Here is a 67,290-nt window from a genome sequence, read left to right as displayed (position 1 = left end):
CAGGCCGAGGGTTTCCTCAGCCGAAAAAATATCCGCTCCCCGACAGCCGAGTGCCCCTGTGATGCTGACATTTTGGGCGGGGCGGCTGGCTGCGGCGTCAGCCTCCTTGTAGGCCCAAGCGTGCCGGCGACCGTTTCCGTGCGGTCAACTTTTGGCAGGCCGCGGCGCGGGGTGGCTGCCACTGGCTGGATGCCTGTAGGTGCGATACTCCGCGCTGCGTGCGCGGGACGGCGGACGGCCCCCCTGGGCCCGGCAGCCCCCACCCCACCCCCCCACCCCACCCACCACCACCCTACCCCACCCCACCCCACCCCACCCCACCCCCACCCCCCCCCGCCCCGCCCCGCCACACCTCGCGTCCCCCCTCTCCATCACCGCGTCTATTACAAGCAGCCGTAAACTTTTAGAAAACTTGCCACTTGGCGGCAGTCATTTCGCGAAATATGTTGTTGCTGGCGCCTGCCTTTAATTAACCGCCGCTCTGTTAAAAACAAGTTATTAAAAATTAAATTGCGAGTGTCTGAGGCGCGGTGGTTGAGAACTACTACGGTTGTCTGTCTGCAGGGCACAGTCGGTCAAGAGATCGGAGGAGGCGGTGAAAATCTCAGCCGCGTTGAGCTCCAGCTCGGACTCAACCGAACGTGTGACCCCACCAATGGATTGCTCTCCGAACGAGGAATCAATTGGTGGGGTCACACGCTCGGTTCGAGTCCCATTTAGCTACTCTGGAGCTCAAAAAGCGTCTCGAATTTTGGCCGCCTCCACCGGTCTTCTGGCCCACTGCGCGATGTCTGGTCCCAGTCCATTCTCCGCCCGCCAGGATTAGGTCTGGAGCGAGAAGGCCCCACACAGTCACGGCGGGCCTGCCTGCCTGCCTGCCTGCCTGCCTGCCGGGGCGTGCAAGGTGTCGCACTGTACGCCCGTCTGCCTGTCCAAACTTTGGGATGGCATCACTGATAGGCGTGCGCGGGGTGATGTGTAGGAGGGGGCGGGGCCGGAATCCCCTCGAGCCACGCCGACTAAGTGCGGTGTGTAATCTCGCCGGTATAATAATGTCGCTGCTAGGGCTCGCTTTCTGCGTCTGTCTCACACACACTCACGCGCACACGCGCGCACGCATACACATTACACACGCATACACGCTCACACACGCGCAACCGAACAGCGCAGCGGCGCTCACAAAGCCACGTGCAGAACTGGCACATGGTTATACGCTCCATTCAGGCGGGTGCACGCCGTGGAGCACCCCGCCATGGAGCACCCCGTCGTAGAGCAACCCGCCCCGCCCCGCCACGCCACGCCACGCCACGCCTCGGCACTCTGATGGCCTCGCCTCCACCTTTGCAATTCAGTGACGAGATGCTAATGGTGTCTGTGACGATGAATTGGAGGAAGTGGTTTTGCGAACATCGCGCAGCCAAATGATGACGGTGGCAGCGCCGGAGCGATTCCCACAGTGTCGGAGTCGGATGGCGGGGAGTTTGTGACAGCCCGCCCCGCCCCGCCCCGACTTTTGTCCATCGCGTTGAAATTCATAATCCTCGGAGAGCTGCCGCCCTGAGTAGTAGTGCCGCGAGGCGCGCAGCTCCCGCCAGTTAGAGAGAATAAATGAGGGAAAAAACGATGTCATTAAAAATGCAGCAGACTTTGGCGAGGCGGCGCCGTGGCGGCGCGCCGGCGGGGCGGATAGGAGGGGAGACACTTTGGGCAGGCGGCGGTGCGCTCGCGGTGCGCGGCAGGGAGGGCTCACACGTTGCCGGTGTAAAAGCAGACCGTCCGCAGGACCGCTATAAACTGTGCCACTTTTCGAAAAGGACAGTTTCTAAAACAAGAAACTGCCGCAGAATCTTTCCCCGCGGAAAAGAAAAACGAAACAAAAGGACGGCGTGCCAATTAGAAAGCAGCACGTCGCGGTCCCCGGGAGGAGAAGGCGGTTCCTGACAGCAGGATTTCAGAGCGGGCCGGGCCTTTTGCTTGGACGCCTTGGAACGCCTTGGAACGCCTTGGAACGCCTTGGAACGCCCCAGTTCTGTCATCTCTGGCGGACTCGGGGGAACGCCTCCAAAATTATCGTCGCGCATCACTCAAAAAGCCTTGTTGTGGCGGCGGCGTGGTTCTTGTCCGGCCGGGCCGGGTCGCGCCCTCCCAGGACCCCGGCGCCCTCCAGGACTGCACTGGTAAAACTAAAGCGTAACTCTATGCTTGAGTCAAGCATAAAGTTACTCTTGAAGACGTTACGCTTGAAATCAAGCATAGACTAGAATTTCCCCCATGCATTTATAGGGGAATCTTGGCGGATGAGCCTGTTACGCTTGATTTCAAGCGTAACCTGATTACGCTTGAAAACAGTGGGTAATACTGCGCTTTAGTTTTACCAGTGTGGCCCCTGGGGCCCTCAAAAGCCTCCAGGAGGTGGCGCCATTTGTCACACGCAGGACGCAGGCCACTCCGCCAATTCGCCCAGCGAGCCGCGCTTTGTCGGACAAAAAGTGCGGAAAGTGGAAATCACTGCCTTTCTCTTTTTTCTGCTCCCCGTCTCGCTGTGAGTGTACCGCTTTGCCGGGTGTTTTGTTTTGCGCGGGACGCTGTGTCGCTTGCCCGTGGCTAGGCTGCGTGGTGTGGGGGCCCCGCAGTGGGGCGGCGCGGCCTGGAGGTGGTCAAAATCCCGGACGTGGTTTGAGCTCCAGAATCGCTAAATGGGGTTCGAACTGAACGTGTGACCTCACCAATGGATTGCTTTCCGAGCGACGAATCCATTGGTGGGGTCACACGTTCTGTTCGAGTCCCATTTAGTGACCAGAGCTCAAAACGCGTCAAGTATTTTGGCCGGCTGTACCGGTTTTCTGGCCCACTGTGCGGTGACTAGCTGGCCCGCACGGCAAGGCACGGCCGCTGCTGGCCGTGCTTTCGTTTACGTAGTCATCCGTCGTCATTTTTGTGCGATGCAGGAGGAATACAAGGACCGAAACGTGGGAGTCCCGGCCGGCTGTCGCCCGGCTGTCGCGGAGCCGTCGGGGCGCTGTCGGCGTGCATACGTACAGAAGATCGATCCCCACGGCACACCGGAAGTGCCGCCATGCTGCGCGGTCCGTCTGTCCGTCTGTCTGTCTGTCTGTCCGTCCGTCCGTCCGTCCGTCCGTTCGCCCTTCCGCTCGGTCGTCGAGATGCTATGCTGGCAGCTTGTCCAGACTGCTAGCGACTGCCGTAGGGACAGCCAGGGACTTCCAGAGACTGCCGCACAGTCGGGCAGAAAAACCAGTGGCGGCCAAAATTCTAGACGCGTTTTGAGCTCTAGAGAGGGGGCATACACGCCTCACTTCATTATTGGATTTGCCGTCCGTGATGAAAAGACGCTGTGCCTAGCGGTGACCGTGCCAGACGAGACACGTCCTAGGGGTTGGTGCGTTCCGATTTCTAGCACAGCGTGGCGATGCGGAATTGAAGGCCCCCGTGGCGGTTTGGAAAAAAAATCAGCAAAACATGAGCACACACAGATCGGTGGTTTTGTTTTTTCGCAGTCATTACATGGGTCATGATGAGTCGGTAAAACAGAACCGGGAGATTAGCACTGCCTGGTGCCTGGCTGCCGGCCTGCGTGCCTGCCTGCACCAGTGACCAACAGAACTGCTGCCTCGCGGCATTACGTTGGCGGTATTTAATTTGTAATCCGCTTGCAGTCCTTTGCCACCTGCTGGCCCGCGTATCCTCTTTGCCTGGCCACGTCGCCTCGCTGCGCGTGCGTGCGAGCGAGAGAGAGAGAGAGAGAGAGAGAGAGAGAGAGAGAGAGAGAGAGAGAGAGAGAGAGAGAGAGGGAGGGAGGGAGGAAGGCGCGGTCCCGGAGTGGAACTGGTTCGGGCAAAAAGGTAGGCAGGCGCCATGGCCTCATTTGCACGTGCAAACAGAAATCCAGCTGGCCGCCGCCCCCACGCCGCCACGGCCAGGGCAGGCCCCCACCACACCCGCACAGATTGTACACGCTTATTTTGCCTCGTTTGGCCGGACGGCCGGACGGGCCAGTGCAACGCAGCAAAGCAGCCGGCGCGCGATTCCCGTAATAACATCACGGAGCGAAAAACGCGGAAAAAGCTCATTGTTTTCCCGCCGTGTCGGTTCTTTGTCCCGTTTTTCCCGCCGCCTTCGCCGTAGTATCGGTGCACAATTTATCTCCTCGCGCTTTCCAGTGCGAATCCCGTTCCATTTTTCAACGCCGTTCCGGTGTTGTTGTTTCCGTCGCGGGCCTGCCGACCGTCCAGAAACAAATCTGCAACTTTCCGCCGGTGTGGAACTAAACGTGCGGTGCTGAATATTGGATCCGGTGCGGCACGTGGACGCCGACCCTCCCCGTGCACTTCTTGCTGACAGCCGGCTGGGCTGGGCTCGCGCTTCGCGGCTGCGGCACGTGTGCTGCTCGGGGGATTATTCATGTTCCATCGCTCGGCACGTCGGCCACGTCGGCCGCCGGGAGGAAGGCCAAGAGGAGAACGGTGTCGCGGTGCGGGACAGCCGCCAGGCCGCCGGCGCCGAGGAAACTCTCTCTTGAAAGATTCTCTGTGGTACTTGACTGGATATAAACTGCTGTCACCGTTTGCAACAATATTGCTCCCGAACGAATGCCGCCCCCGCCATGGCGATGATGACCGCCATCGTCAAGGTGCAAGGCGGCGGCGCTCGGCGCTATGATACACGGCAGTCCGCGGGCAGAGGGTGTGCTGCACTTCCTCTTGTGGGCGCCCCGCCCCGCCCCGCCTTCCCGTCTTCTAAACCCATCGCTTTGCCCCGCCATCATCCCTCCCACAACTCATCCCTGGTAATCCTCTCGCCGTCCGCCCTGCCCCGCGCCCGCCTGCGCCGCTCGACAGGTGCTCGGGGTGCTCCCCGTATTCACAACGGATCCCGGCGCTCCGCCCGGCGCGGCTCACGCCAGCAAACCCCCTGCAACCCCCGGCAACCCCCGGCAAACCCAAGCCCCGCCGCCGCCACCAGGCCAGACCCCCAGCCCGGCCCGCAGACAAGGGAAAGTATCCGCCGCTGGATGTCAGATCCTTCTCTCTCTCTCTCTCTCTCTCTCTCTCTCTCTCTCTCTCTCTCTCTCTCCTCTCGCTCTCTCTCTCTCCCCTCTCTCTCTCTCTCTCTCTCTGTCTCTCTCTCTCTCTCTCTCTCTCTCTCTCTCTCTCTCTCTCTCTCTCTCTCTCTCTCTCGCTTGCTCTCCCACCCCTTTGCCTTCTTTTTTCTTCGCCTTCAATTATTCCCAGACGGCGTGCGAGCGCGGTAACGCCGCCAGTGTCGGGTCGGGAGGGGGGGGGGCTGCAGTAGCGACTGGGGAGAGGGGAGGGGGCGCCGCCACCCGCGGAATATTGATGGCAGACGGAGTAGCTCAATAGGCTGATCCTTTATTCCGAGAAAGACCTTCCCCCGCTCCGCCAGGCTCCGCGAGGCCCCGCCCGCCCCCGCCAGTCCGTCTCCCCGGTGGCCGCGGGGGTCGCATCGCGCGGCGCCGCGGTCGACGGGGTCAAGGCGTTCGTCCGACCTGAGCAAAGTCACGGCGAGGTCCACTCCGCGCCCCTCCGAGTCCATACGGCGCGGCGTCGCGGCGCGCTCCGCCAGGGATCCGTCATTTTGAGGACGTTAACGTGCAGAGCTTCACCCACGCGATGACCGTGTGCGACGCGAGGAGCTCTGTCGGCGGCGCCGGGGGCGGGGGCGGCGGCGCGGTCTCGGGGGCGGGGGCGGACGACGAACGACCCCGCGGCTCGGGGCGACGACCCGTCACGGCGCGGCCCAGCGAGACAAGGCATTATTTGAACGACCGGCGCGGCGGGGCACCGCGGGGCGCGGGGACGCGTTTACGGCGGGAGAGCGCCTTTTAACACAGTGACACCCGTCGGCTTCAGCGCGCGCGCGCAAACACACACACACATACAGACATACGCATGGACATGACGCGTGTATTACCCTGAATGACGCACCGCGGCCCACGGCCCCACGCGTGCGGAAAGATGGAGCCGTTCGGAGCAACAGGTCACGCCCTGCCACGCCCTGCCACGCCCTGCCACGCCCTGCCACGCCCTGCCACGCCCTGCCACGCCCTGCCACGCCCTGCCACGCCCTGCCACGCCTTGCCACGCCCTGCCACGCCCTGCCACGCCCTGCCACGCCCTGCTGAGCCTGCGAATGACAAATTGACGCCGTGCCGAGCCGAGCCTTGGCGTGCCACGCCATGCCGTGCCGTGCCGCACGCGGGCCTCACCGCCGACCAAGCCCGTCACCTGCTGGTCAGACTTCCCCTGCCTCCCTTTTCCAGATTAATGACTCGAGGCTGCCCCACACTGGCCTAGCAGCCTGATTCCGAGAGCAGTTTTCGTCACTCTGTCTCTCTCGCACTCACGGGGTCTCCCTGGTAGGTGCGAGAGAGACAGAGCGACGAAACCGACCCTCGGAATCAGTCTGCTGCCTCGCCCCACGACACCGCTAGCCAGCTACGGCCCGCCCGTTCTCTCGCGGAGTGGGTGCAGTCGGTGCAGTCGCAGTATAGTGGGCGTACTCGGCGTAGTCCTGCATGACGGCCTCCATCCCCTGCTGCTTCACGGTCCCTGCTTCGCGCCCACGCGTAAGGCGCCGGTCAATTATGGAGGGCGGGTCGCCGAGGCGTGGCGCGGCGCGGCGTGCCGTGGCGTGCACAGGGTCCAAAGAGTCCCCCACCCCCGCAGCCCGCGCGCTGAGTGTTGACAGAGTCGTGGCTTGTCCCCGGGGACATTTCCGTTGCCACCAAGCCGACACTCCCCACTAGGACCACCCCGCCCCGTCCGGCCCCTGCCGGCCCTGGCGCTGGGGCTCCACGACGGCCACCCCCGCCCCTCTTCCGCCTCTTCTGCGACAAGATGGGGGCGACGATGCACAGAGGACCAGAAGACCAGCACCGGCGGCCAAAATTCTAGACGCGTTTTGAGCTAGAGTCGCTAAATAGAACTCGAAGGGAACGTGTGACCCCACCAACGGATTGCTCTCCGAAAGACAAATCGATTGGTGGGGTCACGCGGTCGGTTCGAGTCCCATTTAGCGACTCTGGAGCTCAAAACGCGTCTAGAGTTTTAGCCGCCTCCACCGGTCTTCTGGCCCACTGCGGTGTGGAGTGGACGGCGAAGAATTCCGTGGCAGCTCATCGCGCGGCGGCCTTCGAAAATGCGCGCCAAATTATTGCGCGGTTCGTTCGAAACGAAAAGCAAAAAGCGCGCACGGCCGCAGCCATCCATAAACCAACACCAATTTCGGCCGGCGGCTCGCCACGGCTCGCCACGGCTCGCCACGGCGCGGTGGAGAATTATTGAGGTCAGTGACACGGCCGTGGCGTGCCGTGGCGCATCAGGCTGACGTATCGGCTCGGCCAGGCGCGGCCTAACCAAGCCATAAATCGGCCGGGCCGAGGAGACACGCGCGCAGTTTGTCCCGCGCCGCGTCGCGCAGCGTCCCCGTCGCGCTGTCTCTCTCGCGCCCCCACGGTGCGCCCGGTGAGAGCGAGGGAGACGAAGCCTGCGTGGGTGCGCGTCGCGGCGTGTCGCAGCGCCCACGCTCCTGTACGTCGCTGTCAGTCCGCCGCTGCCTCGGTTTCTCGGTTTTGTTGGCGACTCGCAACACGGCGGCCGGACTCGGACGCGGCGTCGCACAGTGCGCCAGAAGACCGGTGGAGGCGGTCAAAGTCTCGGACGCGTTTTGAGCTCCAGAGTCGCTAACTGGGACTCGAACCGAACGTGTGACCCTACCAATGGATTGCTCTCCGAACGAGGAATCCATGAGGTCACTTGCTTCGCTCGACTCTGGAGCTCAAACCGCGCCTAGAGCTTTGGCCGCCTGCGCCGGCCTTCGGGACCTGTGCGTCGCTCGTCGCCGCCGCGCCGCTCGTTCGCGGGGCAAAAACGCGGTGCTTCGCCGCGCAAAGCTCGACAAGGCGGAGGCCGCAAAAACGGCGACAAAACCGCGGCCGCGTCCTCAAACAAGGCGGCCCTGCGGTCGATGCACGGCGCGGCCGGGCGGGCGGCCCTGGGCCACTGGCCCACAGACCCACCGCGGAGAGGGTGCTGATGAGCGGGCCGACCGCAACAGGCGGCTGTGTTATGAGGACGCAGGCCGGGATTAGGCAAAAGAGGGAGAGGGAGAGAGGGTACCTGAGGAGGTATTAGGACCCACGCTCAAGTTCGGGCGGTCTGGCTCGTGCAGCTCGGGCAGGTACGTACCGCGAGGGGCTGCTAACGGCGACGCTGCTTTGCCTGCTTTGTGTGCGTTACAGCAACACTCTCTGCCCCGGCGGGAGGCGAGGGGGACCACCTACCACCAGGGGGAACACCTCGGCTGTAGCCTCGCGGCGGGCTGTGTTCTTGCCTGGACGCTACAATGCTCGGCGAGGGCGACGCAGCCACGCAGCTCGTGCTGGGGTTTGCAGAGCACGCACGCGCGCGCGCGCGCGCACACACACGCACACACACACACACACACACACACACACACACACACCTCAGGCTGCGCCATGCATCATCCCGCAACAAAGTGACGGAAAACGGGCCGCATTATGTTGGGCAAAGTGCGCGGCAAGACTCGTTTTTCACACGCCGTCTCTGGACGCGCCCACCCGCGTCGCGTCTTTGTGTGCGTGTGTGTGTGTGTGTGTGTGTTTGTGGCGTGTGGGCGCCCTTTGGCGAGAACGATTCCTTTTTTCAGGCCGTGCTCTATGGCGTGGCGCACAAGGCCGCTGTCCAGGGCGCGGGGCGCGGGGATTTCGTCAGTCTCCCCGACGACCTGCTCGCTGCTCCCCGGCGCCTGCTGCTGGCAGTGCCGGTTGCTTGCGGCCCGAAAGGGCCACCCTTGAAAGCACACACCTTTTTAGGGCCTTCATTGCGCGGCTCTGCGTGGCCTGGCAAGGGAGGCGGTCTGCTCTCTGTTTACACGATGTAATAGCGGCTGTCTGTTTCCCTTCCGAGTCCGCCACAGTCCGCCCCGCTCCCTTTGTCTCGCCGCGGCCCTTTCCTGCGGGTAAATAACACGCCGCCAACTTTCCCGCGCAAATTATTCTCGAATTATCGCCCCGACTTGACTGTCCGCCGTGCGGGCAGCGCGTCGCCACTTCGGGGGCCGGCAGCGCTCTGTCTCTCTCGCACCCCTACGGGACGCGCCGTGCGAGCGAGAGAGACAGAGCGACGAAACCGCGCCGTTCGGAATCACCCTGCGGACCGTGGCGGTCTGCCAGGCGCTCCGCCACTCTCCAGAGAGAGGGCCGTCGTCGGGGTGGCCGGAGTCCAGCAGGCCCGGCAGCCTGTGCTGGAGGGTTCAGATGGTCCAGAAGTTCCACATCATCCAGATGGTTTAGTTAGAACGTCTAGAACGTCCCAAAGGTCTAGAAGGCCCAGAGGGTCCAGGTGTGGTCCAGAGGGTCTAGAAGGTCCAGAACGTTCAGAGGGTCCAGCCAGAAGGTCCAGAAGGTTCAGAGGGTCCAGAAGGTTCAGAAAGGTCCAGAACAGAGGGTTCGGAACTGCCTGAACGTCGAGGACGCCGAGAACGTCCAGTGCGCCCAGACTCCAGCAGCACGTCGTACACGTCCGGCTCGGAAGGGCTGTCGGCGCCGAGATGCGGAGAGTGCGGCCGCGCCACTGCCGCACCGCACGTGCCGCCGCACCGCCGTGTTGCCTTGGCAGTGATGTCGGGCAGCGCGGGCAGCGCGGCCCGACACGGCAAACACGGCTCTTGACAGCCCGCCTTCACAACAATCACACGCACACCAGCGCAGCCCCACACTCACACCACCACACTCGGACTCACGCACGGGCCCTTACGGTGGCGCGGCCGCGGATTCCATCGGGGATGCCACGGCCAGCAGACCGATTCCGAGAGGCGTTTCCGTCGCTCGGTCTCTCTCGCACTCATGGGGCGTCCCCTTCGGGTGCGAGAGAGACCGAGCGACGAATGAGTCTGCTGGTCCGGCCTACTGCATCTCGCGCGGAATGCCCATCTCGAGGCGCTCGGTGAGGGCCTTGGTGAGGGCCTTGGTGAGGGCGGTGGGGCGCCGAAGCAATAAGATAAGAGTTCAAACCCCGGATTAGAAGCTTCGGAATGCGTTTCCCGGCGGCAGCAGCCGAGGCAACTTCCTTCCTTTCTTTCCGTTTTCTTTCTGCCGGGCCTCGCATCGCTCAACCGTACTACTACTGGGGCCGGGGAGGGCGCCGGGGAGGGCGCCGTGGGTCGAACAGGCCTGGGAAGGAAGCGAAGGCCAAAAAAAAGGGGGCGGTGCGGATGTCTGCCGACGCAGCGCTTCCCTTTTTCACGCAAAGTCTCCTTGTCCGGCCGGGCAGACTGGGCCCTTCGATGACCGTGGCCCTGTCTTGGCCCTTGCATGGCCCTGGCCCCGGTTCTCTTCCCTCGACGGGCACCTCGACCTGCTCGCCAACCTGCCGGAACCAGCCGGAACAAGCGAATACCGTAATGCTGTTTATGGTTGGAGCTGCCTCCACCCTCGCTTCGCCTGTAGACACCTTTCCACCTTCACCTCCACCACCATAACTCCTGGCCCTTTGCACCGCACACCACGTCACTCGATCGAGACCTGCTTACACTATACGCACTCTGGTGCTGTCTACCTGTCTCTGTCTGTCTGTCTGTCTGTCTGTCTGTCTGTCTGTCTGTCAGTCTGTCTGTCCGTCTGCCTGTCTGTTTGTCTGTCTGTCCGTCTGCCCGTCCGACCGCCCGACAGTGAGAGCCGTTTTCATCCATTCCGGCCACCACTTCCCCGCCCCACAGTGCTGCAGCGGGGCCCAAGGGCAGGGCGCGGCCTTGGCGGTCTTGGCCAGGGCGCGTCGGTCGGCCGTTCGGGTCAGTAGCTGTGTGCCAATCCAAGGATCACTCTCCCTCCGCTGGCGGGCCCGGCAGGCCGGCGGCAGGGCGGGGCACCGACATGGCGGCCGAGAGAAATAGCACCGGGACGGAGCGGGCCTGGCGGCTGCAGACTGATCCCGAGAGTCCGCGTTCGCCGTTGTGTCTCTCTCGCACCTGTGCGGGACGCCCCATGAGTGCGAGGGAGACACAGAGTGACGAAAACGACGCTCAGCCTGCTGGAGGGCTGGCTCCCCTTTCCCTGCTTCCTGTATCCCCTTCCCCATCTCCGGCGACGACACATTTTTCTCCGGAGCCCTCCTGCGACACGCGAGGCGAGGCAGGCCGTGCGGAAGGCAGCGGGCCGCCCTCTGCTAAGCAGCCCGAGCAGGCCGAGCCAAAGGCAGCCTGCCTCTAGGCGCCCTGCTCCTCGATGCCCTCGTGCTCTCCCCTTCGCTTTTCTCTCGTTTCTTCAAACACCGCCCGGTTTCGCACCGGTACGGAAGGAGGTTTGCTGGCGGGGCACGCCGTCGTGGGGCCGGGGGCCGTGGGGTAGGCCAGGAGCCACCGCCGTGTCGCAAGCGCGCGTTCGATTATCGAAGGGGGCGAGCCGGGTGGGGGAGAATAGCTGCCGGCAAAGTTTTTTATGTGTGTCGCGCCCTCTACATGCGCCCCGCCCCGCCCCGCCCCGAAAAGGATGAAGTTCGGCCACTTTGAAAAGCTGTGCCGCGTAACCGCTCTAACTCCATCTGTGCCGGGGCCATAATCGTCCTTGTGGTTGAGCGGCGGTGGCGGTGCGGGGCGCGGCGGGGTGGGTCAGGGCGCGGCGCGGCGCGGCGGGGCGGGGCGGGGCGCCCGCACCCCGTTATGCCCCGTATAGCGCGCGAGATGGCCGCGAACGGCGTGCAGAGTAACGACCGCCTGCCCGTCACCGAGGCCGCCAACGTGGCCGTCAAGTAGTACGCCCGGCGCGCACTGCCTCCTGGCTGCACTGCCGCCCGCGCCGCCCACGCCGCCATGCCGCCCACGTCCAACGAGGCCGCCGTGCTCGCCGAGAGCGCCGCCGGCTTGGTGGCAGCCCCGCGGTTTATTTATACCGTCGCGCGAACATATGTACGTGCACGTGTGGGAGTTGTGTAGGTGTGTAGGTGCGTTGGGGTGTAGGTGTGTGTACGTGTGTAGATGAGTGTGTCCCGCGCCTCCGCACTGCTGCTGCTGCTGTGATCGCTCGATCGGTCGCAGGAGGAGGAGGAAAACGACGAAATGATCCACTCTGGCGAGAGGGATTAACTTTTCATCGAGACGACGCCGCGATTGCGATTGCCATTGCGATTGCGATTGCCACGTTCGCAATTAGAGGGCGTGCTGTTGCAAAATGGACTGCGGCCGCTGCGCTGCCTCATGTTGAATGCAAGGCGCCTGCGCCCCGGCCAACGACATGCCGGCCCTGGGCGCCCTGAGCTGTCTGCCTGCCTGCCTGCCTGCCTGCCTGCCTGCCCGGCTCGCCCACTCCCAGAATCACATCCTGCTTCCGGTCAGGGCGCTGGGGTAACAGGCGCTCTCCCTGCCCTTGCGCGCCTTTCGTCTGTCTGTCTGCCTGTCTGGCTGCCTCTGGCGGCTTCGGCCCCCCGCTTCGGCCCGAACTGGATCCCGAGGCGCCTAATCGGCTATCACGAAAACATTTTTCCTCCCGAACCGACACGGCGTACAGCTGCTGCCGCCCAGTGGGCGTAACTCAATTTTGCGTCGTGAGCCGGCGAGCGACGGGTATATATTTATACAGTGGAGGCAAGGGCTGCCGGCCGGGCCGCCGGGCCGCGGCTCAAAGTAAACGGAGATCCGCCGGGCCTGGCTATTTCATCTCCGATTTGGCGGGCTGCAGGGCCGAGGGAGCTGGGAGGGCTGCCCTCCAGGCCGACGTCCTTCTTGACCAAGGAGGACGAGACGATGGCGGAGTGACAGTGGGCTGGAAGACTGTTGGAGGCGGCCAAAACTCTAGACGCGTTTCGAGCTTCAGAGTCGCTAAACAGGACTCGAGCCGGACGTGTGACCCCACCAATGGATTCCTCGTTCGGAGAGCAGTCCATTGGCGGGGTCGCGCGTCCGGTTCGAGTCCCATTTGGCGACTCTGGAGCTCGAAACGCGTTCGGGATTTTGACCGCCTCCACCGGTCCTCTGGCACACTGTGCCGTGCGCTGCCCTTGGCACGCCGCCACGTTGTCGACAATTAGCCAACTCAGGGCGAAGTTACTCCACCGCGACGTAGTAGCGTGGTGACTGCGTGCCATCAGGGCCCCGCCCCGCCCCGCCAAGCCGACAGCCGCGAACGCGGAGAAAGTGGCGAAAGCCTTGAAATTAGCGCCTATGGCAAGCCTGGCAAGCATGGCGGGCACGGCAAGCCCTCAGCGCACCGAGTGCCGACGGCTGGCCGCGAAGCACGCGGAGCTGTGTCGTCACGTAGGCCAACAACTAACTTTCCGTTCCCTCACGCTGAGCCTCCATTTATTAAAAATATATCACTTTTTATTTTTTCCTTGTGCCTTTTTTTTGGTTGGTTTCGAAACTTTTTTCCTGTTTACTTCGGGGTGGGCGCGGCGAAACTTTTGTGTGTGTTGTTTATCAAATAATTCCGCCTTTAAAAAAAGGTTTCTTTTTTTAGTGCCGCTGCGCCCCGGCTCGGTGGGGCAATCCAGGTGCAGGGGTGCAGGGCGGGCGGGGCGGGGGCAATCATTCTTTCATTACGGCGTGGCGGGGCGGCGGCACGGCGGCACGGCGGCACGGCGGCACGGCGCGGCAGCGGACCGATTCCGCGCAGTCGCCCCGTCTCGCTCGCGCCCCGCGGCCTGCGGCCCCCGCCCTCGCACGAGTGCGAGAGAGACAGCACGAGTCCGCAATAACAGGCGAAGCTATTTTCGTTCCGATTGGCCGGAGCCCCGGAGTCGCAGCAGACGACGCCGCTCTCTGCCCGGCCACGGCCTGGCCGAGGTTGAACCGGGCGTGCGGTGCGGCCGGACTACGGCCGCTCGAGGGGGCCATGTGGGCCGGGAGGCTGGCGGGCGTGGCGGGCCGCTTACGCCCGGAGGGAGAGAGAGAGAGAGAGAGAGAGAGAGAGAGAGAGAGAGAGAGAGAGAGAGCCGTCGATGGATGATCGCGCCGCCACGCCGGCCGCGGCCCCGTGTCCGTCACCAGTCGGGCCGCCCCACGCGCCTGTCTGCGCGGCGACGGATGGAGCGGCTTAGGACCACCGCGGTCGCTCGGCCTCGCTCGGCCTCGCTCGGCCCCACAGGGAGCCACACAAGAGGCCTACCTGTCGGGGCACTGCTAGTGGCGCCTGGCGCGGCCACGTGACGCCGAGAGAGACAGAGAACCCGTCAAATGTCGACGGAAAGACGCGGAAGTCCAAGCAGAGGAAGAGAGCCCGACCGCGCTGCAGTGCAGACCGATTCCGAGAGTCGTTCTGTCTCTCTCGCACCTACGCGGGACGCCCCAAAGAGCGCGCGAGAGACAGAGCGACGAGAAACGACTCTCGGAATCAGTCTGCACCAGCGGAGCGGCGGAGCCCGGGCGGCTGCTAATTTGAGACTCGGCGATGTGATGGGAGGAGACGGCATCGGAGATAGATGACGCCGCGTCTGTTTATCGAGTAATCAGGACTGACTATTTCACATCCACTTGAAGCGGAGCCCCTCCCTCTTCTCCAGCCTGGGCCTGGCCTGGCCCCTCACTACTCGGCAGCGCACTGCAGCGAGCCGAATTAGCCCTGCTTGCCTTGCCTGCCTTGCCTTGCCTGGCCTGCGTCGACTTGAGTAATTGTTGAACAGACACAGCGCGTCTCTTGCGCACGCCTGCCTGCACCTCTGCCGTGGGCGGCTGGATTGGGACGTGTGTGTGTGGGGGGGAGGGGGTGTTAGGGAACGATAGAGAGGTGTAAGGGTGTGTGTGTGTGTGTGTGTGTGAGAGAGAGAGAGAGAGAGAGAGAGAGAGAGAGAGAGAGAGAGAGAGAGAGGCAATATGCCGCGACTACACGATGAGCCCGCCCACCTCGCAGTGGCGCAGTAGCCCTGGGGCCCTGGGGCGTTGCGGGACGCACCGCGCAGCCATAAGAGTGTGTCGCCGGCGCGTTGACGCCTAAAACTTTTGCCCGCATCCGGCCTGCCCGGCCCTGCCCGCCTCGGCTGCACGGCAAGGCCGTGGCGGTGGCTGCCACTGGCTGCCACTGGCTGCCTCTGGCTGCCACGACGTGAGCGGTGGAGCCGCAAGCAGCCCTCCACAGCATGCGGCAATACCCTGCGAAACGAGGACATCCTCGCCACAACAAACTTTTATTTTACGAAAAAGGCGTCGAAAATGTATTCGTTGTTTTCACTGCGATCGCGCGCGGTCATCGGAGGGGAATCTGACGCGACGCCGCCTATCCTTGAGGCGGCAGTCGCGTCGCGAGTTGAGTTAATGGCAGCCGCTGCATGATTGATTAACAGTGCCGCCGAGGTTCCCCCTCCCCTCCCTTTTCCCAGTGGGGCGGCGGGGCGTTTAGGCAAAGACAAGGGGGAGCCACCGCCACGCCGCCCCCCACGGCGAGACGCGACGCCGCGCCGGCCCGCCGTCCCGTCCGCCACCGGCCGAACTGTAACGGACAACCTTTGTCATTCCGCCGACCAGTCGACTTGCTCGCGGAACTTGCTGCCGGCTTTTGTGCGGCCCGCAGCCCGGAGCCCGGAAGTGGGGTGGATAAAGGAACTCCGGCGAGCTCCGCCGGCCCTGGAGGCCCTGCCGGCCCTGGAGGCCCTGGAGGCCCTGGAGGCCCTGGAGGCCCTGGAGGCCCTGCAGGCCCTGGAGGCCCTGGAGGCCCTGGAGGCCCTGCAGGCCCTGCCCACAGCCCCAAGGCCTCTCGCTCGCCCAGGGCCACGCTGCGGGCCGCCACTGTAGGCCTGCGAGGACGCAGCGCGTGCCACCCGCAGACGCTGATTCCGACGACCTGCCCCGTCGCATCGCGCTGTCTCCGTCGCACTCATGGGGTGTGCGAGAGAAACGAGGACTCCTCGGAGTCGCTCTGCAGTGCGACCCGCTCCGCGCTCCGCTCGCCGCGGCGGCGCTGCGGCGGTGGCAGGGCGCCCGCCGAGTCGAGCATAGGCAACCCGCTCGCCAGCCCGTCGCGGCGGGTGGCCTATGCTCCGCACGGCGGGCGCTCTGGCTCGGACCCTCTCTCTCTCAGAGACGGTCCCTCCCTACCCTGGCACGGTAGTTAGAGACCCGTCTTCCGAGAATAAAAATAGATTCATTATTGAGAGCGATAGTTCGGCAACTGACCGACCAGCGGACCGACCCTGAGATGAGTAACGACGCTGGCGACACGTCGCACCATTGATGCCACACACACACACACTCACGCACACACAGTGGAGCCGCCGAGTCACCATGGCTATTATTTCTGCCCTCTATTCATCATGCTGGGCATCGCCGGGCGTTGGACGGCGGCGGTGGGTGGATTTCGGTGACCGGGATGCAACGGTCGCGCCGAGGCCCGAGCCGGCTCGGCCATGTCACGCTGCTGGCCAGCCATTCCCAGCCACGGCCAGGCGGCCAGGCGGCGGCCAAAGGGTTCGGGACCAACTTGAAAAGCGCATTACCCTGCCGCAGGAGTTACTTGAACCAAGTTCGCGAAAAGGGGAAGGCCGGGGGCGAGACCCGCCCGGCTCGCTGGGCTCGCTGCGCGCGAAGAGCAGATCACCCTGTTGCTGCGATTCGGCGACTCGATGACTCGACCGGACAGGCAGGCTGGCAGCCAGGCAGGCAGGCCGGCAGGCAGACAGGCAGGCAGCCAGGCAGGCCGGTCTCAGATAAGTGTGGCCGTTTGGAAAGATTTCTCCCGAGTTGGCTGACAGGAGAAAGTAAGTGAGCGAAGAAAAGTTCTGTGCTGCTGTGTGAGGCGGGGGCGCGGGCCGGGGCGGCGCCGGGCGTTGGTCGGATAGTATCTCACATTCGGAAACCATCTGCAGCGAACGCCTGCCTTGTGTAAGGAATAAGGGGGGAATAGTTTCCACGACAGCCTCCACCGCCATCGCTCTTTCCTCCGACGATCGAACAGCGCGCGTGCGTGAGAGAGGGAGAGTGCGTTGAAGAGCGGCCTTCCGCTTTGCTTGACCGATTCGTAAACGCTTCCTGTTTACTTGGAACTCACAAGTGGCGGTCTGAGTGGAACAGGGCTGCCAGCACGGCCTCCACCGCCTCCTCCAGGACTCGGGCCCATCCTTGCGGCTATTTTTGCCTCGGCTTTCACCACGTGTCCTGCCACCACGCGTCCTGCCACCACGCGTCCTGCCACCACGCGTCCTGCCACCACGCGTCCTACCACCACGCGTCCTGCCACCACGTGACCCAGCCATAACGCGAAAGTCTCCTTCGACCGTCCCGGTGGCCGCAACCGCCAGACACCCAATGCAACTGAACGCGGCCGGGCCGATCACGTTTTGAAATGGAAGCCGAGAGTGCAGGCCTGTGCTCGCACGTGCCGCGAGGACGCAGTGTTGCGCAAGCGAGCGCCCCCCCCCCTTTTTCCTCCTCCCGGTCTGATTGCTTTCTCGGCAATCCCGCAGCCTTTCCGCATGGAAATGTTTGCAGAGCTCTTGCCCGGCGCCGAGCCCTTTTTCTCCCTCCTCCTTGTAAGAAAGGAGGGTGGCGTGCCAATCCAAACTATCAAATAGCCGGGCCGGCCGGATCGGCGGAAGGGATGCATTCCAGGGCGGGACGGCCTGGCCAGGCCAGCGCAATGGTCCACTTTGGCACCCAGAGCAGCCATCAGGCAGCCTTCGCGCCGCAGTGGCGGGAACGACCTGTGAGGGAGAGAGAGAGAGAGAGAGAGAGAGAGAGAGAGAGCAGACCTTGTTATGTCTTGGAAATCTGGCTGCGAGTGCGCCGGTCCACTGAATCCGCCGGCAGCCAGTTTAATAAGGTGCGTAACGGAATGACGCAAATGAGGGTTGCGCTGCTCGGCTGCCTCACCGCGCGACGCGGTGCCACGCGCTGCGACGCGGTGCACGGTGCGCCTGGCCACGGCCTGGCAGCGGTGTTGCTGTGCCATTTCGCACGAGAGAAGTTTTTTTCCCGCCGCTGGGCCGGAAACAATGATTTAAAAAAATATTGCAACTTTCTGACACCTAATGGAGCAAGGTGATACTGAGCCGTGCTGCATGGGTTTGGACGCTGTGCCTTCGGAGCGCCAGGGCGTTGGGTTGGGTCTGGGTACCCCGGATTTGGTAAAACTTGGAAACTTGAAACTTGGGGCGTGTACTCACATCGCCTCACCTCGCCCCAAAGCCGAAACCCCGAAACCCCGGAACCCATTTCCTGGCCGTGTAGGAGGCGAACTGTACCCGTCGGCGCAGAGTACCCCCGGGTGCACAACGCCTAGGGCCATAGTACCCTGGGGTACATGACGACTAGGTTCAATGTACCCAGGGGTACAAAGCGCCTAGGTGCCAGGCGAATTGTACCCCGGGTACAATGCGGCTAGGCGAAATGTACCCCGGGGTACATTTTGCCTAGGCTTATTGTATCCCCCGCCGGCCGGAGGAGGATGCACGTCGCCTGGGCGCAATGCATCCCCCCCGGATACAAAGAGCCTAGGCGAGGAGTATCCCCTCGGCCGGCCGGAGAGGGATACAAAAAGCCTAGGCGCAATGCACCCCCCCCCCCCGGATAAAAAAATCAAAAAAAAAAGAAGAAAAAGGGGGGCCCTTCTCCCACCTCCGAGATCGGAGGGCCGCCTGCAACTTCGGTGGATGGGGGGAAACCCGGGTGCTTTACAGGCGGCGACCCCGGGGGTTCTCGTCTGTATATGGGCCGGGCTTGAAGGGCGGGTTTGACAGTCTCTCTCTGCCTTGAGACCCTTTTGCTTTTCGCGGGGTGGTCTGTACCAAATGTACACCCGCTGTCCGGCGCTCTCTACCAAACATACAGCTTGTTTAAGGGCCAGCTTCAAAGGACTTATCATCTCCTCCCGACGAATCAAGGAGGACCCACCCGCGACCAATTACGGGTGGCGGGATTGACGGATCGAATACTCCGTCGCTCCAGTGCCGAGGCCAACCCGCCGAAGCGCAGTTGTTTTTTAGACACCCCAGCGGAGGGGCCCAGGTGAATGTGACTCTGACCACTACGCTATCAAGCTTGTACGTCTGGCGTCGTGTTGGACGAGGGGTTTTGAGTTGCAGTGGAAGGAAGCCAGTCGAAAAATGTAATGAAATGATGGGAGTCGATCCCAGGACCCTACTCCCGGGACCGCACGACTATAGCCGCTCGCCCCCACGGCCCATGATGAATGGAGCGGCGTGAGGCGGGGTCTTGACGCGACAGGAATGGACCGACCCGGTAAAAATTTCACAAGAATTTTGGGGAGTCGAACCGCCGACCTCAGCACGGAGAAGCGACGCCTCTACTCCCTAGACCACCACGGCACATGTAGTTGGTGGCTGAAGTCAGGGTTTTTTAACCCCAACTGGGCGGGGCAGTAAAATAAATGTTAATGTTTGTTAGGATTCGAACCCCCGACCCGGGGACTGTTCTACACGGCTCCGCTCTGGTGGCCTCAAACCGTTCCACAAAAGAAAGGAAATCAAAAAAAAATTTTTGAGATCCCGGTATTCGAACACCGCACTGTGCAAATTTCAGACTTCGATCGCATTTGCACAGTGCGGTGTTCGAATACCGGCATCTCAAATTTTTTTTCGTTTTCCCTTTTCTTTTGTGGAACGGTTCGAGGCCATCAGAGCGGAGCCGTGTAGAACAGTCCCAGACGTCGGGGGTTCGAATCCTAACAAACATTAATATTTAATTTTACTGCCTCGCCCAGTGTGGGTTTAAAAACCCTGACTTCAGCCAACGAATTGCATGTGCTGTGGTGGTCTAGGGAGTAGAGGCGTCGCTTCTCCGTGCTGAGGGCGGCGGTTCGACTCCCCAAACTTCTTGTGAAATTTTTTCCGGGGCGGTCCATTCCCGTCGCGTCAAGACCCCGCCTCACGCCGCTCCATTCATCATGGGGCCCTGGTGGGCGAGCGGCTATAGTCGTGCGGTCCCGGCAGTAGGGTCCTGGGATGACTCCCATCATTTTATTACATTTTTCGACTGGCTTCCTTCCACTGCAACTCAAACCCGTCGTCCAACACGACGCCAGACGTACAAGTTTGATAGCGTAGTGGTCAGAGTCACATTCACCTGGCCACTCCGCTGGGGGTCTAAAAAGAAATGCGCTTCGGCGGGTTGGCCTCGGCACTGGAGCGACGGAGTATTCGATCCGTCAATCCAGCCACCCGTAATTGGTCGCGGGTGGGTCCTCCTTGATTCGTCGGGAGGAGATGATAAGTCCCTTTTAAGCTGGCCCTTAAACAAGCTGTATGTTTTGGGAGAGAGCGCCGGACAGCGGGTGTACATTTGGTACAGACCCCCCCGCGAAAAGCAAAGGCTCTCAAGGCAGAGAGAGACTGTCAAACCCCCCCTTCAAACCCGGCCCATAACAGATGAGAACCCCTGGGGTCGCCGCCTGTAAAGCACCGGTTCCCCCGATCCACCGAAGTTGCAGGCGGCCCTCCGATCTCGGAGGTGGGAGAAGGGCCCCCCTTTTTTCTTCTTTTTTTTTTGATTTTTATCCGGGGGGGGGGGGGGTGCATTGCGCCTAGGCTTTTTGTATCCCCCTCCGGCCGGCCGAGGGGATACTCCTCGCCTAGGCTCTTTGTATCCGGGGGGGAGCATTGCGCCTCGTGGGGGAGGCGGGGCGGGGCGCTCCGGGCCACGGCCGGAAATACACGCGGGAACTTGGCTTCGGTGCGGAGGTGGGCCGGCCGCCTGCACGGGAAACTGATGTGTATATTGTATGGCCCGGGCCGCTGCAGTTGGCGCGTGCGCTAAATATTGGAGCGACCTCTGCCGCGTTTCCGCCCCACTGCTTCCCACTCGCGTTGTTGCACTTGGCCGCCGAGCCGTAACCCAGCGGCAACCCGACGGCTCCACCAACCTGAAGCGCTCAGCCCCAAAGCACTCCACCGCTGCGCGCCCCACGCCCGCGCTGATGACATGGGCGGCAGGCCAGTCTACCCGCGGCCGTTGACTGATTCCGAGAGTCGTTTTCGTCGCTCTGTCTCTCTCGCACTCATGGGACGTCCCATAGAGGAGCGAGAGAGACACACAGCGACGAGAACGACTCTCGGAATGAGTCTGCAGACGGCCGGGCGGCGTGCTCGCCGTGTCCGCCTCCAGGGACGGCGGACTGTTGCCAGAGCGAGGGGGAAACGACTGAGAAATTTTGTGTACATCGGATAGGGATAACCCCGGGTAACCCCCGGATTACCTCCGGATTTCATCGAAAATTTTTTAGGATTCCATTGGATAACCCCGGATTACCTCAAAATTTTCTCGGATTACCCCGGATTACCTCAGAATTTTCCCCGGGTTACTTCGAAATTTTTGGTTATCCCGGGTAGCGGATAAACCAAATTTTCTGTACATCGGATAACCGAAGTCGTTTCCCCCTCGTGCCAGAGTGAGGCAATGCGGCCGGACACACTGTTGGTTCGAAAACACGTCCGCGGGTCCGTCGGCGGCCTCGGCGCTGCGCCGCCGCGGGCCTCGCCCCGAGCGCTGCACCCGCACGCCGTGTGGCGGTGGCGCCGATAAGCGACGCCGCCCGCCGCCGCTAAGCGCGGTCGCGTATCACCGCCACGGCGCGCCGCGGCGCCATCACGGCGGCAGGAATCGTTTCCGTCGCTCCGTCTCTCTCGCACCCGTACGGGACGCTCCGTGAGTGCGAGAGAGACGGAGCGACGGAAACGACTCTCGGAATCAGTCTGCGGCGGCAGGGAGTTTGGCCTCTACTGCCCGCGGCGGTGCGGTGGCGGTGCTCGACGCCGTGCTCTACCTAGAGCGCAACATGACGGCCAGCGCGGCGCGGCGCGGCGGTGCTGCGTCACGGGGGACTTTGTGTTGCGGGGGGCAAACAGAATGTATGATGGGGCCGAACCACCTGGGGACGGCGGCGGCGCGCCACCGCCGAGGAGGTTTCGTTGTTCACACACACGAGCTGAGCGAAGCGGGACCCTCGCACGCTCGCAAGAGCAAGCCGCCGCCACCCTGGCGGAGTGTGCGTCGACGGCGGGGACATCGCTTTGCTTCCGCGGACAGAGAGAGAGAGAGAGAGAGAGAGAGAGAGAGAGAGAGAGAGAAAAGGAGGAGAGAGAGAGAGAGAGAGAGAGAGAGACGCTTGCACGCAGACTGGTGAAGTGCGAGAGAGACAGTGGGTCACTTCCTTTGTGACCATTCCAGTAGGCAATCTCGCGAGAAAAATATTTTGTCGCACCGGTGACATGCACATGCTTGCAGCGACCCGGTCAGCAAACTGATCCACCGTTCCGTCGCACCTCCGTGGCACGAAGCCTCGCACGCACGACCATCGGAGTGAGACCGGGCGACGCGACGTGCGGGGTCGGTGTGTGCACACTGTCAGTCCCAGATCGGCCCCAGCCAGCGCGTCACGGTATTGACGGATGATTGAGTCGTCCAGGCGGCGGCAGGGGCGCACCCTGTCCTGGAGCGGTTTGAGAAATGGAGAAACGGAGCAAGGCGCGGTGCTCCAAATTTTGCAGTGTAGGGCTGTACTCCTTGCGCGGCGCCATTAATCCCGAGGCGTCGAATGCGAATGCCGGTCGAACTGCGCGACACAGTGCGCCAACTTCGCAGTGCCGTGCCACGCCGTGCCGTGCCGCGCCGTGCCGAACCATCCCACGCTCATTTTTCTTTCCGAGAGGATACTTTCAGCGCCATTCAGACGCGGCGGCAGCCGGTATGAAAAACGAAGGCGCGCCTGGCGGTTCCGCGCGCCGCCCGCCCCGCATGCCCGCCCGAGCGCGCCGAAGGACCACCGCTCGCCTTTTGAAGGCAGAGCGCCCAGCCGCAGCCCCTCCAGCACACTGATTCCGAGAGTCGTTTTCGTCGCTCTGTCTCTCTCTCCTTCTCTCTCTCTCTCTCTCTCTTTGCGCTCATGAGGGGTTCCGCACAGGTGCGAGAGACAGCGCGACGAAAACGACTCTCGGAACCAGCCCCCAAACCGCCATTGACTGTTGGGCGAGGTGGCGGCAAGGCCTCTTGACGTTTCACGAATCCGCTAACCGTTTCCTCCTTCTCTCTTTTGTTGCAGGTGAGTGTCTGCAGGGCGACGCGTGGGTCCGCGGAGGCGTGAGTGTGTGCAAGAGAGAAAGAAAGGGAGTGTCGGGCCGGGCGCCCTTCTGCCATTCCTAATTCAAGGCACACCGCACTTCCCTCTCCTGCTTCCGGGGCTCACTGCCCCACCTGGATGGGAGGGAGAGAGAGAGAGAGAGAGAGAGAGAGAGAGAGAGAGAGAGAGTCCCCGAAACCCAACGACGGGTGCGCGACATCGCAGTGGAGCACGTGGCATTCCTTTTTATTTTCATTCGCTGCTTATTCTCGGAATTTCCCTGCGCAACAACAACAACAACAACATCAACAACAACAACGTCAGCGACAACAGCAGCATAACGCTCCCGAGCGCCGACAAGCCAGTGAACACGATGCACGTCGCGTCGCCGCCCTCCGCCCCGGTGGCCTGCACGAGCACGGCCTGGGCTCGGCCTGGCCCCGGCCCACAGTGGGCCAGAAGGCCGGTGGAGGCGGTCAAAACCCCGGACGCGTTTTGAGGTCCAGAGTCGCTAAATGGGACTGGAACCGAACGTGTGACCCCACCAATGGATTGCTCTCCGAACGAGGAATCCATTGGTGGGGTCACACGCTCGATCTGAGGCCTGTTTAGCGACTCTGGAGCTCAAAACGCGCCTAGAGTTTTGGCCGCCTCCACCGGTCTTCTGGCCCACTGTGTGGCCACATCCCGGGCACGGCCTGGGCATGCATGGGCTCGGCATGGGCTGCATCTGGCGCTATAACGGCCGGATATAGGCTGGTCACGATTCCGGCACCCCACTGGCGGGGCGAGCGAGGCGAGCATCCTGCATGGCCAAGCGGCGCCAAGCGAGGCAGCAGCTCAGACGCTCTCGTCGCTCCGTCCCTCTCGCACCCATAGAGACGCCCCACGAGTGCGAGAGGGACAGAGTGACGAAAACGACTCTCGGAATCGGTCTGCTGGGCGGCCAGGCCGGGCGCACTCTCTATACTACCCGCTGCAGAATCTTTCTTTTTCACTTTGTCTCCAGTTTTCTCTCCGTTTTTCTGCATTCGGCTCACGCTCTCCCCTTACTAGTGCGGCATTTTCCCGGCGCTTGCCCTCCCGCCTGGACGGCCCACTGTTCCGGGGCCCCCGTTGTCCGCGTCGTCCGTCTGCCCGCCTCACTCGAAAATAAACCTCGCCGCTGCAAACCCTTCCCCTTCGCCCCGTAGTCCATGGTCTCGGTGCAGTCGGCTGATAAACCGACCTGTCAGAAGGGTGGGTCTCCTCCCTTCACTGGAAATACCCTGACCCTGAATCACCCAAGTGAGCGCGCTGTATGTCCACACCGTAACAACACGTTCAATATACCTCCGAACGCTGCTGCAAAGTCCGTCCGTCTGTCTGTCTGTCTGTCTGTCTGTCTGTCTGTCTGTCTGTCGGTGTTCGTGCCAGGCCGGCTGCGTTCTGTCGGCTGCTGACTTTTGTTTGTTCTCCAAATCCGGTCCACTCGATGGTCACGCGTAGGCTAAAAATGTAGCCAAACACCAAGCGCGCGCTGCTGCTGACTGACTGATTCCGAGAGTCGTTCTCGTCGCTGCCCCTCTCACGCACCGTTGCGGGGCGCCTGATGAGTGCGAGAGAGACAGAGCGACGAAAACGACCTCGGAATCAGCTTGCTGCCGCTGTGTCCTTTCCAGTTTGAAGGGAGCATCGCTCGACCGGAAAAAAAAAGGGCGAGGACAAATGAATGGTTCGGCCGCGAAAGCCGTCCTTGCTGCTGCGAATAATACTACTACACTAATAACAACGGAAGCTATTGGCAGCATCGAGGAAGAACGGAGCGGCCCGGAGCGGCCCCAGCCGGCAAACTAATTAACAGCCGCGATACACACTGCCATTGTGGCGGGGCTCTGTGTGTGTGTGTGTGTGTGTGTGTGTGTGTGGTGTGTGTGTGTGTGTGTGTGTGTGTGTTTTTGTGTGTGTGCGTGTGTACGCGGGAAGGGGCGGTTTTGATTCAATTAGAAACTCAATGCAGTGTGTGAACGTTTAGACTCCACTCTGTACGGGGGAGCGCACACAGAGCAGCGTGCGTGCCTTGCGTGTGTGAGAGAGAGAGAAAGAGAGAGAGGGAGGGAAGGAGGGAAGGGGAGAGGCGCTGGCTGTGATTTTGGAAAGACGAAGTCGGGAATAAATAATCATCCCTGGAAGCAGCATATCAGTCGACAGGTGCGGTGTGGGGCAGCAGCCGCTAGCAGGTGCGCCCCCCCCCCCCCCGCCCCTCGTATCCATCAGGGGAGCCAGCCGTCCGTAAACCAGGCAGCCTTAATTGCGACATGCGTCGGCCTGATTTATGAAGCCATCCCGCTGTACAGTGTAGTGTAGGCAGTGTAGGCCCCGCGTGCCGCCCACCCTTGCGGCCCGGCTGGGGCCCGCGGGCCGCGGGATCGGCGCGGTGCCGCGGGGAACGAACAGCGCTGCGCGCGTCGCGGCGGCCAGACAGCTGGAGCAAAGCGCCGCCGTCAGGATGTTAAATGCTGAAGCACTGTGGCTGTAGAGGCTTGGCTGGGCAAAGCAAAAGCGACACGAATAAGCACCAGCTGACTTAAAAAAAATCTTAAGTGTTTCTGCATGCGAATGGGAGAGTGGGAGAGCAAGGAGCGTGGCTAGGGACCCCTCCTTCTCTTTTCTCTCTCTCTCTCTCTCTCTCTCTCTCTCTCTCTCTCTCTCTCTCTCTCTCTCCCCCTCTCTCTCTCTCTCGCTCTCAGCACGGCGACGAGACGGCCTTGCTGCACGATGCTGTATTGGCCCCGCGTCCCGCTTCACTTATCTGCCGGGGGTGGCGGGGGCGGCGGGGGCGACGGGCGGTATGTAAAAGTTGCGGGCGGCCGACCCGAGCGCGCTGGCACGGGGCGGGCGGGCGGGGGCGGCGCGGGGGCCGGGGGGGGGCCGGGGGCGGCGCCGGGGGCGGCGCGGGGGGGCGCGGCCGGAGAGGCGGAAGCCATGAATATCCATAAGGGTGCGGCCCCTGTCTGCCCAGAGCCAGGCGTGGCCATCTAGGCCGTGCTTTCCTACGGGTTGAAAGGGGCGAAGCGGGCGAAGCACAGCAGCCCGGCTTTGAGGAGGGCGGGGCGGGGCGGGGGCACTGGAACGCTTAGGGCATTTTTCAGGCCGGATTTGGGGGGCCGTGCATCATAGTTAAAGCTGTTTCGAGAATGACTGCACTGCGAACACGGTGGCGCTACCGGCCACGCTAATTTCTTATGGCGCCTCCCCCCGGCCCCGGAATTAAAGTACTGCGTCGGGGGCCTCGACGGCGTCCTCGCTGGGCCACACCTGACGGCCGCGCCGAGGGCCGAGCCGCGCCCTGCCGCGAGCACGTCGCCGGGGATTACCCCGCGCGTTAACTCATTTATATCCTCGCTGGCTGCCCGCGCCTCGCGGCCGAGCCCCAAAGAGGCGGCCTCGCGTCACGCAGCCCGGCAGGCCGGCCGGGGCTTCCTGGGAAATTAAAACCTACAGCAGCAACGCGAGAGTTCATGTTGGTTTGATGGCGACCCGTTCCTTCCGTGCCTCACTGTTTGGAGACCCTGTGACGGAAAAAACGAACAGTGTGCAGGTGACCCCTTCTTCCGTGCCACGCTGTTAGCTGTGTATGGAAACACTGTGCTGAAAAAAAAACTACAGTGTGCAAGCCGGTCGCTATGGGCGCAGCGGGCTCCCTCCCGCAGAGTGGGGCCGGGCCAATTGTTTTTTAAGATTCAGGCCTGCGAGGCCGCGAGGCTCAGGTGGCGGCCGGGACGGCGGGGCGGCGCGACGGTGGGCCCGCTCGGCCGGCAAGTTTGCTTGCAAGTAGCAGTAAGGCGGATTAGGGGTGGTCGCGGGCCAGGCGGGGCGGGGCGGGGCGGGGCGGGGCGGGGCGGGGCGGGGCGGGGCGGGGCGGGGCGGGCGGGGCGGGGCGGGCGGGGCGGGGCGGGCGGGGAGGGGCGGGGCGGGTGGGGCGGGGCGGGGCGGGGCGGAACGACTTGGCGCGCATTATTACGACCTAGGCTGCTGCAACAAGGGCGCCCCCATCTCGCGCCTGCCTCTGACACTCGGGTTGCGTAAATGCAGCTCGACTGTTCCACCGCGCACGGAGAAAGGCGCGAGAAATACAACACTATTTAGCCCCATTTCTGCTCTTAGAACGCTATAAACCCTCGTCTGAAGAACTGTCTTCAGTCACTCGGGAAGTTCATACCTGTGCAACCAAATTTCCAAACTGTAACCAAATCTTTTATTTTCTGAGGGTCTTGTTCCGCCCCGTTCCCTGGTTCCCTTGTTTTATTTCCCGGTGCCCGCACCGAGCCACCGCACTCCAGCGAGCAGAAGTAACAACACAATCGGAGTTGTCGGTGCGTCGTCGGCGCGTGTTTCTCTTGGCGCGCGTGCCCCGCCCCGCCCCACCCCGCCACGCACGCGCACGAACACGGCCACGGATTACGCGCCAAAGTTGGCCGGAGTGAATTTGGCTTACGCGCCGAAAGAGGCCATTAAAAGCGACTTTTGTCGCGAACGTGCGCCATGGTGCCGGCCCGGGAACGTGTTGCCTCAGCGCGGCTGTAAATGTGCCGCCAAAAGAATAACGTCACTCCACTCGCCCGGCCGGGGTTTCATTGTGGGCGCCGAGAGCCCGCCCCGCCCCGCCGCGCTCCGCCCCGCCCCGCCCCACCCGACGTTCCTCCGCTGTTTCAATTTCCCTTTTACAAGCGCCGTTATCCCGAAAGGCGAAAGGCGAGCTAGTTCCGGGAAGCACGTCGCATGAATATGCAGCAAGGAGGTCGCGGCACCGTCAGGCCACGCCACCGCGGCCACCACGCCAAGGAGGCCGTGGAGGCACGAGGCCCTTCGCGGCCACGTCGCGACGGGGTCCGCTAGAGGTATTCCGAGTGGGGTGCTCCGTGTGGGGCAGTCCGCAAGGGGTAGTCCGCGTGAGGTATTCCCTTTGGAGTAGTCCGTGTGGGGTAGTCCTTGTAAGGTAGTCCCTGTGGGGTAGTCCCTGTGGGATTGTCCCTGTGGGGAAGTCTCTCTGGGGTAGTCCCCCTGGGGTAGACCCTGTGGGGAGGTCCCTGTGGGGTAGTCCCTGTGGGGTAGTCTGCGTGAGGTAGTCCGCGTGGGGTAGTCCGCGACAAGGTCGTCCACGTGAGGTCGTCCACGTGAGCGGCAATCCGTGAGGTAATGCGGGTGGCGCACTGCAGGGTAGTCGGCGCGCAGCCCGGCGCAGCCCGAAGCACCGCGGGGCCATTCCGAGAGGCAGATACGCGGTGCAGCGTCGCCGCAAACGGCGCACCCAGCCCCGCGAAGCATGCCGTATCCAGCGCAGCAAACTTTAGCGCGGCCGCCAAGCCGAGCCAGGCCGCGAGGCTGACGACGGACTGCCGCCACCGCAGCGCCCTCTCGCGACTTCTGCCGGAACTGCACTACATTGCACGGCCTGGCGGGCTGTGCGTGCGTGTGTGTGTGTGTGTGTGTGTGTGGTGCACATGTGTGTGTGAGTGTGTCACTGGCCTCGCCATCGAGGAGGGCACGGGGTCGACGACATCACCCGGCCTCCTGGTGCGCTATTTACAAATTCTCGTAATATGTCGCCGGGAGATGGCAACCCCACCACACCGCGGCGCGGCGGGCCGTCGGCGGGCCGTCGGAAGTGCGCTCTGTCCTCACAAACGGAGTCAATAAGAGCGGAATCCATGCCGTGGCCTCCGCGGAACAAGGAACACTCTGGAGTGCTCTTTACTTTGTCAATAAGGCCCTGTCGGCAGCGCCGCGTGCCGATACGATGTGAATGAGGTTTGCCGAGTGGGGCGTGGCGGGGCGTGGCGGGGCGCGGCGGAGGGAGGCACTTTTAGGGGGAAATTGAACATCATCCCGGGGAGCTTACAGGCGGCCGGCAAGGCGACCTGGCCCGGCCCACGTGGCGTCATCCGAGCGGATAAATAATTAAACGAAAATTTTATTCGATGTCAGAGAGAAAGCGGGTGAAACTGTGGGGCGGCGCGTGCACCGGCGGAGCGCAGTCGGCGCGGTGCGTCCGCTCGTGTGTACCGATAACTTTCCCCCGCGAACATCGAGACAACGAGTGTCGCTCTCGCGCCGAGAGGAAATGTTTGCAAAAAGTTCGACGACGCCGTCGTGCTCGCGCGCGCGTGCGCTCCAGTAGAGCCGCTTTCGTCGCTCTGTCTCTCTCGCACCCATACGGGACGCCCCACGAGTGCGAGAGAGACAGAGCGACGGAAGCGACTCTGCGGCGCCATCGTGCACCGCGTCCGCAATAACGACAAACTGCCTCCTAAGTGGCGGCAACTTCATTCGCTGAGGGGGCGGCGCAGCGATGTCGCGCGACGCGGCGCGATGCACGGGCGCGGAAAATATTGCGAGTCACTGCTGTGTCTGCCACAGCGCCATGTCAGTTTGGAAACGTCGTGTCTTCGGAGCGTAATTTCCTTCCTCGCGGGGAGAGCAGAGTGGCTGGGAAACGTCCTTGGCAGGAGATGGTGTTGATTCGAACAGCCTGGCATTTTTTTTTCTCGTTTTCGTGATGGTGCTTTTTTTCCTCACAGCGCACGCGCACGGCGCCAGTCCCATTGGCCCCGTTGTACCAGTGTACTAGTGTACCAGGCCGCCGGGCCGACAGGCAGTGCAGGGGCTGCTCTTTGTCCTCCCCGCCTGCAGACTGATTCCGAGAGTCGTTTTCGTCGCTCTGCCTCTCTCGCACTCATGGGGCGCCCCGTACAGGTGCGAGAGAGGCAGAGCGTCGAAAACGACTCTCGGAATCAGTCTATCTGGGCGCCGGGCTGCCTGGCTTCGGGCAGGGTCCGTTCTGTTTAGCTTTCCACCGCGTGCCTCTCCGGCTGCACCTGGATGCCTCCGGGCTCTCCCGGGCTCTCCCGCCAACACCGCCCCCGCTATCGGAAATCCCCCGTGTGCTGCAGCATGCAGTCCGCCAGGCCACACGGGGAGGTGAAGAGGGCAGGGGAGAGAGAGAGAGAGAGAGAGAGAGAGAGAGAGAGAGAGAGAGAGCCATGGCGCAGCGTGGCACAGCACGCCAATGTCGGTGTCCCCCTCAAAGGCCATGCTTTGGCGCCGTGGCCGTCTCTCTTTCTCTCTCTCTCTGTCAAATGGACTCGCTCGTTACAGTCCTCGTTCATCATCATCTCGTCGGTCTGCACGGCGCTGGCTGCAGCGCGGCGACTCAGTCGCTATCTCTCCAGAGCCCTCACAATGAATGAATCCATTGGATGTTTTCGATTCCGCGTCCCGAGCAGGCAGCATTGAGCAAGTGTGGACTGTGTGTGTGTGCCTGTGTGTGTGTGTGTGTGTGTGTGTGTGTGTGTGTACGTGTGTGCAGCTCGGTTCATCAGGCAGAGTCATTACTCAGCGCATTGCGTGTCCGTCGGTGCTCAAAGAGGAAAAAAGTGTCTTTTTTCGCGTTGAAAAAGTGGATCGTGATTTCGCTTGCTCATCCGTACGGCCTGCTCGGTCCTTTTCTCGCCCGTCCTCCTGAAGGGCTGATGGTGATTACCTGAGAGCACCCTGCCACGCCCCGCCCCGCCCCGCCACGGAAAGAATCACTGGGAAAGTTCGATCCACTTCTCTTTTATTTTTATTTTTTGTCCTCTCCTTTGTCGCCGCGCTTCATTTGTGACTTGAGCCACGTGCAGTCTGCCTCAGTGCACTCCAATGCACCCTCTCTCTGATTCTCTCTGTCTCTCTCACTCTCTCTCCCGACCGATGCGGGCGTGGTGGCCCAGGCCGTGGCGAGGGGCGGCTGGGAAAGTTGTGCAATTAATTCCAGAAGGGACGGTCGCGCCCCGCCGCCCGCCCCGCTCCGCCCCGCCCTCGGTGCGACCGTCCGGTCCAGGACCGCGAAGTGCCGCCGCTGGACCCCGCCGACGACCACCGCGCGCCTCGACAGTCACATTCCGAGTGAAGCGGTCGCTCCAGCGCCCTCGTCCCTGGGGAGCTGGAGGAGGGCAGGGAGAGGGGAGGGGGGAGGGAGGAGGGAGAGAGAGAGGGAGAGAGAGAGAGAGAGAGAGGAGAGAGAGGGGAGGGAGAGGAGGGGGAGGGGGGAGGGAGGGGGAGAGAGAGAGAGAGAGAGGGAGGGAGAGGGAGGGAGGGAGGGGGGAGGGAGCAGGGAGAGACAGAGGGGGAGACAATGTGCGTGTGTGTGTGGCGTGGGTGAGTGTGAGTGTCCTCGTCATCAGGAACCGCCACCCTAGGCTCAAACGTGTGCAAACAGACGGCGTGGATATTGGACCCTCTTAGCAGCGCAGGCAGTGTGTCAGACGGCGCGTCGTGCCGCGGCACCAGCGGCGGCGGCGGCAGTCCTCCAGGACGACATGACGGCTCCATCGCGCCGAGCTGAAAAACACGGGCAACAAGTGTCCGCGTCCACGCAGGCCCCGAAAGAATGAAGTGTGCTCCACGCCCCGCATGCAAAACCGGCCACGCGCCAAGGACCGCCCCCCTGCGACGCTCTGCGACGCCCTGCGAGCTGCGAGGACCGCGCCGTGTCCGCGGCCGGGTCGCTCAGTCGGGGCGCTCTGTCGGGGCGCGGCGCAGCGAGCCGTGAAGCGACGCGGCGCGGCGTGGAGTGGAGTCGACGCGAACAAGGCGAACATGGCCAGGACCAGCACTGCCGCCGCCGTCAGGATATTTCTGTTCGATTTTTCCGGACCGGTCCACCGATTTCTCATACTCGCTCCGCTGGCGACACCGCCGTCAACACGGAGACAAGTCGGTGTAGGTAACGGGGGGTAGAGAGGGAGGGGACGTGCGAGCGAGGGAGGGGGACAGCACTGCACAGTGGGCCAGAAGATCCGTGGAGGCGGTCAAAATCCCAGATGGGGCTCCCTCCAAAGTGAGCTCCAGAGTCGCTAAATGGGACTCGAACCGAACATGTGACCCCACCATTGGATTGCTCTCCAAACGAGGAATCCATTGGTGGGGTCACACGTTCGGTTTGAGTCCTGTTTAGCGACTCTGGAGCTCAAAACGCGTCAGAGTTTTAGGCCGCCTCCGCCGGGCTTCTGGCCACTGTGCTCTGTGCAGGGTTGGCCGACTCCAGACTGTACTCGGCCAGCGTGGAGACAGCGTCGGTGCGGTGCGGTCAGCCCGGCTGGGTCGGCCTCCGGCTCGGCCAAGACGGAGGCGGAGGCGGAGGGGCTTGAAGGACGACAGGGTGGTTACGCAAAGAGCGCTGTGCAAAATGAGGAAAGTGGTGAGGCGAGCAACAAGAGCAACAAGGATGGGGAGAGGGGGTCGTTGATCGAGTTTGCGCCGGCCGCGCCTCTCGCTACTGCTTTCCGACGAAAGAACGACGACGAGGAGGAGGAGGAGAAGGAGAAAGTGCAGCGAAAATAGCCGAAGCAGTTTATCATATTAGAGATTCGAATGTTTCGCCTTGAATTTAATAAAAGGCGCGCCAAAGTTTGCCCGCGCGGTTTCGTTGCCCTCCTTTTTTTTCCACCGCCGCGGGTAAACATATTTCTGCCGGGAGAACCCCGCTGCGCCGCCGCTGCGTCGAGGCCCCGGCCCGGCCCGCCCCGGCCGGGCGGCGAAAGGGAAACTTTGTGTTTGGCAAGGCCGCGCCGACTCGGGCCGGGCTCCACGTCGGCCACCATGTCGGCGGCGGGGAGGGCGGAGGGAACCGCCACGACAACCACCTGAAACCTGAAACACGGCTGCTTTCGTTCGTCTTGCAGGCGCGGCGCCAAGATGGACCAGCTGCAGATCCTGGACAACCTCCTGACCAACTACGACCGCCGCAGCACGCCGACCAACCACCTCAGTGAGTAGTGGGCCTTCTCGGGGAGGACGGCGGCCGGGGCGCCTGCGAACCCCAAGGTAGGCAACGCGCTGCGCAGGCCAGTGCCGCGGGTCTGCCTACCCTGAAGTTCACAGGCGGCGCACCAGGACGCCTGCGAACCCCAAGGTAGGCAACGCGTCGCGCAGGCCGGTGCCGCGGGTCTGCCTACCCTGTCTTTCGCAGGCGCTCCAGGCCCGGCGCGCCGCTGAAGCGTGCTGAAGCGTGCTGTGCCAGAGCTGCCAAAGGTGGCCGGGAAGTAGCAGACGGTCTGCGCGGGATTGGCTGCCCGCTGTCACGGCCAATCGCTCCGCCACTGCCAAGCCTCGGCCAAGCCACGGCCCCGCAAGTTGGTGGCTTGGATGTTGAGCGGAAGCTAGCGGAAGGTGTAGGGGCTGGTGGCGACGCTCCAACAGTCCCCAGCAGCCCCGCAGTGACCGCAACTCGCAGTAACGAAAGTCTTCTCGCTGATTCCAGACAACGCCACCAAAGTGGTCTGCGAGCTCTACATTCGGAGTTTCGGCTCCATCAGTCCTGCTACCATGGTGAGTTGTTGTGGAGTGGGGGGGGGGCGCTGAGAGTCTAATTAAATTGCGCCTCCACCGGGAAAAAAAACAATCACGTCCTTTCCCGCTTCCTCCAGGACTACGAAGTGGACTTGTACCTCCGGCAGAAGTGGCAGGACGAGCGCTTCAAGCACCCCGAGATCACGGAGGCCCTGGACCTCAACGACCCCAACCTGGTGAAGGCCATCTGGAAGCCCGAGGTGTACTTCCCGAACGCCAAGCACGCCGAGTTCCAGTTCGTGACGGTGCCCAACGTGCTGGTGCGCATCAACCCGGACGGCGAGATCCTCTACATGCTGAGGTGAGCCGGGCCTGATACGAGGCCCCGCCAGGGCCCCGCCAGCCCCGCCCGTCTTGTCAATGCTAACACCCGTTTCCGGCGGCCGCTCGGCGCGCCGATCTCCTCCCGATCGCAAGTTGCGTAAACTTGCGCCGAGGGGAGAAAAGAAATGAAAAGGAGGAGGGCAGGAAAGTTTGGCCTTGGCAACGAGCGATCCCCGAGCCCCGTGCCCGCCGCCCCGAGCTTAAATCCGCCCCGCGAGCGGTCCGTGCTCGGGCCCGCGGCCGGCCAGGATTTGCCTCCCCTTTGAAGGAGTTTTACGATTAAGACGAATTCTTATCTCGGTCGTGTTCGCGGCGTGTTTCAGGCTCAAGCTCACCTTCTCCTGCATGATGGACCTCTCCAAGTTCCCGCTGGACAGCCAGGTCTGCACCATGGAGGTCGCCAGCTGTACGTATCCATCCTCAGAAACGCGCGAGAAGGAAAACTCTTAGACTCGGACGACTTTTGCTGAATTTCCCGCAAATCCTTTTCAGTCTCCAAGACGACCGAGGAGCTCCGGCTGGAGTGGAAGTCTGTGAATCCCGTCCTCATGGGCCGAGGCCTACGCATGCCCCAGTTCGAGATCGTCAAGATCGAGGCCAGCGATTGCCAAGAATCGTTCCAAATAGGTTCGTAAATACGGCCCTCCGCGCCATCAGCGTCACAGTCCATGCCGAGATGCTGACAAATCGGACGATTAAGCGCGGGCTGCACCGGAAAAAAACTGACGAAAAAGAAGATGGAGGCTCATGGCTGTTTTTTCCTGCAGGGAACTACAGCTGCCTGGTGGCCTCGTTCTTCCTGTCGCGGTCCGTGGGCTTCCACCTGGTGCAGAGCTACCTGCCCACCATCCTCATCGTCGTCATCTCCTGGGTGTCCTTCTGGATGGACGTGGACTCGGTGCCGGGCCGCACCACGCTGGGCGTCACCACACTGCTGGCCGTGTCCTCGCAGTCCTCGGGTCAGTCCGGCCGCCACCCTCATTCCGAGAGTCGTTCTCGTCGCTCTGTCTCCCTCGCACTCGTGGCGCGTCCCGTCCAGGTGCGAGAGAGACAAGGCGACGAAAACGACTCTCGGAATGAGGCCGCTGCGGTGGCGGGTCCGGGGTTCCAGGCTTCCAGGCCAGCGACTCGCCAAGAAGACGCACTGCTTCTCCAAGTTCCGGATGTCAGCGCACTGTCATAAACAGCCGCGGCGTCGGCCATTAAATTTTGAAAGTCGTTTCGCGCATTACGCGCGCGTCTGCCCCGTCCCTGGAAACGAGAGAGAGACGCCGCGTTCGAGAGTCTCGCTCCATTTCGAGACTTCGGCGCTTTTCACCGCGGGCGATACAAAACGCGGCGACGCGGCGCTGAAATGCTGAAAGCGCGGTGGGTCTGAATCAGGAAATTGGAACCTTGGAGCCGGCGAGGCGAGCAGGCCGGGCCTGGCCAGGCGAGGCCGGGCCCGCGCGGCCCTACACTGCACAATGCGGCGCGGTAATACTCCGCTAATGAGTCCCCGACGGCCAGACGGCCACTAAAGCCTCTCGATGAATGGCCGCGTCCGTTGGCCGGGCCGTCCGGGCCGCCCGCCTCGGGACTCGTTTGACGGCCGCGTGAAAACGCCCCGCTGATTCCCGAAGCTTTCGCGTCGCTCCGTCTCTCTCGCACTCGCGGGCCGTCCCGTCAAGGTGCGAGAGAGACGGATGGCGCGCCGCCGCCGTCACCGCGCCGCTATCACGCGCCGCGATTTAAGCAATAATTCGGGGCGACGCCAAGGGTGGCCAGCCTCGGCAATCCGCCGCGGGGGGCTGCAGTCTCATTCCGAGAGTCGTTGTCGTCGCTCTGTCTCTCTCGCACCCACCCGAATGCGACAGAGGCAGCGACGAAAACGGCCCTCGGAATCAGTCTTCTGGCGTCGCTGTCGTCGCCGAATTCTCCATTCAGAAGGCGGCCGGCCTTTGCCGCTCGCGCTTAAGCCTGTTTCGCCCGTTTCCAGAGGGCGGCGGGTAATTAAGATTCCCGAATGGCAGTGGCGTGGCGCGGGGTAGCGACGCGGCGCGTGGACGCGGGGTATAGCGACGCGGGGTAGCGCCGCGGCGGAGCAACAGGCTGCAGGGGGCGCGCTGGAGGGAGACAGACTGTCGGGGACCTGTGGAGTGCGAGAGAGCCTCGCTGCCTGAGTACCTCTCACCTTCTGCTTTGTTCTGGCACAGGCATCCAGAGCGGGCTGCCGCAAGTGAGCTACGTGAAGGCCATCGACGTCTGGATGGGCACCTGCACAGGTGAGACTGAGCGCACTCGGAATGACGGCACAGTGGGCCAGAAGACCGGTGGAGGCGGCTAAAATTCTAGAGGTATTTTGAGCCGCGTCACCAAACAGGGCTCGAACCGAGCGGGTGACCCCACGAATGGATTCCTCGTTCGGAGAGCAATCCATTGGTGGGGTCACACGCTCGGTTCGAGTCCTGTTCAGTGGCTCTGGAGCTCAAAACGCGTCTAGAGTTTTGGCCACACCGGTCCTCTGGCTCACTGTGCGGGGTGGTCATCGTCGGCTTTCTTTCTCATTTTGCCTCTCTTGGTTGCAGCGTTCGTCTTCTGCGCCCTGCTCGAGTTCACCTTCGTCAACTACATGTTCCGCAAGCCGGCGCAGAGCGAGCGCCACAAGATGAAGCGCAAGAACCTGGCGGGCGCCGAGAACGGCGAGGCGGGCGGCAACGCCAAGGCGGCGGCGGACGGAGACATCCCGCCGGAAGCGGTGGGTGGCCGCGCCTGTCTCTCTCGCACCCATGGGGCGGCCCGTGGGGCCCGTGGGGGTGCGAGAGAGACAGCGCGAACGCTGAGCCGAGCCGCTCCGCAGGCATGACTGACGGCGCAGGCCGTGTTGCAGGTGGCGCTCACCTCGGCCGGGCTGCAGGCCCACCTGCACCACCACCGCATCGAGACCGAGCAGGAGGCCTTCGCGCGCCGCATCGACGAGATCTGCCGCGTCGGCTTCCCCGCCGTGTTCGCCGTCTTCAACGCCATGTACTGGTCCTACTACCTGCAGGCGTAAGGGCGGGGAGCGAACGGAGTCCTCGACTCGCCCGCCCTGCCTCGCCGGCCCGCGGCTGCCCCGCCCGCGGCCTTGCTGCCGGCCCGCAAGCGCCGACCAGTAGAACAAACTGGCCACGGGCCGATCTGCGGCGCGCGGACAAGAGTAGAGTGTGCGTGTATTTTTTTTCCTGGAGCGTTGCGAAAAGCGGCAACGCCCCTCGAGGGGGAGGCGGGCGGTGGCGCCTGCCGGCCAGACGCCGCCGCGGCAACCCCCTCGCCCTCTAGCGGACAAAAGTGGAACTGCAGGCCTCGCGCGCCAGCGATGGCCACCGCGACGCCTGCCCGCGCCTCAGCCCAGTGTTGCCCTGCCAGAGTTAATTTTCCCTTTAGCGTAGTCTTAGGCGAAACGACGACCAAAGAGATGGATAGGGGTTGTAGGGGGGCCAACTTGAGAGTGGAACCTCTAGCTGCCGGGCCGCTGGCCTCTGGTACAGCTCCCTGTTGTGATAAAACGGTTTTGGCGTTGGCTGTGTCGGCCTTTCCGGTGCGAGACTCTGAGACACTGCGTAATCCGGGACGACTATCAAAGTAGTCCTCGTGACCTCGCCCACCTCGCCACCGGACTCGGCCGCACACATGCCGTCTTGGGTTCAGAGGCCTTGCTCATCGGTGAGAATACAAAGACGTGTGATATTTGTAGAAAGCAGATTTCGAGTTTGTACATTCATTATTTAAAAAAAGTTATCTATATTACTCAAGTGGGTATTTTTGCATAAATGAGTTTGAGGTCCATTGGTGGCCACAAAAACCTTAAGTGTAAAAAAAATATTTAACAAATGTCATTACTTATGGAGGATCTGTATATTTTGATATTCTATGATTTTTTGTCTTGATGTGTAGTACTCATGTTTAATGGTTTCAAAGTAAGTAATGTGTCTCTTTAACTTAAGCTAAGTAGATGGATCAGTTCGATTAGATTTACAAAGGTGCCTTGAAAATCTTGCATCACGGAGCATAGGTTTGTTTCTTTGTTTAATTGTTCAATTGTTTGTTTGAAAATTTTATCTACATTGTACTTCTGAGTCATAAAAACAAAAGGACAAGTTTCATAGTGGAATGGCTAAATGCTAAAACATAAACATTTTAAACACATATTGTTTCTGTCAGTCTTCCTTCGTGATTGGAAAATAGTGCATACTGCCCCAGGGAAGACAAAACAAATACGCGCGAGAACGCGTGTCAGGCAAAACCGGCCAACACGACAAACGTCCAGTTATCGACGTCAAAACGGTGACAAAAAAAATGGGGAGCAAACCCGTGCGCTTCCCAGAAGCCACTTTGTCGTCATTTTGATGACAGCATCCAAAACAATAGATACTGAGGCGATTAGGATAGAGATTTTATTCTTTGGAATTCATTTTACGTTTGGAATTAGGACGCCCGGGGGCAAGCCTGGGGCCTCCCGCAAGCACTATAGTGAATTGCAACATCACTGGAAAGGAGGCTGCGACCCCCTTCCAGTGCAGTAGTTTATACTATCAATTAGAAATCGAGCACGAAAGCTCTTGTACATCTTGTGCATATTTTGAATTCGTTTACTAAGCATAAAACCCCGCATGTTTCACTCTACTACTACTTCTACTCTGCACGCCATTTCCGAAACAATTTAGTGACGACCAATTCACTATTAAAATTTAATGTTTCCTCCCCTGCACCAACCCATACCTAAACAGTTTCCCAGTGCCTTATACTCGCATCACTATTTACAAACCCACACCGAGTTTTTCCTCTCATTTCAAGACGATGGCGAGGCAGGCTAACGTAGAGCGTCGCGTCGCCTTCTGGATCCACCACTGCTTCGCTGTAGACACAAACTTGTTTTGAGGGCAGTAGTGGCCCCCACCGATGTACCGTAGTTCATTTACAGTCCTTTATGAATCCAGTGGCGCCTATTGCGCTGTCTTGTCGCCCCGTGTCTCGCACTGTTTTTTGTTTTTAATGTGCTTTATATGTTTTGAAGTGTAAATTGGTGAAATAAATTGTGGGTGGTCTTCCCTGGTGACTCATGTGAGTTGTCGAGGGAATCGTCATCCGCACGGCGGGTTTGCCGGAATGAGTCACAAAGCAGCCCATTGCCGATGACAACCTTGTGGTTGGTTACTCGCGACAATTTTCTTCTTTCCCTCTGTCATTCATCTCTTCTTAATCGTTAATTGTTGTACTTTTTGGGGATGCGGATAAACTGGGATTTCTTAGCTGTCTTTTGTGTTTTCTTAGCTGATAAGTGTTGTAAACAAAATCTGGATTTCCATGTGAAAAATCGTGTAAATAAAGTGTTTAAATAGTACTTTTTGTGCGTTTTCTCTTCCTCGGCCCCTCTCGTCCCTCTTCTCGATCAAACTCAGGGCCTGAGCATGTTAGGCAAGAGAGATGCCACTCTCAGGTCGAGCGGTAAAGGAACGCCGAGATGTTGTTGTGGGGCCGCATCGCATCGTGCCTTCCGGCGGACGATAGGGCGAAAAGTCTTTGACGTCTCTCGTAACGAAAGGTGCGCATGAGGCCTGTTTTCAAAAACCCCGGTATGCCTACTGGAAGAGGTGGGCCATTGTGGTCGAGACTGCGAATGCACCGATTCAACCCTGCTCTTTTCGACAGGCAGGCTATCTTTACGGGTCCAGCCTTGTCGAGAACGTAAAGGGGTGGGTCTCTGAACCTGGGAGACCAGGCTTCGATCCCCCCACACACCCACGCAAGTCGCAGTCCCCAAATATAAGATGGTTGAGAACACCTAGCTGGCATAATTTTCTCCTTCTCACCTTTATTTCGTGGATCCACGACAGCAGTTCTCCTTTGCCCCAGCCTGGCTGTCCTGGCGTCCTTGCAACTGACATTCCCTCCGATTCCCGCCAAAAATCATTATTTCAGGCTTCGCCCGCGAGGGGCGCTGCCCGCGCCCCACCCCCACCATGCCCCACCACAAGCTGTCTGTTTTGTTTACAAGTGGACCAGTTCCTTCTGCTCTCCGGTCAAGTCCTTTGCAAGCTGTCTCATATTGCTGAAAGTCTTTGGCGTCATGGCGCTTTTTCGTTTTTAACATCTTTTTCGTCAGTTAACTATGTGTGGGATATTTTGTTCACTGTTGAGTGCCAACTCCTGTCAGGAAAATCGGTCTGACCATAATGCCCTGGTGAGGTTAAACATGTGGATATTTTGCTGTTTTCTTCTTGTGACAGCTATCAATTCAATCTATTAACCACAGATTTCGGTTTATTTATTCCATATTTACTACAGGAAGCGTGCTTATGCAACCTCAAGAGTCGAGGTCCAGATAGTTTTCAATCTATGACATGTGTGCTTCCATCAAGCCATTCGCTTCAATTTGCTGCTTCAGTTCTGCAAACACAGGGTAAACAGATTTGTTCGCAACCTTATGAAGAAGATGGAAATGTATTATGTTGGAATGGTGATGTTTTCAATGGCGAATATGTAAGTCTTATCGTCTTTCGTCATTCTGCCTCAAATCATTAAATTTTTAGCTTCACAACTGTTGTTATAGTTATTTTATTATTTTTTCAGGTCAATGAAATCCACAGCGATGGTCTAAGTGATACTCAAGTAATATCAAAGTACTTATCTGTTTGTTTGAAACAAGGTCAGCCCTTGTCAGATGTGTTTAACAAAATTGAAGGCCCCTATAGTTTTATTTTCTACGCCAAAGAGGAACAGATCATTTGGTTCGGGAGAGATCCAGCTGGCCGTCACAGCTTGCTATTTGAGGTTGCACAACAACCCCCTAAATTAATACTGACGTCAGTCGGTCATTCCAGTCTGTCAAATTTAAAAGAGGTTCCTGCTATTGGATTATTTGAAGTTGATCTGAATAATACTATAAACAAAGATGGTATGTGTATTTTAGCTCTGAAATTTGCTGCATTACTGAGGAGTAGATTTTTGTGTTCAAGCATTTATGTTCTTCCTTTCCAGAGCTGTGCATTTATCTTCATCCGTGGGAAGAATTAAAGGAAGACCATTTGAAAGATTACTGCCTAGTATTACCTCAAATTCAAATCAAGGCTCCTATTTGTGAACAATATATTTTCAAACCCTCATCAATAAGCCATTTAAAACTAGTTCATGATGCAGGACTGCTCCCCTCATTAAATAACATTCCTATAGAATTTCAAATGGAAGCTCTTTATAATTTAAAAAAATTTGAGCTTAATATGTTAAATGTATTAGCCTCGTTAGAAGCTGCTGTCAAAGTCCGTGTGAACACTAACATAAGACTTTGTCAAGTCTGTGTGGCAGATGTTAATACTCTTAACTCATGTTGTCACACGAAAGTTGCTGTTCTATTTTCTGGTGGTCTAGACTCAGCAATTTTAGCAAAACTTGTTGACAAACATGTGCCAGCAAATGAACCAATTGATCTATTAAATGTTGCATTTGAGAAGAAAGTTTCTTCAAATAATAAGCCTCATGGTAAAAAAAAACCTACTGATGAGGAATATGTTAACACGTTGTCCTTTGGAGATGACTTGTACAATGTCCCTGATCGTATAAGTGGCAGAAAAACCCTCAAGGAGCTACAAAATTTATGTCCAGAACGCAAGTGGAACTTTATTGAGGTATATGACAAAATTTAATCAAAAAATGTGTTATTGTTAGGTTTCATTATTCTTCAGGTTGTATTTGTGAAAGGAACATTTCACCTTTGTTTACTGTCTGCTTGCAGATAAATATTCCTATTGCTGAACTGCAAGAGGAACGGTCAAGTAGCATTGGACACCTGATTCATCCATTGAAAACTGTTTTAGACGATAGTTTAGGCTGTGCTTTATGGTTTGCTGCTCGAGGACAAGGAAAAATATATGAATCCAATGAAATCTATAGATCACCAGCAAGAGTAAGCCAGTCTTATATCTCTCAATATTTTGTTTATTTTTCTTTTTGTTTTTTCATCATGAAAAGAAACTTTGGATTTATTTTGTAGGTAGTTATAACAGGAATGGGTGCTGACGAACAGTTTGGAGGGTACATGCGTCATCGAACTACATTGAAGAATCATGGTTGGGAAGCTCTTGGTGCCCAGCTTCAAATGGAACTGGAAAGGATCCCATCACGAAATCTTGGACGGGATGATCGTGTGATTTCGCATCATGGGAGACAACCTCGGATGCCTTTCTTAGACGAAAATGTGATTCGTCTTGTGAAAGCTCTTCCACCGTGGGATAGGTACCTTTCTGTCTTTATTTCTGTTCCAGTTACCTAGTTGTTGTCAATTTCTTATTACCTCTTACCATTTCTGTGTTTTCTCTAGGTGCTGTCCTAATGATGCGTTGCCATGTGGTGTTGGAGATAAGTTACTCCTGAGACTTGTTGCCTGGCACATTGGACTTAAAGGAGCTGCAGTCTTCCCCAAAAGAGCCTTGCAGTTTGGTTCAAGAATTGCAAATAGCAAGGAAAATGCTGCGCACACATCAGACAGATTATAATATGAGGACTGCTGTTTGGTCCTCTTAAAGGGCCTCTTTGAGGGATTTGACTTTTATTTTTTAAATTAATAATGAGACTGTTTTCAAAATTAATGAATTTTTAATTAAAACAATCACTATAAGTGTACTGAAAACAGTTGTGTGTTCCGATATTTTGTCAATTTTCTTCAGCTCAAAGCATCAACTGTGTATTCATACACACCAAAGAAAACTACTCCTCCAATAGTGATCCAGGTTACTCTTGGTGTTACACCAGCAAACAACCTGTACAGAAAAAGACTGAAATTAACTCCTGAAGGGTCTTAGTCAGATTTAAATTGTATTAACCACTTGGTGAAATGATGCAAAACATTACTGCCATGGGTTTGGTATTTATGCACTTACCCTCGGATTCCTTCTCCTCTGTAGATTATTCCCAGTGTTTCTGCTACTGTTGGGATTTTATTAGACGACAGTCGAGGAATGTCAGGGGACTTGGTGAAAAGCATTATGCGTGTCTTTGCCACATCCAATGGGGTAGTAAGTGCAGCAGAAAAGCCACCTTTGAAATATTATAAAAGAGATCAAAATTAGTTTGAGATTAAATTTGAGGTCTCTTTTTTTATTTTGTGTCTTTGTTTTCTTTTTAAATTCAGACCTGCGATTGCTCCGCATACAGCACCCTCCCATGGTGCTGTTGGCCTCCCGCTCCTTTCTTGCCATTTAGTCTTCAGTATTTCCCAGAGAGGGAACTGGAGGCAGGAGAACGGAACCTCTCTCAATATTGTACTGCCTAGTCCTCGATAAAATCCTAGTATCCCTTCATCCTGCCACAGTTTTATGGTGAGTTGGGCAGCAGATTTTTTTGTGGCAGTTGCTTGTAATCTTTGCTTTACAATTTCTACAGGCACTCGGACGGAACATGCAACCTGGAAATGGTCAACTGTTGTAACAATACAGAGCTTTACATTAGGCAGTTTATGTAATATCAACTCTTACCACTTCTCCTGCTGATGCGCTTAATAGGTGAACAATTGGTTTGAAGTCTTTTCCAACTAAACATCCTAAGTTGTTTTTACAAGTATTGTAGGTGCAGAAAAAAAGGGAAGCTGTAAGAAAGCCATAGGATTAGGATTTCAAGCATTATATTAAGTTTTAAATGGGTGGGCTGACGAAGGATTTTAATTACCACAAGGTACTGAACCGGCGGCTGCTGGAACAATGCCTCGATAAACGTTTTTAAATCCTCCCGATTTCCAAAACCCTTGCTGACTTTGCAACCTGGTTTTTATTGTGTCTAGAGGGAAAAGTGACAGATCAACAGTAAGACCGGCAGCCCCACCAGCCTAGAAAAGATAAGTGTGGTCATTGAAATATGGGCGCTTATACACTAGAATGAAACGTGAAACATGTAATTAACTCAGAGTGTGGTACATACTATGATTGAAGTAGAAAATGGCGGTACTTTCTCCATGGTTTAGTGCGGTTCTCTGTCAATAGAAGTGGATCAAGTACAGTTTTAGAATTGTTTACTTCTATTTGACATGCTGTAGCAGAAAATTTCATGGGAAACCTAACCCCTCTTTGGACACGAATGGCAGTTTTCAGTCTTATAGAGAATAAGTCATGTGACCCAGTATCCTTTTACGTCAATTAAATGAAATTTCTTTGGGATGTTCTTAAACTAAATGAACGTTTCGTAGAAAGGAACAGAGCTTGATAAATTTTCAACTCTTCGGCACTGGTCTGGTTCTGGTTAGCTACGGCGCATTTCAACAAGGCGGTGGTCGTGGCGTCTGCTTGGCGTCTGCTAGGCGTCTGCTCTTGCCATCACCTCGTCTGTTTACTACGTTTCTTCAATCCAAACATTCCAAATTTGTTTCCTCTTGAAAGTATTGGGTAAAGTACTGCTCAGAAAAGTAGTGGAGCGTTTTAACGGACCCAAGTATAAGTGTGTTCTACCTCATAGAACATTGGACAAGGTGAGTCTCAGCAGAATGTTTGAATGAAAATGTCTTCTTCTCACATTTCAACTCCACTAAAAAATCTATCTTATTGTCTTTTTCCTCGCGATTTTTGGCTTCAACCTACCATGTGCGACTTGTTTAGTTTGTTCAAACATTGTTTAAAAACCTTTTCTGGTTCTGACCGTCCTTTGTTGTTGTTTTTGATTTTGCATATTTTATCCTGTATTTTACCAAATTTACCAAAGTATTTTACTTTGGTGTCTTGCAAAGTTTCGTGTCTCTAACATTGTTTTTTTTTTCGTTTTTTTTTTTTTCTCTCTTTTAGTCTAAAGTGTGATTTTATTGTTGTTTCAGAACCTCGGAGTCATTCTTTCCTCATGTGAGGCTTCTAACAAAGGGATCACCTCATACCGAGTTCAGCTTTATAAGGACACCATGGAAGTCCTTCCGAATTATCGTGGAGTGTTCTCTCTCTGTATCTAAATTAAACATTTTTTGAGAAATCAATAAAAAATGTTTTTTACGTGGGAAGAGATTGTTGTTTGGGTAGGAGTAACATTGTTCGAAGCATGGATTCATACTGTTTGCATGACTGTCTTTTTACTTTTCATGACACTGAAGTTGGATGGTATACTGGTCAGATCTTGGTGGGTGATATTTTCTCCACTTTTCGTCGGTAATGCTTTGAGTGCCTATTTCTGTGTGATAGGGTTCATAAGAATGTATCTTGAAGGGCTACGAAAGCATGCTGTTATCAGAACACTCTGGAGTTTGTCATTTATTCTCCTTATGACAATATTTGAGATTTTACTTATCAGGAAGTTGATGGGGCACAACAATCTAGAATATTCTGAAATATTGTCACCCGTGTTCATACTTCTGCAGCTGATTACAGCAAGGACGTGTCGTCTGTATGGATCTTGACTATATCTTTTATGTCTCTCATTTGTTTCATTTCTTCTTGTCCTTTTAATTCCAATCTTGATTGTTAGACTTGATGCCATCATAAGTAGATGACAGTAAATCTGTATGTGAGAGAGAAGTTAAGAGAAGACTGATTTTAAGTTATTTTTGACTTGTTTTCATCTGTGATTTTTTTGGCTGTTTTATTTTTATTATGTTATTTTTGTATTTTAGTTTGAGACTTCTTAAAATACATATTCAGGTTCATGTTCTGTTCATTTTTCCAAAGAGCTTATCTGTTTTATCTTCCAATCATTGTTTTTTACAGTTTGTATCTACCTTTGTAATATACTCCACAATATCAATAGGTACATTTTCCCCCCAAATGTAACAGTGTAGCATTGTGTACAATCAAAATAATTTATAAGGTAGAATTTGCCTGTCTGTCAGTCTTATGATACTATGTAATTTTCTGAAATTAGGGCTCATCTGGTGTTCTTAATAAAATGTTTTATACAGATACTTACTACATTAGAATTAATTTATTCCTATCACTCACATCAAGACCTCATGCGATGATATTATTGGATTGATAAAGTTTCCTCTCTCTCTTTTAATCAAATTTGCACAAGCACAAAATCTATTTTTCTCTAGAAATAATTCGATTTTTCACGAGAACGAAACGAAGGAACACCACACTCTAGACATAAAATTATTGTTCAAGATGACAAATTGCCGGCGAGCTACAGCCGCTCACTGTGCGTGTCACTGGCGTTGTCTTCGTCGGCGTTGTCGCTGTTGTCGTTGGACTCGGCGGCCCCGGCCCTCGTCGACTCGCTGAAGGCCCTCCGGCGGTGCGCGGCCGCGGACGTGTACAGCGGCGACGGCACAGAGGGTCCGCGGCGGCCAGGTAAGGGTGCGGGCGGCGCGGGGGTCCGGCTCGGCCGCCGAAGGGCTGACGGCGAGGGCGCCGCGCCGCTCTGGGAAGTCCGCGGGAACCGCATCCGGGCGGCGACAGCGGCGTCCTGCGGCCCGCTGGGGGGCACTGCCCCAGGCACTGCCCCGGGCACGTAGGCGGGGATGGTCGGCAAGTTGTACCTCAGCGCTTGGCGGCGCAGGGTCTCGCGCGGCGCGGGTGCGACTGGCGGCGCGGGCGGCGCGTCACTCACGTAGGAGATGGTGATCTGCGGGACCGTCGAGCTGATGGAGTAGACGTCGGCGTCGCCGCGGCCGTCCTCCAGGGCGCCGAGGCCGGCCGGCAGCGACGGCGGCTTCTCGTCGGCCTCCTTGTCCGCGCCACCGCCGCCACGGCCCATTACGCCAAGCGTGGGCCAGATGGAGAAGCGCCGCTTTTTGGTCACCTTGGCCGGGCCAAGGTCCCCGGCATCGCCGTCGGCGGGGTCCGGGTCCGTGCACGTCCCCGCGCCCAGGAAGGTCGACAGCCTCCTGGCCGTCGAGCCCCGTCTCCTGGCGGCCGTGGGGCTGGTCAGGGCGACGGGGCTGGGGGTTGGCGTGGGCTCCGCGCTCGACCCGAACGACGGCCAGAAGGACATGCGGCGCCGTCCGGTGGGGGTGGCCGGCGCGGGGCCGCCGTTGGCCGTGGTGCCGGGCGGCGGGGAGCTGGGCCGCAGCGAGAGGCGCCTCTTCTCCGGCTTGCCCGTGTCCAGCAGCCCGGGGAACACCTTGAAGATGGAGTTGGGCTGCGGCTCCTGCGGCTGGTGGGCGAGGCCGGCCGTGCCCAGCTTGCGCGTCTTGCCGTACGACGGCGTGGGAGGCGCCTGCGGCGGCACCGTGGCCTGGACGTCAGCCTGCTGCCGCTGCACCGACTGCAGCACGCGCAGGAACTCGGCCAGCGACGTGTTCTCCAAGGTGGACCGCAGCCGCCTGGAAAAGCCTTGCAAGGCGGCGGGTGGACAGCGCCCGTCCGGAAGGGTCTGTGGCTCGGGGGTGGACAGCAGCCGCGGCCGGAAGCGTTGCTGGCTCGGGGCCGTGGACAGCAGCCGAGGCCGGAAGCGTTGTGGCTCGGGGGTGGACAGCAGCCGAGGCCGGAAGCGTTGTGGCTCGGGGGTGGACAGCAGCCGAGGCCGGAAGCGACCTGACTCGGGGGTGGACGGCAGCCGAGGCCGGAAGCGTTGCGGTGTGGGCGTGGACAGCAGCCGAGGCCTAAAGCGTTGAGGCGCGGGTGCGGACAGAAGACGAGGCCGGAAGCGTTGGGGGGCGAAGGGGCGCGCCACCCCCGCGCAGGGCTCTGGCCGAGGCCGGGACTGGGGTTCAGGTTCCTCCAGCAGGACTGCAGGGGAAGCGAGAATGCAACACAGAGGCAAGCAAACGTACGACGCAGACGAGGCAAACCCTCCAAGCGCGGAAGCGGCACAGGTACAGGTACACGCCATCACAGCCATACTCACTGAAAATGCTGTCGCGGCGCCCGTGGCTGGGATCGAACCCGGGGCCGAGGAGCGACTCGCCCGCCGTGTGCGTGCGGTAGGGGTCGGGGAAGGGCCCGCCGAAGAAGAGCGGCGACACGCCGCTGGACGGGTCGTAGCTGGGGGAGCGCCGCCGCTGGTCCCGCTGGCCCAGGTAGGGGGCGTCGTCGCCGTACCCGTCGGCGTCCTGGTCGTCCTGGTCCGACGTGCCGCCGGGCTGCAGGGAGCGCCGCCGCCGCGCGAAGTCCTTGAGGCGCTGCGGGATGGCCAGGCGCTGCATCAGCCCGCCCACCGACGTCTTGGGCGCGGCCAGCCCCGAACCTGCAGCACCTGCGGACAGGACAGACCGCGTTGCGCCGCGTTCACCTCGACCGCCTGGCGGCTAGGCAGCCCCAGGGGCAGCCCAGCCCATCGCACTCACGCCCATGCCATTACCATTACGGGCTAGACACATGCCCGCCTGCACTGCGAAAAGAGACATGGCCGTCCTTACCCGTCTCCGCCGCGCCGGTGGACAGCGTCCTGGCCCTGCGCTTCTCCTTGCTGCGGGCCTCCTTGTCCAGGTGCCGCTGCTCCTCCAGCTCCTGCAGGCGGTGGAAGTCGTACAGCTCCTGCAGGCGCCGGTCCTGGCGCTGCTGCTTGCGGATCACGGCCTCGGAGCGCCGCCTGGCGAAGCACGCGGCGAAGCACATGGTCATTGCCACCATCGCGCACAGTGGGCCAGAAGACCGGTGGAGGTGGCCAAAACTCTAGACGCGTTTTGAGCTCCAGAGTCGCTGAATGGGACTCGAACCGAGCGAGTGACCCCACCAATGGATTCCTCGTTCGGAGAGCATCCATTGGTGGGGTCACACGTTCGGTTCGAGTCCTGCTTAGCGACTCTGGACCTCAAAACGCGTCTAGAATTTTGGCCGCCTCCCCCACTGTGAGGCGGGGCAAGCGCCGGGAACGCGGTAATGCAAGCTAACGCACGTGCAGTGCCTTCGTGCCTACACTCTAAAGGTGATCCCACCCGGTCGGTCGCAGTCGGAACACCACCAGTCAGCAAGAGCATCGCCCACCAAGAGAAGGACCTGGGATCGATTCCCCCAGGCGCTTGTTTATTTGCCTTCGTTGCCGCTTCCCGTACCAGAGTCTGAGTTTGGGCAAGCATGGACCGTGAGATTCGGTGGCTCAGGGCGCTGAGGTACCGGCCGCCGCGCCCCGATACTTGGGTTCAAATCCCGGCTGGGAATCGATTACATTTTTCACCGTCAGCGCTTTTTTACAGCAGCGTGTAAGATGGGTGGCCTACCCCTCACGGCGCGGCTCTGTAGGAGGAGGGGCCCGCTCTTCCAAACAATCGTGGCAGAGCAAACGCTAGACGTCTGCCTCTAGGTGCAAAAGTGTTCCTGCCGCCGCCGGATCCCACCGCCCAGCGTGTCGGATGGGTGGCCTACCTTGGTGGCGCGGCTCATGTATGGGGCTAGCTTTCCCTCCAGAATGCAAAAGAGTTCCCGCCGTCGGCTCCCACCGTCTGCGACCTATGTGAGATCACCCTAAGGCCTCCATTCATCCGTGACAGCGGTGTGATTGTTGTGCTGGCGTGGACGTGGTGGACGTGGTGGACGCTGCCCGCGGGACAGACCGCCGTGACCCCTCCCCCGCGCGTGCCACGTTTCGCTAGGGCGTCGCAGCCGTTGGGGGCTCCGCGGCAATGCACCACGCTAGTTTTGACCCAGAGGTGAGCAGGGGGAGCAGCAGAGAGCATAGGCCAAAACTTGGGTGGTGCGTGCCCCGGCGCCCTCCACGTCATCGACGTCCCTGCCGTCTTGGTGCGCTGTGCGAGTGCGTCTGTCTGGGCAGCACGGGGCCTACCTATCGACGCTCGGAAAAGACCAGAACGAGACCCAACCGGAGTCCGACGCGGCGACGCTCTCCTCGAGAGGCTCAAGGAAGGGTGGCGTCGCTCAGCGGGCAGGGATGCAGGGTGGTGGGGGTGGAGCGGGGATGCAATTTAATTACGGTGGGGTGGGTGGGGGTGGGTTGGCGTCGCCGCGGCGGCGGCCGGTTGGGCCCGTTCGTCATCTGTGAATCACGACGGTCGGCATTTCCATCGCTTGCCTCATCTGGTTGTTCCTCCTGCAACCGAAACCAGGAACCCTCCGAAAGGCGGTACCAGAGTCACGGAGACGCCAGCCGAGAGAGAAACGAAAGACGGACACGAGTACGACCCGTTTAATCGGCGGTGGCGGCCGCCGAGGCCGAGGCCCAGGCCCAGGCCGCGAACGCGGCGTACCTGTGCTGCCGCGCCCGGATCAGCTCGTGGACGCGCTTGGAGGCGCCGGTGCCGGACCACGTCCACTCGGCGTTGTTGGCGGCGCCGTCCTGGCCGGCCTCGTCCGCCGGCAGCGTCGCGCTGTCGTCGAGGTCGTCGTGGAGGCCGTGGACGCCGTGGCCGTAGCGCGCCTCGGCCAGGGCGTCGTTGGCCGCCGAGAAGGGCGCGAGGCTCTTGGCGCGCTGCCGGGCGCCGCGCCCGAGGCCCTGCTCCTTCCACTCGCTGCTCAGGATGTCGCTGTCCGCGAAGCCCTGGTAGCCGCCGTTCGGCAGCGCCGTGCCCGGTGTCTTGTGCTGGAACGAGTTTTGTTTCTCTTACACGTGGCGAGGCCCTCCGCGAGGCGAACATCCGAGCCCTCTCCATGTACGCGTCCGCTTGCGCGCTGCCGCGCACTCACCACCGTGTTGTAGCACTCGTCGTTGGAGACGGCGCCGCCCCAGTTGACGAGGGCGTTCATGAACTCGTGCAGCAGCTCGGCGGGGTCCAGGCCGGCCTCGGGCACGGTGGCGTCCGCGAAGGTGGCGCGCCGGTCGATCCTGCCGAGCTCGGTCTCGGAGCGGCGGCGCACCAGCAGGCGCCCGGGCAGCACCTCGGACAGGGCGCGCGGCCGGCCCGCCGCCACCCTGGAGGCGCGGCGGTACCCGGCGCCGGGCAGCCCCACCACCACGGGGTACGGGCTGGTGCTCTTGTAGGCCTCGTCCAGCCAGAACAGGTCGGGGCACGACGACCACCGGGCGAATGGCTGCTCCGCCAGGTCGCTGAAGTCGTCGTCGTGGTACACCGGCTGCGGGGGCACACAGAGTGGGGTGAGGCTCGCGACGGCGGGGCGCTGCTGGAGTCCCACAGTGGACACGGCCTACCTTGACCTTGAGCAGGTACAGCTCGTTGAGCACGCGGCGCAGCAGGTGTGGCATCTCGTGCACCATGCCGTGCCACAGCTTGGTCTGCGTGTGCTTGATGCCCTGGGACAGCTTGGCCATCCTCTTGGACCTCATGGCGTCCGTGATGAAGCTCAGCACCATGAAGAGGTAGCCCAGGCCGAACAGCAGCCACAGGATGAGGAACACCTTGTACACGATGTACTCGGGCTTGTGGTTCACCTTCTGGCCTGCAACGCACCGCGCACCGCGTCACACTTTGTCATTGCTCATTTCTCGCACCGGCACGGCGCGGCACGGCGCGGCGCGTCGACGGTCTTGGCACGCACCCGCCACGAAGTCGCCGAAGCCGATGGTGGTGAGGCTGACGAAGGCGTAGTACAGGGACTCGTCGAAGGTCCACCTCTCGAAGTACATGAAGATGAAGGACGGGCACAGCATGAACACGAAGAGCCCCAAGCTGCAGTACAGCATGATGCTCCCCGCCAAGCTCATGCCGTTGTGCTGGTGCATCTTGTACTTGTCCCGAGCGCGCAGGAACTGACCCACAGAGAGAACCGGAAGTGACAACCGAATGCGGAAATGTCCGTGACGTCACGCGATGTGGGGGAAGTACTCACGAAGTGCGCGAAGTAGTCGGCCAGGCTCTTGAGCAGGATGCCGTTCATCGGGATGCCCACGAGCGCGTAGAAAATCATCAGGATCCGGGATAAGGGGGTCGTGGGCGCCAAGTTTCCATATCCTTGGGGACACAGCGCGGACGATTAACAAACCCTTCTTCGCAAAATCTTCCAAACGTACACAGGTCCACTTTTCCTTATCACAAACCAAGGTCCTGCTCTAACGACGTCGCACTTCGGCTTACCTCATCACATCCTTTCGAGAAAGGGGCAGCGAAAATACAAGAGCAGTTTCCGTTAGAATCTTACAATTGCTAGGCAGCTACGGGTAAATGGCCAGTAAGTCAAATGGTGTGTGTTACCTATGGTGCTAACCACTGTTATGACGAAGAACACCGCGTTGTAGAAGTGCCACTTGAAGGGGTCCGCCCTGTCCGGGTCGATGTTGAAGCTCTTCCCGCAGTACTGCTCGAGCTTCGGGATGAGGTCATTCATCGTCTCGCTGTCGTTGATGCTGTCGTTGAGGATCTCTACGAAGAACAGACAGAAAGGAAACTCGTTGCAAGTGGAGCAATCTTTTGGGGGTCGCGCGGCGTGCGGCGCGTGACCTGGGGCATCGCGAGTCGAGCCAAGTCCGCGCCGCGCAGCCAGGCGCTGCCCTGCACCGTCACCTTGCATGTGTCATCGCGCACGTGCCGTCGTCGTCGCGCACCTGCCGCGGCCGGCAACCTCCACTGCCAATTTCGCAACGGCAGCCGACGGAAAAGCCATTCAAGTTCCTCCCGTCCAGCGTCCAGCTCGTCCGGTGAGGTCGCGGGGCGAGTCGCGAGCAAACAAATAATCCCCGGCGCGGCGGCGTGCAGCTGCAGCAGCCTGATTCCGAGAGAAGTTTTCATCGCTGTCTCTCTCGCACTCATGGGGCGTCCCCTATGGGTGCAAGAGAGACAGAGCGACAACAACGGCTCTCGGAATCAGGCTTTGCTGCAGGCGGCGAGGCCGCCGGGGCAGTGAGTCAGGCTCGGCCTGCACTACATGACCTCCCCCAAGACGCCAAGGCACTGCAATGCACTGCAGCGCACCGAGCCCTGTCCGCCGAGCTAGGCAACTTATTAGGTGTGTCACAGTGTCGGCGACAGCCCCAAGGCCCGCAGCCCGCACTCGCGCAGCACATCATGCCGCTTCTTGGAGCCGGTCCACGGCCTGCATGTTGGGCCCATAACTTCGGGTCTGGCGCGGTCTGGCGCGGTCTGGCACGCGGCGGCCGGAAAAGACTGTCCGCCAAGCGAGCTCGCCGATGGAGACATCGCGGCGAGACGAACGGCTCCATTCCGTCGCTCTGTCTCTCTCGCACCCCTCCGCAACTCGACATGAGTGTGAGAGAGACAGAGCGTCGAGGGCAGCACTCGGAATGGAGATGCTGCTGGAAGCGCGAGTGACGCGAGCAAGTAGGCAATCGGCGCACATTCCCGCACGCACACTGCAGGGGCTGCAGGCCTGTTGACACGGTTGCCTATCTCAGCCTTGACTCTCGGCCTGGCTGGCCGAGCCAGAAAAGGCAACAGACCCACCCCCGGCGGACACGCCCTTGCTTCGCGTCCTGGCTGCTGGAGGAGGAGCGCGTTCAAGTCTCCTGTAGACTGATGATTTCGAGAGTCGCTTTCGTCACGCTGTCTCCCTTGCACTCACGGGGTGTCCCGGCGCGAGAGAGACAGAACGACAGAACAACGAAACTAACTCTCGCGCCGCCGTGCAGCCGGCACCCCCATTTACGGGTCACGTGGCCACACCCACCCACGGTCCGCGCGGCCCGTGCCATGAGCTCCAGCACGGCTCCAGGACGCGGCCAGCAGACTGATTCCGAGAGTCGTCGCTCTGTCTCTCTCGCACCTGCACTGTACGCTCCACGAGTGCGAGAGAGACGGAGCGACGAAATCGACTCTCGGAATGAGTCTGCAGACGCCGCGGTGCGGGCGCACGGGGGCGCCGACCTTCCCCAACGTCTGTCTGGCGCGGCCGCACTTCGTTCCGCGGGCCGCACCGGGGCGCCGCGGCGTGGCGGCGCGGCGTGGCCAGGCCCGTTAGCGGCCAGCCCGTCCAGCCACGCGTCCAGCCGCGGGGCTGGGCCGCCAGACTCCGGTTTGAGGATGACGTCACCGCCGACGGCGCCGACGGCCCGACAGGTTCATTCAGCGGGTCACGCGGTGCGCGACCGGCCGCTCAATGGGCAACGCCGTGTTTCTGAAGATCAGTTGGCCGCTCTGTCTCTCTCGCACCCTTACGGAGGGCCCCACGAGTGCGACAGAGACAGAGCGACGAAAGCACTCTGGCGGTGGAGCACGTACTGTAGATGAGCTCCTCGTCGTGGCGGTCCTGCGCGTGCTGCGCGATCTCCTTGGCCTGCTCGATGTAGTGGAAGACGGCCGCGCCCAGCAAGAGGTAGCAGGCGAACAGCAGCAGCAGCACCAGGAACTGCTTGCCCGACATGGTGGCGGTGGTAGCGGCTGCGGCGCCGGCAGCGGGGGCGGAAGCACAGGCGCTGGGGCAGGCGGGGCAGGCCGCGAGGCAGGCGGCGGGGCTGCAAACAGGGCAGCAGTGCAGTCAGGTCATTCCCTGCCGACAAGAACATTCTGCGCAATCCTATTGGAGCTCACATTGGCTGGGGTGGCCGAGAGATGAGATGCGTCCTGCCCCTTCATCAGGGTCCGGCGATCGACTACACTTTGAGCCCTTTCCCTGGCTGGCCCATGACCCGCATTATTTACACGTATTGCGTAGGGCAACTCTGACAGAGGGCGTCCGGGATTAGGCGGCCAACACGACGACGACGGCGTCCTTCGCTAATCCACGTCGCCAAAGTCATCCGCCCTCTCCAAATCATCTTGGCGGCGAGATAGGACCCCTGTGCTTCCTCGTCCGACTGGCCCGGCCCGGCCCGAAGGCCCGAAGGCCCGAAACTCGTAAGGATTTTACGGCGCCGCGACGACGGGGTGCCGCCCTTGAGGAGGCTCCGGGCGCGCCGGGGACTCCGCCGTCGAGGAAACGAGTCCAGGACGCGGACGACTCCGCGCGAGACTTGTGGCAGGGACTCAACGGAACGCTGCTGCTCCTCCCCTCCGCCATTTCTCGTTCTCGCCCGGGCAATCCTTCATCGGCGGCGCTGTGGTGCTAATTAACTTCCTGTGGCCCAGAGGGGGGGGGGGGGGGTCACCTGAGAGGGCGGCGGGCCGAAAGCAGACAAGCCGCAGCGCGCCGACCGCAGCCACTGTGCGCTTGACGCGCTTGACGCGCTTCACGGCGCGGCCCGCGGTAACGTCGCGCAGGACATGTTTGTGGGCGGCGTGGCGGCGTGGCGGCCGCGTGCCCGTCGTGACGGCACACTGTCATTCGCTTTTCGGACAGAGATTCAAACCGGGAACCTTGCGCTCCGCGAGCGGGGGCGTTACCCCCGGAGCCACGGCGTTGGCGACGCTGCACGCGTACGCGACAGATCTCCTTTCCCGTCCGCCTCCCGGACAACACCGGACACGCGGTGGCGGCGTGGCGGCCAACCGGCCGGCGTGCCCTTTGAGGCAGGAATGCAACGCGCAGTGTCCACCACACTCGGCACTCTCGGCGCGGCGGCCGTGGCACGGACGCGGACGAGGCTTCGGACGAGGCTGAGCGGAATAAACAGACTCGTTCAAAACGCGGCGCGCGTTCCGTCCACGCGAAAATCAGCGTCGGACGTTGTTCGCTGTCATCGACGCGGGGCTTTCGATATGCAGGCTTCCCCTTTGCCGGCGCGCGGGCCAAGGCAGCCAAGGGCGACGGAGCGACAGTGCGGTGGGGAGCGCGGCGAGCAGTGGGCTAGAAGACCGGTAGAGGCGGCCCACCCGGAGCTCCAGAGTCGCTAAATGGGGTTCCAACCGGGGTCATGATCCCATCAATGGATTGCTCCCATAACGAGGAATCCATTGGTGGGGTCACATGCTCGGTTTCGAGTCCTGGTTAGCCTCTCTGAAGCTCAAAACGCGTCTAGAGTTTTGGCCGCCGGCGCCGGTCTTCTGGCCCACTGTGCGACATCGACTCCGCGAGGCGGCGTGCGCGGCCCGCGCCGTCCGCGGCGCCTGAACGTGACCAAGCTCCTCGTGCCGCTGGCCGGGCGGCCGGCCGCGCGCCGCGTTGCGCGTTGCGCCGTGTTGTGTGTTGAAAGCGCGCCACCGGCCGGCGCGGCGCGCGGCTTACTTGATAAGGCCAAAGACGCGCTCCTGTGCAGTTTGTAATCGGTCCGCACGCGGATTAATCCAGTAAATCCGACCAAGGTCGTGGCGCCATGGGGCAGCGGCCCACGCGAGCTACGTCAACGCGTCCAAGAAATGATGAAAATAATAAAAATAAAAATGCCTTTCCAGGTTCGTTTTAAAGTACCGAAGGTATCACCGCTGGTGGTTTAGTACCCGCGCCCTTCGCCCCAGCACGCGACGCCACTACAAGTGCGGCCACTCGAATTTCTCACGCTGAGTGGCCGACGTCGATGTCGGCGTCGAAGCCAGCCATAGCCCATCTAATGGCGGTCGCCTCTCCCGCGCCACGCCGCCACGCCCGCGCGATGTGCTTTTGCTGTTTCCCCACAAACGCCGCGAGCGTGGCGGCGCGGCGGCGTGGTCACTCTGGGCGTGGCGGCATGTCCCCCGGCACCGGGCCGGCCCTGGCGGCGTGGGCGTCACCGCCACAGTGCCGCCACACCGAGCCACACGGTGCCCTACAGCGCCAATGAGTGACCCTGACAGGGAGGCGGCAAAAAGGCGCCGGCCGACGGGACAGGCCTCGCCAGCAGACTCACTCCGAGAGACGTTGTCGTCGCTCTGTCTCTCTCGCACTCATGGTGCTTCGCGTTTAAGTGCGAGAGAGACAGAGCGACGAAAACGACTCTCGGAATGAGTCGGCAGGCCCCGCGATCGGGCTTCGGGCTTCAGGCGGACACCGATGCCGATTAGGCGCGCGTCCCGTCCACAAACCCGTCGCGCCTCGCACATACACCGAGGGTCGCCGGTTCGCGCGAACCCACCGACCACGCTCCCACACACTGTTTAATTTAAGGGGGGACTGCGCACGTGAAGACACTCCAAAGCCAACACAAAAACACTCACGCTCACTTGAAGAGTCAGATTGGAGCCTCGTGTCCTGCACCTGCAGGAACATTCGCCCACCCTGCACCCGCCCCCACCCCCTCCCCCGGGTCCGGGGACTGCAATGCGGGCGCCGCAACGAAGTGAAGGGCGTCGCCGCCTTGCTGACGCGCGGACGTTCTGGGTGCGCCGCGCGCCGCCCCATGCAGTCTGAGGCATTCCGATAAAGAATCCATTAGCAGTGTGCCGCCACGCCCGCAGAGGGCGGCGCACCCCGAAACAACAACATCAGGACCCCGTCGGTCCTCCAGTAAACTGATTCCGAGAATCAGGCGCTCTGTCCCTCTCGCACCCAGACGAGACGCCCTATGAGTGCGACAGAGACAGAGTGACGAAAACGCCTCTCGGAATCAGTCTGCAGGGCACGCGCGACGAGCCCGACGGCCGTCCTAGTCCTAGTCCTGGTCCTAGACCACGCCGTCGTCGGCGACGCTCCTTACGACGCCAAGGGCAAAGGGCGTCGGACGCCAATGGGCCTAACTGGGTTACGGTACGGCCTACGGACGGCGGGAGCGGGACGAGGTGCTTACTAGATCGAACCGCCCTCCACATCCGCGGCCTCTCCGAGAAAGCGAGCGAGGAAAAACCATTCACGAACGCAGTACGTAACAAATTTTCGCTGTCGCGACAAAGATGCATTCATTTTCTTACTTCTAGCCCGGTAGTCCGAGAGTACCGATTCGCTTAGTTCCCTCCATTGTTTTGCCTGACGGCGCGCGTCCGCGCAGTGTGCCGGTGGCGGCGTCGGCGGCGTCGGGGGCTACTCACCGACTCGGAGGGTCCGGAGGGGCAGCGCGACGTGCTGCTCAGCGACCCGCAGCGGCAACCGGCACCGAGCGCCCCCAGCAGCCCGTCGTCGTCGTCCTGGTGGAGGTCAACGTGGACGTCCCGCAGGCAGTCGAGATGGACGCGCGACGAGGCCGCCATGTCTCCCCATTCCAGTACAGGGTGTCTGCGGCAGAACCACCACACCGTGAACCAACACCGCGCTGCGACACTGCCTGCATCGCGCAGTGGGCCAGAGGACCGGTGGAGGCGGACAAAACCCCAGACGCATTTTGAGCTTCAGAGTCGCTAAATGGGACTCGAATCAAGCGTGTGACCCCACCAATGGATTGGTCTTCTAACGAGGAATCCATTGATGGAGCCACACGTTTGGTTCAAGTCCTGGTAAGCGACTTTGGAGCTCAAAACGCGTCTAGAGTTTTAGGCGCGTTCACCGATCTTTTGGTGCACTGTGCATCTCCCGCCAGCCAGGGGGACTTCCCCGAACCTGTTGAACGCCGAACACCGGATTCTTTGTCTGTGACGCCACTGGAAACACCCTTGATTAGGCCCTTGATTAGGCCCTTGATTAGGCTCTTGATTAGCAGCTGATTGATATACAACGGGAATAATGTTCGATAAGATTCCATCAGCAAACACCTGTAAAATCAATGTTAAGTCGTTGAGGGCACTTCTAGGAAAAAAGATAACGGCCCACAATCTCACGCGACGCCTACGCGCACTGTCAGCGCATCCAGCCACTTACAACTTTTCCATGTCATTTTCCTCAACAAAATGTTTTTACTTTTTAACATTTTTTTTTAAACATGTTTTTGTACGTGGTAATGAAGAAGGCCCGCCGACGATACTTCGGGGACACGGTATGGCCAGTGTATGGCTCCCGTGTGACCTGGCCGGCTGGCGGGGCACGCGGGGCCAACAGGCTGATTCCGAAAGTCGTTTTCGTCGCTCCGTCTCTCTCGCACTCCTGGGACGTCCCGTACAGGTGCGAGAGAGACAGAGCGACGAAAACGACTCTCGGAATCCGCCTGCTGGCCATACGGGCCCTCGCCGTGACTGCACATGTACCGGGCCGGCCATAATGGCTTCCACACGGCCTGCTGCCCGGCCTGCCGGCCCGGCCGTGGTCACCAACAATTACGCCCGTGTTTTGTCTCGGCCGGCGTCTCACCTGTCACACCCGTCCCGCCTGTCGCAGGCCCTCACGTATGTGTAACATCTAGCACGGCCACGTGGTGCACACGGCGCGCACGGCCACGAGGAGCATCACCCGACCGGCCCAAGAGTCCGGCTTAGTACACCTCGTCCACGAGTACGCGAGTCACTCGCTCGCAGCATGTCGGCCCTTCGCTCTTTTGCGCTGCATCACGGCGCTTACCTTGGAGCCGAGCACGTCGCCGCCGCTGCTGGCGTTGCTGGCGGACTTGCTGCAGGGCGGCGTGGTGGTTGGCCGCCCTACCGGGCTCCAGGAACCTCCAGGAACCTCCAGGTCGGGCGACTGCCCCGGACGACGGACGTCGAGTCTCGCTGTCACCGCGGCAACTCCTCCGGCCGGGCAGTGGGTGGCGCGTGCCTTCTTTCAGGGGCACGACGACGTTCTCCAGTGCAGGCTCCAGCAGGGCGGGCGGTGGGTCGAGCGGGCGGCGGGCCGAGACGAAGGGACGCGCGATGCACACAGTGTCTGTCCCCCGCGACGCGCGGCGCGCCAAAAAGCAGCGTCAACTGACCGCCGGTCGCAGGAGTACCAACACGCCGACACCTCGCCCCGCCCCGCCCCGCCCCGCCCCGCGACGCGCCGCCGGGGCGTACCGCTTGATGCAGGACGGCGGGGCCGGCGGGGGCCGCACTATCGGGAAGCACGCGGCCGCCGCCTCTATCTATCCAAAGGAAGGCGTCTTCGACGTCGGCGTCGTCGGCGTCTTCGCGCGGCGCGGCCACCGCCAATCTTCCTCCCCATGCCGCGGCCGCCGCGACGACGCACTCCTCGGCCTGGAACAAGATCGACGAAACAGAATGGCGTCCAAAGGGACTGCGGCACGACAGGGTGGCACTCGCAGCAGGAAGGGCGGTATTTTGAACCGACGGCGGCCTCGAGGAAGTAAATGCTTTCACTTATCGACTTATCGACTACGCCGTAAAAGGTAATCCGCCGACCCGCTCAGAGACGGCGTGGCGCGGGAACCTTCCCGAGAAGGGCGATTCGCGCGTGCGTAAATTGTTGCACAAGAAGGAAATGATTCACGGATTGAACATTTCCTGGCGTCCGCAGTTATGTGAAGGCGCGCCTGGGCGGCTTGGGCGGCTTGGACGGCTAAGCAAAACCTCGCCCCGAGTGCGCGGTGTAGCCGCGCCACTAGGGTGCCCCCAGGAGGTCGGCCCGAGGGCCAAGGGCATTTCTCCTCGGCGAGAGCATTTTCTCGTACCGGAGAGAACTTCTCGTCACTGTTGGGTGCGACTCAAAACAGTGCCTCGGTGCTGTCTCTCTCGCACGGGGCGCCACCGCGCGAGGAACAGCGACGAACCTCACCAAACGTAACCTAGCCTCATCTAGCGTGGCGGCGCCTAGGGTGTGCTCTCGCTGTGCCGTTTTCCGTCGCAGTCCATTGCCCACTCCGCGCTCTGCGGCTGCATGTCAGCGCCCCGCCCACTATTCACTCCACTCCACGACAAGCGGCCTGGAATGGCGGAAAAAACCAACTCACGAACCGATACCGCACGGGGCAAAACAAAACCGACCAACCCTGCTAATTTTTGTTTATTTTTCACGAAGTTAGGAACAAAGGAGCGCCATGAAGACAGCCTGAAACTCGGTGGCCCATACGGCCGCAGGAATTTTGCGGCGAGAAACGAGGGAAGCAGCGAAACCCGGCCTGGCTTGCCTGGCTTGTCCGCGGCGGAGCGTCCTTATGTCACCGCCCGGGTGGCGCGCAGTTGGACGACAGAGCGCCAACACCGGACAAAAATGGGAACAAAAAAAAAAAGAGAGGAGGCTTAGTGACGTCATCGATTTGGCTCCAAACAAACCTTCCCTGTCTGCGCGCTGCCGCCTCGTCGCCCCGTGCGCCCCGCGCCCGTTCCCAGGCCAGGGGTGCGCGGGAGGGGAGGGGGCGCGTCAGCCTCGACCCCGGGCGGGGCGCCCCCTCCCCTCCCCTTGCGCCCCGCCGTCTAACGGGGACGATCAATGCAGCTCAGCAGCCGGGCGAGGGGCGAGGGGCGGGGCGAGGGGGCGGCCGGGGGAGTGCCGTGAGTTCCGCGCGGGAAACGCAACCAACACACCTGCACCGCGACGGACTCCTCCAATTTCGGCCGTCCTCTCTGTCGCCATGGCAACCGCACCGAGTCGCGGCGCGCAAACTTCTCGTCGGCGCGAGCGACGCCCGGGCACCAGCACCGCGTCGTGGCGGCCTTTAGCACCACGGCGATAACCAGGTCGCCGTCAGCGCGCCGTCGAGGGAAGCCCTCGTGCCGCGACGCTGCTCGCGCTGCCGCGTGGGAGGAGGAGGAGGGCCTCGAGGAGGGCGGCGGGCCCGGCGACGCAGGGCGACGAGGCCCCCGATGGGCACTCAGAAAAACGATCACCACCATCAAGATAAATTAGACCATTATCGTTACACGCTTTCCGCGCGGCCGCCCGTCTGGGCGCGCCCGGCCCATTAGGCATTTGCGGCTTTCGACGCTTTCAACGGCAAAATCTGGCGACAGCGCGTTGTTGGATGGAATGCTGAGAACTGATGGGATTTGAACGCCGGCCCTTAAGTTTACTGGCTTGATGACTCATTACTGTCAGCCGTTTGGAGTCGGCAGCTGTTTGACGTTTGCCGTCGGAGGAGTTGAATGTACTGCGAGTGCGAGCTGAAAATCGAAAAGAAAATGCTTCGCTGGTGGGCATTCGGGGCAGGCAAGCCACTCTACGCTGCTGCAGCTGAAACAGGCGGGAACCCGAGACACGCGTCGTCCTGCCCATCCTACCGTCCCCCTCGGCGGCAAGGTGAACCCTGCAGCGTCGACCGCAGGCTGGAAGCATGCACGCCAGCACGCCCGCTGCCAAATCGCCCGCGCCGCCCCGCCCCGCCCCGCCCCAGGGGCACACGCATTTTGAGACAGTGTCCCAGGCATACCAAGCGCCCCCCACCCCCGGCCCCTTCACCTTGCCACGCAGCGGGAGGGTCGGGTAGGCGGGCGGTCCCGAAACCGCCGCACTTCGCCCGGCCGGACCCTGAAGACGGGTGCAGGTGCGCAGCGCGACGCAGTGACAGCGACGCGCGGCATTTTCGGCGACATCCAATTTACTTTGTGGCATAAAGACGACCGCCGTCCCCTTCGGACGAGACTCCCGAAGGAAACGGTCCATTTGCATGTTTCGCGCTTCGCGTCGCGTCGCCGCCGTCATAAACGCGTGTGTGACGCAGGCCGTCCAGCGGCCCCGGCAGCTGTCTCTCTCGCACCCCCACGGCCTTACGGGACGCCCCGTGAGTGCGAGAGAGACAGAGCGACGATCGCCTTCTCGGTCTGCAGCCAGCGGCACTTGGACAAGGCGGCGGGCACGATGTCGCCGGCGTGCTCTTGGCCGTGCTCCGCAAGTGCTTCACGCAGGAGTTATGGTGGCGGTGATCGCCCCGCCGCGCCGATCGAGGACCTCTTTGACGTCACCGTGCGTCCCGTCCGGTCCCGTCCCCTCGTCAGCTCGCGTCACTCCGCGGATTTCACATCTCTTTGTTTGCTGTGCGTCATTTCTTTCTTTGGCGCGGCGCGGCGCCTTGCATTCGATGGTCCTCGTCCGGCCCTCGTGCTCGATGTGCTATCCGCGGCTATCCGCTCGCCTTGCGAAACGGTTTTCGGTATCGGCCCGCACATCTCAGCGGCCTCGCACACTGCCTCGCACCTCTGCGGCGTGAAGCACAAGGCAACCTTTGCGCTCCTTGGTGCGCTCGGGACGGTGACGGCGGTCACGCCGGCGAACCGGATCCCCAACCAGCACACCGATTCCGGGTGCCGTTTCCGTCGCTCTGTCTCTCTCGCACCTGCACGGCACGCCCCATGAGTGCGAGGGAGACAGGGCGACGAGAACGACTCTCGGAATCAGTCTGCCGGTTCGTATCCGGTTTGCGATTCGCAGGGGCGTGGAGTCGAATGATAGCCGTCGGATAACGGTGGGAGTTCTGGCGGTTCTGACGGTGTTCGGGCGAGGCCCGCGTCGACGGCGACGTCTTCCTCATTGCCCGCGGGGAGGCAATGAAGTGCCATAACGCGGCCAGGTTTACGGCAACCCCGTCCGCGCCCCGCCCCGCCCCGCCCCGCCCCGCCCCGACCAAGCCAATCGAACCAACCGCACGGCGTGACGTTGGTTCGAACCTTGGTGCCCCCGCTGCGGAAGGGGCAGGGGCAGGGGGAAGGGAGGAGGGGACAAAGGGGTGTTCCCGCATGGCACCTTCTTCATACCTGTCTGAAAGGCAGGCAAAATACCATACTTCACCACTGTAAGTATGCAAAAAAGTTCTACTTTGCCCCCTAAAGGCCGACTCTGGATCCGCCACTGTGCGGTGCAACGCGGCCGCTCCGCCACATCACGAAGAATCAGTTTGTAAAATACGAAGTATTTTCTTTGTAAACCTGTGGAACCTCAATACTAACAAGCTTATTTGTTTTGGAAAGTCTAAGGCAGTTTGTCAGGTTTTGAGAGGGACGAGGGCGGCGGCCCGTGCATGCATCAAAATGATTCCACCGTTTCAAAGCTCTGCGGCAAGGCGGCAGCGTGTTCCCCGTTGAATGCGGACGCCTTTCTCCGGCCGTCGCGGTCTCTCCTCCTGGCTCGTCCGTCTCTCCGTGTCTCGGCACGGCCACGGCCACGGCCACGGCCACGGCGAGGCGGCGCTGGCGGCCCGGGCTGGCAGACTACGAACTGCACGGAGGGAGCGCCCAGGCGGTAGGCAACCCATCCGCCACTGCCGGCCGGCGGGCAGGCTAGCCGCTGGTGGCCAGGGGCTCCGCGCTGGACGAGGCTCGCGCGCCGACCGCCTGGAATGTGGACCTGGGGGACGCGAGCAAGTGCCTGATCCACGTCGCTCTCGTTCGGCGGCCGCAGTCAGTGGAGCCGACGACGGCTAAACACCCGTGCAATCCTCTGCGCACACAAGCCCTATGTATTCGCGTAGTACACGATCACAGTACCGTTTTGGGGTGAAATGTGACACTATCGTAGCATTCCGATGCTATAAGACACCGAGGAGTCTGTGCACGATTTCTCAAAGTGATTAAACCCCTTGGGGATCGGAGTCGTTTGGGAGTTGCAACTCCACCCGCAACGCGCGCCCACCGCTGTCAGCAGCTTCTCGCATTCAGGTCCACGACGTCACACCACACCACCGTAAGTTTGCGTGATTTTGGCGTCGTTGCCTCGTCGTCCCGGTGGCAGCAGCGGCCTGGAGCACGCCGTGGAATGCGTGTTGGGGACGAGGAGCAACGGAGCTGGAAGTGGCGTGCGTGCGCTCGCGGTGGCGGCGGCCTGCCGCGGCCCAGCGGGGCCCAGCGGGGCCCCTGCCGCGCGCGCGATGCCAGCCCGCAGCGCAGCCCGGCAGTGCCGGCAGCCTGCCTCCGAGGGGCTATTCGCCCAGCAGCCGGGGGCGCCGCGCAGCCAGCACACAGTGGGCCAGAAGACCGGTGCAGGTGGCCAAACCTCTAGACGCGTTTTGAGCTCCAGAGTCGCTAAACGGGACTCAAACCGACCGTGTGACCCCACCAATCGATCGCTCTCCGAACGAGGGATCCATTGGTGGGGCCACCACACGTTTGGTTCGAGTCCTGTTAAGCGACTCTGGAAGAAATATGACCATTTATCGGTGATACAAAATATTATCACCCTTTCTCGGTCATACAACGCAGTATAGCCTTCTTAAGGGCAAACATTTAAGTATGGCCTTTCTTTTTGGTCAGACAAATATATCTCGCCAAGGGTCAAAAGTCTCGCCTTTAGATTATCCGTATCTGACAGATGTTGACTTATCGATGAGCAAAACATCCGTTTTATCAGTGTGCAAAGTTTATTCCTGTTCGTGCAACTGCGACGCAACAGGGCCAGAAAAAGAGACCGAGCAATGTCACAAAACGTGCGCGGATCATAATGAGAAAGATTTTCAGAAGTAACAAGTGGAGGGCAGAAAGTGTTCTTCTTTTGTTTGCTCGAAGAGTTTTCTCTGAGTTTTGAAGTGGCTGTGCGTTTCTCCCCCTGCAGGCAGTCTACGTTACATCTATCTCCTGGAATTCTCAGGAATATCCGCCTATTTCCAGGAGATGGTTTCACCGTGTGGTGGCCCCGTGGGGAGGAGGCGGCAGGAGTCGATAGTCCCGCCCGTCGCGCACGCCGGAGCGACTGGTTGCCTGCCTCCACGGCGCGCCCAGCCGGCCAGGCAGGCTGACGGCTGACGCTGGCGAGCCAGGGCCTGGGCGGTCACACCGCGGCCCGATTTCACTTCGAACCCCAGCCTCGGTACAGATTCCTGCGAAAACGCCCTCAGCCTTCGAAGGCTTCTCACTGCTAATGTTCAGTCTCGACTCTTCTTGAGCCTTCAGCCGGGCGCTTGCGAAGGGTCGTTCTCGTCGCTCTGCCCCCCACCGGTCTCCACATGATTGCGACAGTGACAGAGCGAAGAAACGGTTCTTGGGCTCAGCCTGCAGGAGAGCCACGGCTGTTTCCGTTTTCTGGTGCAGATCAGGCGAGTGGACTCTCTTTGCCGGTGGAGAGACGTGACGGGATCGCTCGGGCCGGCTCGGGCAGTGGGAGAGCAGAGCAATCACTGTCCAAAAAGTCCAAAACCTACACCAGCGGCTCTCAACCTTTTTCGGTTCGCGACCCCAAATTTGTAGCGAAATATATCCGCGACCCCCAGGAAAAACTTCGCGACCCCACGCGACCCCACGCGACCCCTCCTTTAGCATGCCTTTGATACAAAAGGCGATAATCCGCTTTAGTTTGGAAGCAGTATTGTCTCAAAGTTGATCAAAACCGTCACAAATGTCTTTGATAAATCGTGTTTTAAGCCGACTTTAAGCAGCCACGGCGTCTGATCCGAGGCGGTATTTCGTCCTCCCTCAACGGGCAATTGGTCTTTGGACCTTCCTTTAGCATGCCGTTGTTACGGAGTGCAATTATCTGCCTTAGTTTGGGAGCAGTATTGCCGCAAAGTTGATCAAAACGGTCACAAATGTCTGAAAAATCGCGTAAAAAGGCTTATGGTGAAGATTCTCCATATTGTGGTGAATATTCTCCATGATATGGTGGTGCAGCTGACTTCGTAACTTACAGCTCAAAATTCTTTGTACCTTACGGACATTTTGTCGAATTTCTTTGCATTATGGAGAAAATCTCCACCATAATGTGTTGGTGCAGCCTTTCACCGTAAGACATTTAGACTAGTGTACACACTAAATTATTTAGTGTTTTTTTTGTGCATAAACTTTGCACAAAATTGCATAACTTTGTGCGCAACATAAAGCGCGGAAGTTTGCGTTGTTGCCATGCATAAAACAAAAATCTACGTAGTAATTTGAGCGATTGGAATCAGTCCCGCAGGACGCAGGACGCGGGGCGACGCGGGATGCAGGCACGCAGCACGCGGCTCGGCGACGGGGCTGCTCGCCGCGTGTCGCCGGATGTACAGACAGACACAAGGAGGAGTGGGGTGGGGGCAGCTTCCTGTTTCCGCCGTTCCAAGCGCCTGTCGCTCTGTCTCTCTCGCACCCCTGCGGAACGCCTCGTGCGCCCAAGAGAGGGAGAGAGACAGGGAAAGAGTAACGAAGCACTGTTCGGAATCCTCCTTCAGGACGCCGGCCTCTTCCAACAACTCGGCCTCCGCCACTAGCTACGGAACGCACCGGGCACACGGTGCAACGGCGTCCCGGTTGCCTACCCTGGACTGCGGCTGCACTGGAATCCTGGAATCCTGGTGTGGAGCGGCGCGGGAATGCCTGGAGCCGAACTCCGTTTCAGGACGCACACGTGATTTCACCGCCGGGAGCGCGCCTTCGGCGTCCTAAAACTTCCAAAATAAATGAGATCAAATTCACATTAAGACGCAAAGTTGGCTGTGACACGTGCCGTCGCTCCGCAGTTCGTTCTGCTCGCTGCTCGCGCGTCGTCAGGCGGATACAGCATGTCCGAGTACAGTACGCTGGCCGCACTCGAACCAGAGCGCGGTGTTGTAGCCTGCAACCGGTCCGGGACTTTCAGGATCCCCTTTGCTTTCGCTCAGAGGAACGAATCCGGGGAGAGAGGAAGGGGGAGGGGGCTTTGGCCTGGCTGGGCTGGGCTCCGTTTGAAGTATGTCTGCAAGGCCGCGGCCGGAGCCGGGGGCGGGCAGTGCGCGGCCAAGCTCGAACGGTTGCCTACGAAGCGGGGGTTCACCACCGCGGCCTTCTCCGGCTCCAGCAGCACGCTCGCGTCGGGAGCTAGCGTGGCTAGCGTGGCTAGCGCGGCGTGTTCCGAGGAAGCGATGGCTTCCAGCCAGCCGGGGCCGCCGGGGCCGTCCCACCGCGAGCTCCTCGAGCGCCTCGACGAGGACGGGGCCGGGAAGCCGGGGGCGTTTGGCGCGACGTCCCGAGAGGGCAATACCCGGACGCGGCCGGGCTTGAACCTCCCAGCCCCGCCTCACGACGGCAGGGGAACGCACCGGCGGACCCGGTGGAGACACTGCGCATGTAGAGAGCGTGCATCGCCCTGCCGTGGGCCTCTTAGTGCTTCTAAATTTACTCAAATGGCGAGGTGCTGTGGGGCGCTGGCGTCCCAGTGCCACGGTGCGCGTCGGGTGTCGCCTCCTCGACCCGCCGCGCCCCACCGCGCCCGCCCTGCCCCGCCCCGCCCCGCCACCGCACCCGCCACGCCCTGACCCGTTGTTGCACCGTTCCGAGTGCATAACTTTGCCGCCAAATTAGACTCTTTGCGAGTCGCAGCCACGAGGCCTGCCCGCTCGGGGATTGTGCGTGTGTGCCGACTCCATGG

The 67,290-nt window shown here is 60.2% G+C and overlaps 5 protein-coding genes across 6 annotated transcripts; 3 read left to right on the top strand and 2 right to left on the bottom strand.

Annotated features, from left to right (window-relative positions):
* Positions 1-32,760: 32,760 nt before the first annotated feature.
* On the top strand, positions 32,761-39,107 carry LOC117653713 (glycine receptor subunit alpha-2-like). The gene is made up of 9 exons (XM_034399562.1): positions 32,761-32,840; positions 33,333-33,400; positions 33,499-33,722; positions 34,069-34,151; positions 34,238-34,372; positions 34,513-34,704; positions 35,941-36,009; positions 36,313-36,482; positions 36,615-39,107. Exons 1-9 carry the CDS (start codon positions 32,768-32,770, stop codon positions 36,777-36,779), a joined length of 1,179 nt encoding a protein of 392 aa, XP_034255453.1. The 5' UTR covers positions 32,761-32,767; the 3' UTR covers positions 36,780-39,107.
* A 633-nt stretch (positions 39,108-39,740) lies between these two features.
* LOC117653327 (asparagine synthetase domain-containing protein 1) lies at positions 39,741-42,400 on the top strand. Its single transcript, XM_034398943.1, has 7 exons — positions 39,741-39,947; positions 40,052-40,246; positions 40,337-40,661; positions 40,745-41,388; positions 41,496-41,666; positions 41,754-41,995; positions 42,081-42,400. The coding sequence occupies exons 1-7, from the start codon at positions 39,876-39,878 to the stop codon at positions 42,253-42,255; spliced, it is 1,824 nt and encodes a 607-aa protein (XP_034254834.1). The 5' UTR covers positions 39,741-39,875; the 3' UTR covers positions 42,256-42,400.
* LOC117653328 (S-adenosylmethionine mitochondrial carrier protein-like) lies at positions 42,336-43,953 on the bottom strand. Of its 2 annotated transcripts, XM_034398945.1 has the most exons (7): positions 43,813-43,953; positions 43,673-43,724; positions 43,424-43,580; positions 43,234-43,343; positions 42,893-43,163; positions 42,640-42,796; positions 42,336-42,519 (listed from the first exon to the last, which is right to left on the bottom strand). In XM_034398945.1, exons 2-7 carry the CDS (start codon positions 43,706-43,708, stop codon positions 42,423-42,425), a joined length of 828 nt encoding a protein of 275 aa, XP_034254836.1. In that variant the 5' UTR covers positions 43,709-43,724; positions 43,813-43,953; the 3' UTR covers positions 42,336-42,422. The 2 variants fall into 2 exon arrangements, with proteins under 2 accessions (XP_034254836.1, XP_034254835.1); XM_034398944.1 differs by having other exon boundaries at positions 43,673-43,814.
* Positions 43,954-44,074: 121 nt separating this feature from the next.
* Positions 44,075-45,633, top strand: LOC117653329 (transmembrane protein 203). Its single transcript, XM_034398946.1, has 2 exons — positions 44,075-44,216; positions 44,556-45,633. The coding sequence occupies exon 2, from the start codon at positions 44,715-44,717 to the stop codon at positions 45,123-45,125; it is 411 nt and encodes a 136-aa protein (XP_034254837.1). The 5' UTR covers positions 44,075-44,216; positions 44,556-44,714; the 3' UTR covers positions 45,126-45,633.
* LOC117653210 lies at positions 45,625-54,522 on the bottom strand. The gene is made up of 11 exons (XM_034398712.1): positions 53,997-54,522; positions 53,688-53,920; positions 51,708-51,875; positions 51,346-51,467; positions 51,055-51,265; positions 50,708-50,955; positions 50,245-50,631; positions 49,809-50,140; positions 48,024-48,196; positions 47,513-47,860; positions 45,625-47,394 (listed from the first exon to the last, which is right to left on the bottom strand). Exons 2-11 carry the CDS (start codon positions 53,827-53,829, stop codon positions 45,848-45,850), a joined length of 3,678 nt encoding a protein of 1,225 aa, XP_034254603.1. The 5' UTR covers positions 53,830-53,920; positions 53,997-54,522; the 3' UTR covers positions 45,625-45,847.
* Positions 54,523-67,290: the final 12,768 nt, after the last annotated feature.

Source organism: Thrips palmi, unplaced genomic scaffold (assembly GCF_012932325.1).
Source record: "Thrips palmi isolate BJ-2018 unplaced genomic scaffold, TpBJ-2018v1 HiC_scaffold_8, whole genome shotgun sequence".
Lineage (NCBI taxonomy): Eukaryota > Metazoa > Arthropoda > Insecta > Thysanoptera > Thripidae > Thrips > Thrips palmi.
Note: the sequence above shows the minus strand (reverse complement) of the source record. Positions and strands in the feature narration are given on the sequence as shown.

Coding starts and splice junctions, on each gene's coding strand:
- LOC117653329 (XM_034398946.1), top strand. CDS start 44,715: ATGTTTTTTACGTGGGAAGAGATTGTTGTTTGGGTAGGAGTAACATTG.
- LOC117653328 (XM_034398945.1), bottom strand. CDS start 43,708: ATGGAGAAAGTACCGCCATTTTCTACTTCAATCATA. Junction 43,164..43,233: donor GCGCATCAGCAGGAGAAGTG/GTAAGAGTTGAT, acceptor GACCATTTCCAG/GTTGCATGTTCCGTCCGAGT. Junction 42,520..42,639: donor AGAGGAGAAGGAATCCGAGG/GTAAGTGCATAA, acceptor TTTTCTGTACAG/GTTGTTTGCTGGTGTAACAC.
- LOC117653713 (XM_034399562.1), top strand. CDS start 32,768: ATGGACCAGCTGCAGATCCTGGACAACCTCCTGACCAACTACGACCGC. Junction 33,401..33,498: donor CCATCAGTCCTGCTACCATG/GTGAGTTGTTGT, acceptor CGCTTCCTCCAG/GACTACGAAGTGGACTTGTA. Junction 34,373..34,512: donor CCAAGAATCGTTCCAAATAG/GTTCGTAAATAC, acceptor TTTTTCCTGCAG/GGAACTACAGCTGCCTGGTG.
- LOC117653327 (XM_034398943.1), top strand. CDS start 39,876: ATGTGTGGGATATTTTGTTCACTGTTGAGTGCCAACTCCTGTCAGGAA. Junction 40,662..40,744: donor TAATACTATAAACAAAGATG/GTATGTGTATTT, acceptor CTTCCTTTCCAG/AGCTGTGCATTTATCTTCAT. Junction 41,389..41,495: donor GCAAGTGGAACTTTATTGAG/GTATATGACAAA, acceptor GTCTGCTTGCAG/ATAAATATTCCTATTGCTGA.
- LOC117653210 (XM_034398712.1), bottom strand. CDS start 53,829: ATGTCGGGCAAGCAGTTCCTGGTGCTGCTGCTGCTGTTCGCCTGCTAC. Junction 51,266..51,345: donor CCGACTACTTCGCGCACTTC/GTGAGTACTTCC, acceptor TCTGTGGGTCAG/TTCCTGCGCGCTCGGGACAA. Junction 47,395..47,512: donor GCGCCGCGACAGCATTTTCA/GTGAGTATGGCT, acceptor CTTCCCCTGCAG/TCCTGCTGGAGGAACCTGAA.